Below are 72,089 nucleotides of genomic sequence, written 5' to 3' on the forward strand. Positions count from 1 at the left end.
CTTTAGTTTAATGGCTTTTAGGACAACCATTTTGTAGGCTTTATTAGCTATAGGTTGGGTCCTAGGATTCATAGTCTACTTCACAAAACTAGAGGCATCTTTGTTAACTTCTCTAGGAACACATCTGTATACTCACTTAGCCATTGTGGCTCAGTAGAGCTTCCTTCCTTCCTTGCTAGGTTAAATAGATTACTTGCCTCTTTTTGAGTCCTTTAAGTAATTTAGTAGCCTTAACTAGTTGCAGTACTGATTCCTCCTACCTTGTAACCATGTAGGTCCATAAGGAGATTATCCCCTTGTTGGCAAAGGATACCTGCTATCCAAAAGTTAAAGTTAGTGCCCAGATGAGGTCAATAATGATTTGCATTTCTACATAACACCTATGCCATGACTTTCTTTCCCTTAAAAGTTAATTGAACATTTATTTCATCCTTTCTATTTGATGTGGGGAGCTAAAGAGCTTCAAGGCAGTTATAACAGTGGGAGTCTTTTTTGAGCTTTTGCTTCCAAGTATCTTTTGAGCATTGGCATTGGCTTGGTTTACTACTCAACTAGTTCTTTTGTTAACTTTGCTTAGTATGGGTATCAATGGCTTATTCAATGTAGAATTAAATATGCATTATTCTTTTATATGTATTTATGACGATAACATATACCTTTTATCAACTTAAGACACACTTCTTTACACATTTGTTGTTGAATACATATTTGTTATAACATATTACAACTATATAGTAATTTTAAAACTGTACATTCATTGAGTATAATCTTTTACCGTAGTTATATGCATGCTTACCAAGCCTTTTTAAGTAGCTTCATGAAATCTTATATCAATATACCTTTTCAATTTTCAAATATTCATAAATTTACCTTATGTCACTTTTATCACTTAATTACAAGTCTAGCAATATATATCTAGCTTGCATATAATTTAAATATAAATTTTCAAACTATATCAAAAAAATTTACCATAGTTTTGAGAGAGCCTTATAAAGCTTATACTTTTTAAAGCTACCTACCTCATAGATCAACTTCATTTTATACATATCTAACCAAAGGAAACTATAAGAAATTGTAATAAATATACTCAATTTCTTTCACCTTTTTTACGACGTCATGTTTCACTTGCGATGAGCCATCTTGAGGATGCTTGTGCTTGCAACTTCTTCTAAGATGTTTGCTATATTCTCCTACCAAAGTCCATCCATTCTTACTCACTTCTCTTCTCAAGACATCATGAGGATGCTCGTGCTTGGACCGTCAACATGAAGAAATGTTTCTCTTGCAATTCACTATTCCAAAAAGTGCTTGAGCTTACCACCTCTTGGTAGCATTGGGCAGGATTCAAATATTGTCAACCCTATGAACAAAAGACCATATCATTTGACATTTGACTCATACATAACTTCATTCTTCCTAGAACCAAGAGGTTAGTTTCACCTTCTTACCAAGTGGCCCTTTACTTCTATATACAAATCTTCATCCTTATCCATAGGTGGATTTATTCCATTCGCTCAACAAGTGTGCCATTCGCCATGATTCATTTTTTCTAGAACCAAGGGGTTGAATCCCAAACATCCCTATTGGAGCTATAAGCAAAATGACACTCTTATCACCTTTCCCTTAATATCTCTAGGACATACAAGACTTATGCAACACTAAGACGACATACAAGACTTCCGCAACAATGAGACCACATCGACCTGGCGCACTTCCACCTCTTCACACTCTGGATTTTAAAATGTCCTCTTCCCCTCCCATAATTGAAATTAAAATCCTCTTCTAGCAAATTCATTCACATACTATCATTTTGGCCAAGGGGTGTCATATTCATAGATTGGTTAAGAAATTACCCTTAGCCTATTCTCTCACTATGTTAGTTACCACACTTGGTGAATCTACAACCCTAGAAAGATTAAAAAAACTCCTTTCACTAAAGGCTTTGGTAGTTCTTATAGTTTCTTTCCTTTATATCTTTAGCACACTAGGCTGTTCTTCCCTTTGACAGGCAATCCTAGCATGACCTAGGTAATGAAGGTGGCAAAAGAATCAAATATCAGTAAGATAGACAGGCAGCTTTCTACCTTATGATATATTACCTCTAAGTTTCTAGAAAGGAAAAATCGTCTACAAATTAGGACAATATCACTTATGTAAGCTTCAGGCTTTTCCTTTGAGTAGGTCATTGCCATTACACGTTATAGAAATGGTGCTCCTATAAAAGGAAGAAGACAAACAATTATGCTAATTAAACTTTTTAACGTTCTAGCCCAAGCATTACAAGTAAACCATGGCCCCTTGCTACATTAACCAAAATTTGAAGTGTTTAGGATACGTACAGTGATTATGGTCCTGATTAACTTGACGATTGTTGAACTGCACCGCACCCTCAACTTTAACCACGAATTTTACATCAAATAAAGCTCAAATTCAACAAGACCTGCAAAGCACAAATCACCAAAAAAGACAGAGCGCGAGCGAGCCACCTCTCAACGTTAAGGACAGAAGTCGGCACCTCTCTCGGAGACCTCAGAGTGACTTCACCGCATAGAATTGTTCTCAGACGGTAATTCCAAATTAAGAGCTCATCACGGGCCAGTGGAAGGTTCCGAGCTTGATGATCTCACATACTCCTCAAAAGAGATTACCCGAACGATTGCGTGCAAACAAGGATTGCACAGCACCTCCTGTGCTACCACCTCGATATGCAACCCATGAGCTTCTATAGAGAATGAAGTTTAGGTTTAGGGTTTTCGCATTGCTTGGCTTCACAACAAGCGCCCGCCCGCCCGCCCGCCCGCCCGCTTAGGGCCCGTCCTGCCGACACCTCAGCAAATAGCAAAAGTATGCCCAACTGGGTTCAAACCGTAGGTTGAAACTGCATTTTGGGTGTCACACCTAACCTACACATTGCATTTTGGGTGTCACACCTAACCTACACATTGCATCACGCATCGCCTGTCTTTTGATCTCCCGAGCACTTGCATGATGTCACATCACTCACACACCAAACACTTAGCCTAGAAACCTCGACATCGGAAGCCCATGGATCCTCATTGTGTGTCTTGCACAGTATGACAAAATTGCTTGTTGGCTCTATTTGTGCTACTTTTTGCAATTGAACCCTTAAATGCTCCACTTCTCGCTCCTTTTCTTCCTTCTCTGCTTTGGCCTTCTTCAATGTTGCCATCGGTGCCGTGTTCGCAAGGTTCCTTGTTAATGTGTTGATGCTAATTAAACTTGCTCACAAATTGTTGCGCATCATCGGAACAATTTGAAATCAAAGTGATCAAATTTGCACTTCAAATAATAATTTACAAGAAAATAAAGCATAGAGACATAAACACCATATTGGGTTCAATTTGCCCCTATGTGTGAGACCCAACCTCACACATGAGTATTTCAATGATTTATTAAGATATGAAGTAATTTGGTAGCATAATGCTCTTGGCATTATAAGCTTGAGGACTTGTAAGACTAGTATTTTGATTCTCCACCCAACCATATCCCAAATAGTCCCTAAACTCATGGTTATAAGGGCCTAAGTGGTGCATGATCTTCCAACTTCAGCCCCTTGACCTTTCATTGGCTAGACATTGCCTTTTCCTTGTCCAATGCCTCTTCAGCCACCCCTAGAAGGGGTGCCTAATTCTGTGTCCCTTGGGCTTCCTTTGTGCACCATCTATTTCCTTTTTACTTTAACTTTAATGCCTATTAACCTTTGCTTAGGTACTTCCTATTTAAAATCCCCTGAACCTTATTTATTTACAACCTTTTACATATAAATAATCTTTCCTAGTCTTGCCTTAGTGTTTCCTATCAGTCTTATAACATTTTCTCTTCCTTGAAACAAAGTTTTCGTCCTCGCTTTTGAGTACTTAACCATTTAAGACTTTTATGGTCAGACAATACTTCAAATTTACACCATGCAAATAATGACGCCACTTTTTAAGAGCATGCACAATTGCAAATAGTTCTTTTTCATAAGTTGAATAGTTACTTTGAGCTTTGTCCAACTTTTTACTTTCAAAGGCAACCGGCCTTCCCTTTTGTAATAATACTGCTCCTACAACAAAATTACTAGCATCCGTTTCCAATACAAATGGTTCATTTGGATCCACTATTTGCAAAATAGAAGCAGTAGCTATTGCTACTAAAATAGCTACAACAAAATTACTAGCATCTGTTTCCAATACAAATGGTTCATTTGGATCCACTATTTGTAAAATAAGAGCAATAGCTATTGCTACTTTCAAATTTTCAAAACTAGCTTGTTGATCATGAGCCCAACTAAATTGTTTTCCTTTTCATTTAAGCTGATTCGCCATTGGAACATCTATCTTAGTAGTATAATTCCTTATAAACTTTCGATAGAACCCTGCAGGTCCTAAAAAGGTTTGTGACCCATCTATATTAAATGGGGCCTTCTATCTCAATATAGCTTCAACTTTATCATACAAATCCCTTCCTCGGACACTATGTGTCCAAGATCTTGCACTTCTTTTTTGAAGAAATCACATTTAGACTTTTTAGAAAATACTTTGTTTTTCCTCAATAATAATTGAAATACTTTTCTAAGGTGCTCAATATGCCTCTTCAACTATCTCTAGAAGGAGGCACCTACTTCTGTGTCCCTTGGGCTTTCCTTATGTACTATCTATTCCTTTTTTACTTTAACTTTAATCCCTATTAACCATTGCTTAGGTATTTCCTATTTGAAATCCCTGAACCTTATTTAAATGCAACCTTTTACATATAAATAATCTTTCCTAGTCTTACCTTAGTGTTTCATATCAGTCTTATGATAGGGACAATCGATCTGTTTGATAGAGAAAAGACATCATCTCATCGGAGGAGAAAGAGAATATAGAAAGAAAGAAGAACTTCATCCATAAAACCTGCAATTTTTACAAATCATTTTTAATAGAGTTCTCTCTCAAACTCTCATGAAAAAATTAAACCATACAAGAAAAAGAGTAAAAGAAACTGATACTCTATGTAAACGTTTGCCTGTCTCAGCCTATCATGGCTCCCTACTATAGTAGGTTGTTAAACCTAACATACTACCTTGCACATAAGAGAGAGAGAGAGAGAGAGAGAGAGAGAGAGAGAGAGGAGAAGAGAAGAGAAATAACATGCAAGGGTTGAGTCTGGAGAGGTATACTTAGCCAACCCTAATGAGAGTTAACTCCTCGATGTACAGCCGATAGGGGCTCAATCCACTTCTACTTGTGTCACCCAAGTAGAGACTCAATGGCTAGGTAGAGAGCAAGAAGGAGGGAGCTATGGAAAGCTCAACCTTCACCTCATTCCGCATGCATGCAACAGGGACTTGGTAGAGAGCAAAGAGAGGGGAGAGAAGGAGAGAAGCTAGAGCATCATCATCCCTACAAGCACACACCAACAATCAAGCATGCAAGCACAACAAGCAAGCATACGACCACAATCTCATGAGAGTGAGAGAGAGAGAGAGGCATGACTCAAATGAGACTAATGGGATTGTCCCCTTTTCATATTTTATCAAATGTCTTATATACAAGAGCTCCTAGTTTACAATGGACGGCTTCCCATTTACAATTGGGGGCCCAAAACTAGCCTTCCTAGCTCTATGTATAACTATTCCTTTTTATGACTAGCATTACACAAGCCGTAATCTCGATCATCCCATGTCTCTTTTACATTAAGCGCTTTGCGCGGTTACAAAAGATGAGTACAATAAGTATAGCCACGCTTGAAAAGTAATGTTAACCAGAGTGGTTAACATACCCCCTCCCTAATTTAGGTCTACCGTCCTCCTCTCGGAGCTGCCTGGATCTATCGGTAGTAGATCGAATAAGTGCGGATAAAGTCACGGTGCGAGGTAGGAGTAGGGTACAAAAGATGAGTACAATAAGTATAGCCACGCTTGAAAAGTAATGTTAACCAGAGTGGTTAACATACCCCCTCCCTAATTTAGGTCTACCGTCCTCCTCTCGGAGCTGCCTGGATCTATCGGTAGTAGATCGAATAAGTGCGGATAAAGTCACGGTGCGAGGTAGGAGTAGGGGGTGCTCGATGGAAGACTCTGTAGTTGGTCTAAAAGTTTGTTTCCATCATATCTTCAAAAGTCTACAGGTGCCATGTGGGCATCCACATGATGCACTCATAGTAGCCAAAAATCTATTTGAGCGTGGCCCTTTATAAGCTATGTGCGCTTTCGTGGTAGTGGTCCTAGTTAGGGAAGGCCTCCAGTAGCATGATGATGAAGTTGAAGAATCTAATTGCCACTAATGGCTGGGTTTGGGACATGATCATATCGACGGGATGAACACGTGATGCCATGTGTAGTGTGCCATCATGATCCAATGAAGCATTTTCATGAGATTGATAGGTGACTCGTCATCTTCTTCCGATTGATGTTCCTCATGCTCTTCATCGGGCCCATCCAAAATGTTTTCTTCATTATCTTCTTCCAATGAGCCGATTTGAGGTAGTACTTGCACCTCATCCAGAGATTCGGCCTCCACATCTTGATCTTGAAAGATATGTTTTGAATGAGGGGAAACCTGTATAAAATACCACCACTTTGGATCAATTCGATCGGTGTGAAACACAACCTAATATCACAAAGCAAAGGGGTAACACTTTTATTATACTACATCAAGATTTAATTTGGGATTGGTTGGGTTACTAACCTATTGACAATGTTGAGGTAGTACGAAGGTATCTTTCTCATCATTTCAAAACTTGGTGGAATGAATTTGGAAGAACCCATTTGGATGTTTCTTCACGGTTGCTTGAGCACCTCTATATATCACCTTGAACCATTTGACATCAAAGATGAATAGACAAAATGCTCTAAATCCAACCTCAATAATATCCTGAATAGTTCCACAATACTCAAGATTGTCCTCTATGACATTGGTATCATGTCACTGGCTCGACTTTCTTGCTCCATCACACCACAATCAAATGTGTTTCTTTTAGAATCCACACACTCAGTGCGAAAGTGCCTTCCCTCTGACCATATTGCATTATATAGTTTATACTAACATTAAACAAAAGCATGAAATTTAGTATATATAGTGCATTAAACAAGGTATATACGTGAGATAGAGATGAAGAATGTACTTACTTGAGAGTCACATCCTCTTGCATACTCATGCTCTTCTCTTCTTGTGATGATCTCTCCATTTTGCGATGCCATCGATATTGCCATATGAAGCCTAGAGGTTCTAAGTTAGGCAAGCGTCTATTTGCTCTTCTGAAACCTCTTCTCTCATCCTTTCGTCTATTGATTGCATCTCCCAATCTACTTCTCCATGATGGGACTATTTAGAATACATAATGTATTCACCTTGTGGTGTAATGCTTCATCTAGTCTTCGTTGCCTTCCTTTTCCCTAAGGCACATTAGTGATTAGTCAGTCATCCTCCTCATTGCTCCATAATCGTAGCATGAAAGGATCTATGCGAGATAGATGTTTTGAGATATACACAAGAGACTCTTGCATATCAACCATCCCTCTGCCATGCTTGCTTCTGGCCTTGCTCTTTGTCTCACAAAGTCCTATAAGGTTTTCATGAACCTTTCAAGGAAAAACATCCATCGACGAACATGAACAACACCACACAATGCCACTTCATCAACCAAATGCACCACAAGATGCAATTGGTTAGTGAGAATTATTCTAGTAAAGTTGTCCTCGATCATACACACTGCCTCAATAGCATTGAGATGAGCCATCTCAATGGATGTAGGATCTATCTCCTTTAAGGATATGTACCTACATACATAGCAATTATGTGTACTATTTACCAATACATAACTTGTGAGCGCATGAGAATTCCAAATAAGCAATATAACTTAGTGAATTGAAGAGAAGATTCATACCTCACCAAGCTTCCCATTTTGTAAATAGCCTCTCTCACCTTCTTGTCTCCACAACCAACTATAACAATTGGAAGAATAAACTATGCATAGAAAAAAGGGAAGTTAGTATATGAGCTTACAAATTATGTACCACAAAGAGAAAATGAAATAGCGAATATTTATATACCTATAGTATCTTGTGCCAATCATGTGTCTTGAGGACATATAATTGTTCCTCTCCTTTCTTTTTTGTCTTTGTGAAGGCACCCTTCAATGAATACATTACTCCCGTTGGTGTACGAAAAGAGATGATCACACTTTTCACTTTATTGTGCTCCCTCTTAGTTAATACCCATGGTGCCTTTGGTAGGACTGTTTTGCCACTCTCACTTTCAATTGGCCATGCACTTTGAAGGCGTCCAATGTTTTGTAAGTCATCCCTTGCACCTTTGTATCTCTTTTACCAATTAAATGGTCCCAAATATTTGTTGCCACATTCTTGAAGATATGCATGGGATCTAAGAGATGATTGATCTTCATGTCACACCAATATGAAATTCGAAAGAAGATTGTCTAGACATCCCATTTGATGGTGGATTGGGAGTGCTTCTCCATGCCTCAAACCAATCTCTACCTCTCATCACAAGTGGTGAGACATCATGTGGCACATACTTAGGATGTGAAGGAGAGAGAAATAGATGATATTTGTGATACACCACCTTCTTAAGTGTAGAGGGTCTTTCCGAAACAAGTGATGGTCTACAAATCGGACATGCATGATGTCCGGAGGTTGCCAAACCTATTTTAAAATTAAAATGATTGAGATAGAGATATAAACTTAAAGTTTAAAGGCTAAACTCTTATGCATATAAGGTTCAAGTATGTACCTGAGCACTCCGAGAACCCCGGATAGTCATGCATCATCCAAAGCAAAACTCCTTTCACCTATGCCTCACGCCTATTTATTGGCCTTGAAATGTCATGTACTTTGATACCTCGCCATAGTGTCTCAAGCTCCTTAATCAAAGGCTCAAGGTACACATCCATGTTTGCTACCTTATACTTGCCTGGTACAAGGAGAGCAAGCATGATATGACCTTTCTTGATTGCCACCCATGGAGGGAGGTTGTAATTCACCAATACAATAGGCCAAGTAGACCATGATGTGGACTTGAAGCCAGATGGGTTAACACCATCCATGCCCAAGCCAAGACGTAAGTGATGAGGCTCATCTTTAAACTCTAGCCCATTGATGCTCCACATGTTGCCATGCTGGTGAATTAGCTACTACGATCCTCATGATGCCATCGGTCAAGCGATGAGTAGCATGCCACATCATGAGTTCTGCAATCCCCTTACATTTAAACATGTGTCACAATGTAAGAAAACTTTGTTCATAGAGCTCTCATTTTTTTTTGGCATGTTGCAAGAGAGTTCTGTGCATAGAGCTCTCATTTTCAGAGAGTGTAGGATCTTTCATGCATGAGCTCTATATACATGAGAGCTCTATGCATAGAGTGTAAGAGATTGGATGCGAGGAATGATAGGAAAGTGTCTCAAAACCTTTCAAGGAACTTTATCTCCTTGGAAATCATCCCTATAGCGGCTCTCCGCACATTGTAGACATTGTGTTGCATCTTTATTAACCCCTCTAAATAGCATGCAATCATTGGGACGTGCATGTATTTTTGTGTAACCTAGCATATAAAACATTTTACGACACCCATCTCGTGAGTTTAGTAATAGATTTTGAGGGGAAAGAATCTTCTTGAGAAGCCTACAACATAGGGTAAGAAATCATATGTCAAAATATTAGCAAGGAGAGTATATAGAACATGAAATATTTTCAATAGAATGAGCTGGGCTTACTAAAGAAGACTTGTGACACTTGCATCACTCCATCCATAAGTTGTTTGCAAGTTCAATAGCTCCAAGTTTGCTCTCGCAGTGTGGAGTACAAACATCCCTCATTCAAAGGTGTGCTTGCCTCTCTATACAAGGTTTCCTCCTCTTGTAAAAACATTGGAGCTTGCTCACTATCATCTATGACCTCTCGTCCAAAGAAGTCATTCACCATGTCATCCATGATGAGATTCTCTTTCTCCTCATGTGGCAACGGTGGAGGCACCTAATTCATTGGTTGGGGAAGATGAGTCTCAGCTATGCTTTCCATATGAAGCCTTTCCACCTTCCGCGCTCTACCCGATGTCACCGAATGGTGTGGCATGTTACCTAGAACTCTCTTATGGTTCTCCTCCATGTCATCATCCGCAACACTTGGTCGTACCACTGCCTCATGAAGACCATATGTTTGGACATGCTCAATTGTTATACGATGTTGTCGTATACACACACACATCGAATTTTTTCTCTTAACCATGCCTCGGATCCAAATTCTAGCCCTTGATGATCATTGTCACACATCTTTAACCTGGCCAAAACTGATTTAGGGTTCATACAAAACACACAACAACATCCAGTACTATAAACAAAAAATTTACCCAGGTTTTCACTGTTAGACAGTGACCACAGCAACATTTTTTCGCTGTACAGCAGAGGGAAATTTCACTGCCTAGCAGCGCAAATATGCTGCTTAGTAGTGAAATTTCGCTGCTCACCCCAGCGAAGCCAGTAACATTATTTTGCTGCTAAGCAACGACCTGCGAAACTGTGACTCCCGCCTAAATCACTGCCGATGGGTGTCAATACCTACCTACTTCCCTATTACTGCACATGCACAGCCTATGCCTGCAGCCCAAGTTTTCCTCCCACCTCAACTTATCCCCCCTCAAGGGTGTTGGATCAATCAATTCTCTCTCTCCTAAGGTAAGCACTTCTTGATTTCTTCCCTCTTTCATGGTTTCGTGTCTTCTTCCAAGCTTTCATGGAAAGCTTGGAAATAGTTTTATGTAAGCTTATCTCATTTTCTCCCTTCTCCTCTCTTTCCTCTCCCTTTCCCTAACCCTAGCCTAATGCATAGAGCTCTAATAGAGAGCTTTGATGGAGAGCTCTCCATTAGAGCTCTAATAGAGAGCTTTGATGGAGAGCTCTCCATCAAAGCTTTCTATTAAGCATTCCATGCATTATGCTAGGGTTTAGACTTAACATAAATAAGTTTTTCCATTCACTTATGCATTAAGAGTAGGGTTTAGGGTACTCACCTCTTGTTTCTCTTGTTTTTCTTGCTTACTAATGTATTAGTGAGGACTAACTTTTTTTATTTATTATGTTTTTTTTTGTAGGATTATTCAAGTGAGCAAGGTTTTGGGCATAGCCTCTCATAATGGTAAGCCCTCTTTCTTCATTTGTGCTTCTTGTCTTTGTGTTTTTACACCCTTGGGTGCCGGGGATTAGGGTTATAGGCAATAGGCTTCTTTATGCATAGCCCTCTTTATGCATAGGGCTATGCATAGGGCTCTTATGCAATAGGGCTAGGCTATGCAGAAAGCCTATGCATAGCCCTCGTATATGCAATAGGGCTTATGCATAGCCTTATGCATAGGGCTTATGTATAGCCTTATGCATAGGCTATGCATAGGGCTTATGCATAGCCCTCTTATGCAATAGGGCTAGGCTATGCATAGGGCTTATGCATAGCCCTCTTATGCAAAAGGGCTTATGCATAGGGTATGCATAAGCCTTATTCATAGCCTTATGCGGTATCTTATGTAATAGGGCTATGCGTAGGGCTTATGCATAGTCTTATGCATAGGACTTATGCATAGCCTTATGCATAGGGTATGCATAAGCCCTATGGATAGCCCTCTTATGCAATAGGGCTTATGCATAGCCTTATGCATAGCCCTCTTATGCAATAGCCCTATGCATAGCCCTCTTATGCAATGGGGCTATGCATAGGGCGTATTCATATGGCTTATGCATAGGCCCTATGCATAGGCCCTATGCATAGCCCTCTTATGCATAGGCCATATGCATAGGCCGTATGAACTAATATTTTGATTTATTATGATAATCTTTTGTAGGTCTATTCAAGCGAACAACCTCCAAGGGCATAGGCCATGCATACGGTTCTTCATATGGATTCGGCTAGTAGAGGTAAGCCCTCTTTATTTATGCTTCTTCTCTTTGTGTTTTTGCACCCTTGGGTGCCGGGGATTAGGTTTAGGTCAAGAGCATACGACCTACACATACGGCCTATGCATATGGCATAGGCCCTCCGCATAGGCCGTATGCATACAGCATACGGCCCACGCATAGGCTGTATGCATATGGCTTTTTGCATAGGCCATATGCATACGGCATATGGCCTACGCATAGGCCATATGCATACAACATACAACCTACGCATAGGCCGTACACATAGGGCCCTATGCATACGGTCGTACGCATAGGCAGTATGCATACGGGCGTACGCATATCCCTCTTATGCAATAGGCCGCATGCATATACGGCCTATTAATACGGCATATGGCTGTACGCATAGGCCTTATACATACGGCCTATGCATAGGGCTATACGCATAGGCTGTATGCATAGGTCTTATGCATACGGCTTATGCATAGGCCGTATATATAGGCCTTATGCATAGGACTTATGCATAGCCTTATGCATAGGCTGTATGCATACAGCATACAGCCTAGGCCTTATACATATGACCGTACATAGGACTTATGCATAGCCTTATGCATAGGCCGTATGCATACAGCATACAGCCTAGGCCTTATACAGCCTAGGCCTTATACATATGACCGTACATATATGGTCGTACACATAGGCCTATGCATAGGCCGTATGCATATGGCATACGGCCTACGCATAGGCCATACACATATATGGTCGTACACATACGGCCTATGCATAGGCTATACACATAGGCCATACGCATACGGCCATACACATAGGCCATACACATAGGCCATATGCATAGGCCTTATGCATAGAGATATGGGCCATTGTTATATGCCATCTAGAATGCTACTTATGTCAGGTTAGGAGTGGTTATTCGCAAGTAGGTGGTTATAGTGGGGGGGGGGGCTCAATCTTCTCACTATCCTTCTCTTGCAAAAGAAGAGTTGCCTTTGGCTTTAATAGTGGGGAGTGTGTAGAAAGTCCTCAGAAGCAGTCCTCAGAAGCTATCATCTAAGAAGAGCACTATCCACCCTACTTGTCTAAGTAGTATTGTAGGAGGTCGTAACAATGTCATAATATCACAGGTTGTATTTTTTGTCTAGGCTTGTGTTGTTGTTTTCTCTTGGTTGGCTTGACATTGTTGAGGTACGTGGCCTTATTCGTTCAACCTCATGTTTATTGCAACCTTGGGTGCTGGGTTTAGGAAATGGACTTATGAATAGAGATATGGGGCTTTGTTACATGCCATCTAGAATGCTGCTTATGTCAAGTTAGGAGTGGTTATCCGCGTGTAGGTGGTTATAGGTGGAGGGGGAGCCCTCGATTTTCTCACTATCCTTCTCTTGCAAAAGAGGAGTTGCCTTTGGCTTTAATAGTGGGAAGCGTGTGGAAACTCCTCAGAAGCTATCATCCAAAAGGGGCATTGTCCACCCTGCTTGTCTAAGCAGTATTGTAGGAGGTCTTAACAATGTTCTAATATCATAGGTTGTATTCCTTGTCTAAGATTTAAGTATGGCTTGGGTTAGAGAAATTGTGTTTTTTTGCCTATGCATGTATGTAGCAGCAATGTCGATCGACCCTCTCACAAGATCCCGATGTGGCCAATCTGTTGTCCATTATAAATGAACGATATGGGTAGCAAGCTTGGTCGCATTTTACATAGACACAGGTATGGTTCCATCAAACCTTTTCACATACACAAAGTTAATCTTTTATGCATTCTATTTGTCTTATATTTTAATCTTATATGCAGGTAAGCTTACAGTTGAGCCAGTCGATGCCATGGGGGCAGACTACCCCACTTGGCCAGTTGATGTCGTGGGGACAATCTACCCCACTTGCTCAGTCGGGCCAGACCATACCTTTGATAGGTGTGGGGCCGAGTGTGTAGGCCCATCATGATTGGTTGTGATGAGCCTACACCACCTTCCTCTACTAGACCCACCTGCTCCCTCATGTTCGTCTTCACCACCACCACACGACAACAACGTAGTAGGGAGTCTGGGGGGTAGTAGACGTGCTAGCAGGGTGGGATCAGGATGCTTTTGCTTTAGCAAAAGCAGCACTAGGTCTCCCGATGCGTCTTCCCAATAGGGGGCTCTTCATCTACACATTATAAGCTAGCCCCCAGGAGACCCATTCCACCGTTCAATCCACGTCTCCTACCATACACTGTGGATGCGGATGGTTCCCTCGTGAATGGATGCGCGAGGAAAGCAAGTCATGAATCATATGCATGTACTTGCAAACCTGGAGTTCGTGAACTCCTTAAAAAAGTAAAAAGCACAAGATAAAATTTCTAAGCAATATGTTATCGATGTGCTTAAGTCGGAGTTCCTCGTACCACATGCGGTTTTTTGCTTCTCCAAGGAGTGGATGAAGCGGCGCATCAAGCTTTTGCTCTCTAATAGGAGAGCAAATATCAAGAGAGCAGCAAATAATAATTTGGAGAAGCCTAGCGTGTACGGCCGAGGAGTGGAGGCACGCACGCAGTTTCGTGAGAAAGCACCCAGGTGTTTTTCAACAACAAGCGACGGCGGCGAGTGCTTCCTGACTACGGAAGCAAGGGGCTTTGCACTTCGGCTCCAACGGGAAATCCTCCCTTCTTGCTCGTTTCGTAAGTATCATTTCTTCTCTCCTTTCATTTTGTTTTGTACTATATTATTTTCTTGAAATAATTATATATTTTCTTAATTGTTTTTTGTAGAGGGAGGTTGCTGGGCGTGACCCAACAAAGGAGGAATAGGACTATAGGTATAGAGCCCCCCGTCTGCAATTGTGGGTGTGGATGCATACGCGAGGTGTACGCTTGGATGAGTCCATTTTGGGGACTCAAGCTGATGAGGTAATGTGTTGCCTAAACCATTCTCTTTTCTACGTTTAATTGTATTTTAATGCTCTTGCTTCCCTTACGCTTGTTGGCATATATGTAGGATGAAGGGGAAGAAGAAGAGGAGGATCCATATTATCAGCGTGAAGCAAGTGAAGAGGACGAGGAATTGGATGATGAAGATCACTTGGAATCCGATGAGGATTCCAATTAGACACCTCTTCATATCTCTTCATTGTAAAAACTTTATGTATATATGCAAAGGCCCAACAATTTCTGTAATATAACTTTTTGGGCTTACATTCTCCACAATGTATGTGTTTCTTATATTTGTGTTTGTGTTACAAATATGAAATTGTGACTCTATTTTAATTATTAAAAAAAAGAGCTAGGGCAGACTAGGGAGTCCTGTGCAGACTCCCTAGTCTGCCCCAGCTCTTTTTTTGTTGTACAGAGCGTTCATTGCTCAGCAGCGAAAATATAAGTTACTGCTCAGTAGCAGCGAAAATAGCAGTGAAATATCACTGCTCAGCAACGATATTTTCATTGTTGAGTCACAAACCTATTGCAGCAAAAATAGCAGTGTTTCTAGAGCAGTGAAAAATGGCCCGACACCTAGCTACCCTTCTAGTTATAAAAACACTGCTATTTTCGCTACTAGACTCTTATTCTGTTGTAGTGTTTCAATTTAAAAATATCAAGAAAAGGTGGTTTGGGTGACCATTGGAGAAGTGCACGACTTCTTTCTCATAAAAAGGAAGTTGTGTCTTTCTCATCATGAGAAAGGAGTGCATAACTTCTTTCTCTTGAAAAGGAAGTTGTCTTTGTTTTTCCCCTCTCTTCCACTTTGTTGCTTCTTGCATTTCTCTACCTTGTGCAACCATGAATCCTTTTAGTGATGGAGAGAGAGAACATGAGCAAGAAAGAACTATAGCTTAGTTTGTGTGTGTGATTTCAAATGTTTATAATTGTGGGCTTGACGTTGCTAATTTCAATAATTCATGATAAGATTAGTAGTTTAATCATCAATTAGGGCACCTAATATGGCCACACACATTCAAAACGGCCACACAATCTTGTTGCGTCTTCATAAAAGCCAGAGCATCATCATCCATGTAAGCAATTCAGTGATGTAGAGAGCATCGATGGCAACCATAGCAATAGCAAAGTAGCACTCAGAAGCAACGTAGCAGTCAGGCATCTATTTGGTGAAGCTTCAACTGCTGTAGTTCGTGGAGTGGACGATGAAGAAGGAGGTTGTCTACAATTTGTGGCCATGATTATCTTCCACCAACAAAAGAAAAAAATGGGGTTCTTAAAAAAAAATAGATATTAGAACCTCAATTTCAAAGGAAAGCAGCTGTAAATGGTCTTCCACACGCAATTCATAAAGGTTATGATTATCTTCTACCAACAAAATAAGAAAAAGGGGTTCTTTACAAAAATAGATATTAAAACCTTAATTTCAAAGGAAAGCAATTGTGAATGGTCTTCCACAAGCAACCATTCATACATAGCGTGTTCGTAAAGCTGAATTTCAGCATCTCTTTACAAACATGGTGGCCGGGATCTTCTCACGAGGAGAGATGGGGATTGTTCAAAAATACATAACACACTAGGCTCAATAAATTTTGAGGCTTAGTTTTTCTTTTTCAATAAAAACCAAAGAAATGGATCAAGTGGGTGGGTGATATTTATCATAAAATATTTTGATTGGGAATGATTTCATTGCAAAAATTTTATTGGTGCCAAAGGTGGAGTTAGACTTTCTCTTTATGCTTGGTTGGGAAGTTTTGAGGTGTGAGAGAAGAAATTGACGTTGGTGTGTGAAGTTTGAGGAGATGAAGAGTGTAAAGTTGTGAGAAGTGAGAAGAAGTTAAGATGTCTAAATGACATTGGGAGTTTGTGAAGGTTGTTGAGATGTGGTTTCACAATGGCAAAGGAATTTCTCTTTATTATTCACGGGAGCTCACAAGCACGTGTGGGAGGAATGATAACCTCTATTTACGGTACCAAAATTATCATCAACAAAGTGTTCTACATTGGCAAAAATATTTATTTTATCCATCTTTTTGGCATTTATGCCTTTGTAAAAATCTTATTGCAATAGCTTTTGTACCACTTTGTAAAATCTGTTTAGCTATATAGTGGGTCCACAAATTTGTAAAAGCCAATGCACATTTAAATTTGTTCATTTCTTTGGTAGCATAGAAACCTTAGTCAACTAGAAAAATGAAGCCTCAAATTGAAACCTTAGGATAAGTGAAAGTTGTATACTTTTTCAATTTGATAAAATATCAAAAAAAGGTGGTTTGGGTGGTTGGAGAAGTGCACGACATCTTTCTCATGAAAGAAGTGCATGACTTCTTTCTCATGAAAAGGAAGTTTCTTTTTTTCCCTCTCTTCCTTTTTCTTACTTCTTGCATTACTCTACCTTGTGCAACCATGAGTCCTTTTAGTGATGGAGAGAGAGAGAACAAGAGCAAGAAAGAACTATAGCTTAGCTTGTGTGTATGATTTTTGGGCATTTCTTTGTGCTAATTGCAAGAAAGGAGCACCTAGATTATCCTAGAAGTAGCCTAAGATTATTCTAATTATCCTAGATTAGGAAAAGTAAGAGAGATAAGCACTAAGAAAAATGAAAAGTAAATGTAATTAGTATCACAAGATATCAAAAAGGTCTCAAAAGGTACAATACTCCTAGAGCACATGCCTTTTATAGTCCCAAGGCCCATGTGCTCTAATTAACCATGTAAATAACCCTAAGCCCATGTGTCAAGGCCCATCCCATGTGCATGTGCACCCTAAGAACACTTTGTTACAAACCATCCCCTCCTAACATGATTTTGTCCTCGAAATCAAAGGGTGGCCATGTCCAAAGAAAAGACATATACAAGTGGCTATGTATAAAAGCCAAAAATCACATCCATGATTGAATGTCGATTTAGCAGAAGACCCATACATGAATCATATGACCCCCAGGGTCAAATGGAAAGGATAAAGGGCTCCCATATGATGAGGATATCTATGCAACCACGTGGATCAAAAGGATATCTGAGGCATGCAAAATACAAGGCAATGGTCCCATGATAATCTAGTGCAAATAGAGCAAATAGAGAGGATAAGGAACCATTGTCAATGATGAAGCTAGTCGAGTATCCTCCAAGATCAAAGGGATATGCATGGTATATATCATCTCGAACCATCGAAGCTCAAATGGTAGTAGCTCTTGGATCAAAAGGAAAACTCAACTCTGAAGCCGAAGTAATGGTAGCTTCTGGATCAAAAGGAAAGCTCAGCTCCAAGGTCAAAAGAAAACTTGTAAGCCCATACGACCATAGTGTGTGGAGATACATATCATTTGCAGAGTTCACACATACATTTGGCACATCACGGCTTTGACCTCTAGATCTTTCTTCACCGACATCATGCTATGATGACACACCATATTCATGTTACATATGGATGTTTGAACTTCAGATGTTGTTGCCTAGCCAGTTTAGACACTTATTTGATGAGGAGGATGTCATGGTCTAGACATTCTACACATGGTGATTTTGTTGAGGATTTATGTGGTTATCTTTACATGGATGGTTCGGCATTGCTTTCATCGGATGATGTAGGTGGGGACTTGATTGAGTGCCCTACACTTGTGAGCAAAGATGACTATATACGTGAGGATGGGTATCATGATGACATGCATTCAATGGATGATGATGTGGATAGTGATGATGGTCATCATGTTGATGAACGATATTGATATTGATACATGTACACATGGTGATGACCATACACACACATGTGACGACATTAATGTATCACATCCACATACCCAGATGATGTATCATGCACACATACACATGATGATATTGATGTATCACACACACATACACATCATGATAGTGATACATGTGCACATGTTGCCCCACTGACACATATGCACATGATGATGATGTATGTGATGGTGATGTGTGTGAGTTAGATCATGTGGGCGCATGATCTTGATGGGAGGGAGCACATCGAGAATTACAAGCATCATAGAGCTACCTATCTCTATTCCTAGTCATGCATATCGATCATATTTTTAGCATATTCTGTGACATTGACCTCGAGAGCTTTACATTTGATCTAGGTTTTTTCTTAGATCCAGTGTTATTGGAGATTGATCTATCATGGGATTTACGTCATATAGGGACACCAGTGATAGAGTTTGTCTATACCTTTGGGGACAACCTTAGTGGCCTTGGAGATTTCACATTGATAGTGAGTTGGCTGATACCACTTATCTCTCTTGTGTAGACACTTTGTCAGTACTTAGTGATGGTGATCTTTATGATGATCCAGCTTATATCTTGAGTGACGGGCATGGAGCTAAAGTGATAGGATATGAGTGGCTGCCACACGATCAACATCTGTGATGGAGTCGTAGTGATGTCGATGACGATGATGGTGGGTAGCGCGGAAATCATAGGCGGGGTAGAGGTGGTAATGGATCCCCATGTTGTCCCGCCAAAGCCCAAAAGTATGGAAACACCAATGTGCTCAATAATGCCACACCACGTGTCGAAAAGGCACTAATATGCTCAAAAAATGGCCACCTGCACGTGAACAAAGGTTTTAAAAATGACCAAAATGCACCGACGCATGAACACTTGCTATCCAAGCACAAATGCACCCCAATAGTAGCCAAAATAAGAACACAATGTAAGCGACATGTGAACACCTCCAAGATGATAAAATCAAACACCAACTACCCAAATGTGAAACACATGTGCATCAACATGCCCAAAACCTGTAAGATTATGTGTGAAATGCAAGGGAAAGGGTGGATAGTAAATGGCCACAACAAGCAATTGGACAAATGGATGGACAAACTGTGGAAAGGGGTAGGTAAGTATGGAAAGCCAACCCTAAAAAATCCAAAATAAATACCCTCTTTCACCTAAGACTAGCGGCCACTTCCTGCCCTTTTTCTTTGTTTTCCTCTCCTTCTTCTTCCTTCACAGCATTTTTCTTCCACGTTCTCCTTCTCTCTCTTCAGCGCTTGAGTTAGGAGTATGCTGAGCCTTCTAAGAAGGTTGTGAAGCTTTTATTGTTTGTCTTGTTTTTTTCTTTTTTTTTTCATGTTTGTCTTCGTTTGTACGCATAAAGCGATGGCACTAGATGTTTCTATTTAGATGCACAATGCAAAAGTCACGTTGAAAACACTGTAGAGAGCGCCTTGCTCCCAAGGTTCGCAGCTTGATAACAATAAAGTACCCTTTCACAGCTCAGAGCCAATGTATTAAAGCAGCTATCTCTTTTTACCCTAAAATTTTCTTCTTTTGGGGCCAAAGGCGTGAAGTGACAAGGAGAGATTTTTTTTTCTTTTTGTCACCCAAAAAATGGGCACGACAGGGCAACTTTGCATGCACAGCCAACAACAACGCACAACCACATGAGGAGGGTCAAAGCCAATAGGCCACCAAACCATGGGCACCTCCAAAAAAGGCACGAGTCCACATCGAAGAGCACCCAAGCGATGGGCACCTAAGGGAACCACAAGCCAACAAGAGTCATGCCCCTGTCCAAAAAACACTGTAGAGAGTGCGTTACGCTGTAAAGGACACTGGGAGAAGATCCACAAAGAGAAAGGCCTCAAGCTGGACGACTTCGAGGAGTCCGTTGCCCATGCGCTTTTTGATGCACAATGTAGGCAATGTCTCTACACGTTGCAAAACACTACTTAGATGCCCGCCAATAATCCGCCCTCTTGAACACATGGTCAATTGCATGGCTATGAAGCAGTTGTAGGTTCCATAGTTGCACATGGTCACTCTGGTTACATCCCTCCAGTTGTTGGTAGAATTTTGCTCAGGATCTCGTAAATATGGAACCAGAAGCTCAAAAAGATGTTGCTCATTATGCTTTGATGTAGATTCAGCCCCGCTTGGTCTCCTATGAAGAACAAGTCTCTGTGTGGAACGCTACCAAGGCTGCATGTTTATTGCTTTGATTTCTTGAGTGCTACAAATTGTAACTGAGCGTGTGTTGAAGATTGGCTCTGTGACCATGTATTGTAGGCCAATTGCATGTCCTTGTTACCCTTATGCCTTGTCACATTCGATCTGTTTCTGAACTAGGGTTAGGGTTTTGTCCTTTTACTTCCAATTGTGACTGTTCTTACATGTTTGTCATCACTGATTTCACCATGCATGTGACATCCCTTAAGCTTGTCTGATTGCTTTCTTGCATGTGAATCTTCTAAAAGCTGAATGCTTGCTTTGTAATTAGAAACTTGTGTCCGCTACCCTGGCTTGCTAGATTAGGAGACCAATCCTTGTGTTCCCTAGCTTGTTGCAATCCTTTATGGCTACCAACCAATCAATGGGGTTAGTAGTCTTTTCCCAACAACCAACACAACCACAAAGTCCTTTGGTGTACGGAGCACACTGGCTATAGCCAGAGGTCTGGGTTCGACTCCCAGTGTGGCTTATGAAAAGAAATCAAATAGTCCCCAAAATGCATAAACCTTCTCTGCATGCATGAATTTTGTCTTACATTTCATCATTGTGTAATGCATGTGTCATCTTTGCACCAAACTAGCATGAGTTTCCTTGCTTTCAACAAATTGCTTGCAAATTATCTTCTCTTTTGCAAATATTCAATACTTTCATTGCCAAATTTTGCATAAAATGGCACAAGGTATACTCTACTCTGTTGTAAACTTGAAATAGAACAATTTTTGTACTCAATTTTGAAATATCTTTCACCAAACTTTGAAGTCTTGTACAAGTTTTAATGAAATTTCTATATAGAACAAGGTTAGGGTTTAGGTAAACTCACTACACCATTCTTGTTCCATGTTTTGAAGAAAATTGAATTTCTACACTTTTTCTTGTAAATTTGTCACCAAGTGTGCTAAACTGCACAAAAAATCTTAAAAATCTGCAAAACTGGTACAGCATTTATGCACTGCACTCTGTATAGTTTTCTCCAAAAGATTGCAAAGACTTCAAATCTACAAGAAAAACTTGAAAATTTGCAATTGGTACAACAGTTCTGCATTGCACTTTGCATAATTTTTCCAAAAAGACTACAAAGATTTTAAATCTGCAAGAAAATCTGCATATTCTGCACTTTCTTGGATTTTCTGCAACTTCTTGAAATTTTCTACATAGTAGTAAACCCTAAATCTCTCCCTAGATTAAAAACTAAGGAAAAATCTAAAGGTTCCTACTAAACTATGAAAAAGTCCACTATATTTTTTTTCAAAATAAAAAAAATCTAAGAAAATCAAAATTTTAAAATTTAGGGTTAATGAAGTGGCAAAAATGATTCAATGGACCAAAACCTAGGCTAGGATCAAAAGCCTAAGCTCTAATACCAATGCAAGAAAGGAGCATCTAGATTATCTTAGAATTAGTCTAAGATTATCTTAATTAGCTTAGATTAGGAAAAGTAAGAGAGATTAGCACTAAGGAGCATGGAAAGTAAATGTAATGAGTATCATAAGATATTAAAAAGGTCTCAAAAGGTACAATACTCCTAAAGAACATGCCTTTTATAGTCCCAAGGTCCATGTGCTCTAATTATCCTACATGTAAATGACCCTAAGCTTATGTGCCTAGGTCCATCCCATGTGCATGTGCATCCTAAGAACACTTTGTTACACTAATCACCTTCTTAATCCTTCCCAAAGCTTAAAGCTAAGCTTTCAGCATATACATTGCGAGCTTTTTACCCATCATTTTGGACTACAAGGAGAACATTTCAAAGGAGCTAGGGAGAGATGGGACACCAAGTATAGTTTCAACTGGATCCCACATTGTCATAGCCCTTACGCTATTAGGCTATCCTATTAGGAGCTAATATCAGCAACAACAAGCAAAGATTTTATTGCCGGTTCTACGAGAAAACCTGAACCAAAATGGCCCACTAGAACTTGACTCAGCTATCATTTGTTGGAAGGTTGTTTTTGTCACCACGTATTGTGTATTTAACAAAGTTGCATGGTAAAACGTGGAGAAGTTATTTAGAGACTTTCTCTGGGGAGCTCAAGATGGTAAAGCCTGGCACTCAATCTCCTAGGAGAAAGTTTGTACACCTAAGCAAAACGGTGGATTAGGCATCACTAACATGTCCACTCTAGCAACAAACCTCACCCTCAAGTGGTTGTAGAGAATTGAGATAGATAGACCATGTGGTGTGATCATCAAAAGACATTGCATGGCCTCCTTGGATAATGGCAAGGTCTCACATGGGACCATAGGATAACCACCATTGAGACATGCTTCATTAAAAGCTCCCCGCTTCTCCAAGGCTTGGTGCATGGGTGGAAAGGGATTCCAACTTCACTACAATGGACTGGGCGCTCGCTAGTTGGTGATGGTGCCCAAGGAGAAAGCATTTGTTGGTGGTCTTATTATAGTAAGCAACAAGGAAAGCCACAAGCATTCATGCACCTACACGAAGCCTGTAAGCTTCATAAGGTAGGCCTCCACATTTGGCAAGACCTTTGGGACTCCCATCATGTGCATTAGTGCAATTGGGAGGATAGCAATATGGGCTCTCACCCCCAACACTCAATGTGTTATTGGTAGCAGTAGAGGCACTCCCTACTTGCTGCTATTAGCCCACAACACTTTGGTTGAGACTTGATAATTGGCTCTCCAATTTGATTACCACTTTAGGAAAGCCCCATATTGAGCATGAAGGCTGCAAATGTCCTAGCCTACTTCATTGATTTGGAACCTCCAGCTACCTGGTGGAAGTCTCAAGACCCTCCTAGAGCATGGAATGGATGCACTATGGAACTTTGGAAAGTGACCCCATGTTTCAAGATTAATGTTTTTCTCTAGAAGATTATCCCCATCATAGACTCTAGACCTTGACATCTCAGTCTTTTTTCCCCTTTGTCAGTCCACAAAATGGGTGACAAAGGAACTTAGAAGAATGCCCTACTCAGTTGTAGTAGTAAGAAGCTGAATCCTAATCCTACATTAGCATAACATTCTGAACACACTATGGATGGCTCAAAATCTTTCGTCATCATAGTAGCTACAATTGCCCTGCCTAGGACATGATGTGTTTTACCATTAAGCTAGACATTCCCACCTACCCCTTTAGTAATCCAATGTTAGATGGTACTTATGTCAACTGCTATGGCAACCTTGACCAGGCCTTATCAGGAAACTCTCTCTTTTGTAATTCATCCTTATATATTGATACAAATCAAACCTTTTCTGCATAAAAATAATAATAAAATTTAATTTACCCAAATTATGAAATATCACCCCAATAGGTAATCATAAGAGAAGAGTAGAGTATGCAAGGGGATGTGACTTTCATGTAAATAGTCACTTTTTTTTATATATTGGGTTCCATGATTTTTTAATTGCTTGTTAATGAGCATGGTTGTTGTTATTTTGTTAGGTGGTAATATAAATTTTAAAATGAAATGTGCACCAAAAAGGAAGGCACTTTTGCACTGGCTAAGTGGACACTATGAGAAACACACAAAATTATGGTGTAGTGATAACTTTTGAGCAAGATATTCAAGATAAGTTTTGAGCAAGATAGTCAAGATAAGTTTTGAGCAAGATAGTCACGCTAATAGAAGGAATGTAAACATTGTCTCACTGATAAGGTTGATTATTATGAGTCTATTATTTAAGTTATCTTGGAGGTTGAATTTAAGGAATTCAATGTTTTCATATTTGATATAAAATTGTTAAAGGAAGTATAGATATAAACATTTTATATGGCAAAATAGTGAAATAGTGTTTAAGTGGGTTTTTCCATATAAAATGATTAAAGGTAGTATGGTTTGATTGCAATACAAAGATGATGAAGGTCTAAGCTCACCTTAGAATACATTTAATTCAAATTTTCATCATTTGGTCTTATGTTACTAAAATTTGGTATAATTTATATTTTTTGATATGTTATTATAACAATATCTAAGAGGTAGATTATGGCAATCTTGATGTTTTTATAGAGCACATCATTTTTCACATTCTAGTTTGGATTTTTCACTAAATGTAACAAAGTGTTCTTAGGATGCACATGCACATGGGCTTAGGGTCATTTACATGTAGGATAATTAGGGCACATGGGCCTTGGGACTATAAAAGGCATGTGCTCTAGGAGTATTGTACCTTTTGAGACCTTTTTGATATTTTGTGCTACTCATTACATTTACTTTACATGCTCCTTAGTGCTAATCTCTCTTAATTTTTCTAATCTAAGCTAATTAGGATAATCTCAAGCTAATTCTAAGATAATCTAGGATAATCTAGATGCTCCTTTCTTGAATTAAAGTTTTCTAGGAGTGTGATTTTTGAGGAAGCTTGGTGGAGGGAGCTTTTTTTGGAAACTCTTCTCTTAAAAATATGGGCATTCTCTCTCTAGTCCCTCCACCACTACCTCCTACCATCTCCTCCAACTACCTCCACCACCACCTCTCACGCCAGCCCACTTTCTCCATAAATCCTCCCTTCTCTCTCTCTCCCACTCTCCCACTCTCTTCCCTCTCTCTCTCTCTCTCTCTCTCTCGCCCTTGCCCTTGCCCTCTCCCTCTCTCACTCTCTTCTCTCTCTCCTTGCTCTCCCTCTCCCTTCTCCCACTCTCCCACTCTCCCACTCTCTTCTCTCTCTCTCTCTCTCTCTCTCTCGCCCTTGCCCTTGCCCTCTCCCTCTCTCACTCTCTTCTCTCTCTCTCTCGCCCTCGCCCTTGCCCTCTCCCTCTCTCACTCTCTTCTCTCTCTCCTTCCTTGCCCTCTCCCCCTCTACCCTCCTTATATATAGTCTCTCCTTCTCTATCTCTCACTCTTTCTCCCTTTTCCACCCTCCCTCCCTCTCCCTCTCACTCTCACTCTCTCTCCCTCTCTCCCACCCTCTTCCCTCTCTCCTTCCTTTCCCTCTCCCTCCCTCTCACCCTCCCTCTCACTCCCTCTTCCTCTCCCTCCCTCTCCCTCTCCCACCCTCCCTCTCACTCCCTCTCCTTCCCTCTCTCTCTCCCACCCTCTTTCCTTCCTTGCCCTCTCCCTCTCTCCACCCTCCTTTTGTATAATCTCTCATTCCCTCTCTCTCACTCATCTTCAACCTCTCTCTCTCTCTCTCTCTCTCTCTCTCTCTCTCTCTCTCTCTCTCTCTCTTACCTCATTTTTGTATGTGATTGCATAGCATTGCTTGTCATTGCGTGATGTCTATGCATGTTAGTACTCTTTGTATGTCCTTTGCATAGTGTTGCATGTCATTTACAAATAGTGTTGCATGTCAAGGTTTGTACCTCTTCCAACCAGCCATACAACTGGGGGTCTTGTAGGTGATTTGACAGATAGTATTACATACTCTCCATGTGTGATCCACGCTATTGTTGCAAAACCACATGAATTGACGCCTCTGCCACTCTCTCATACCATAGAAAGATAGAGCTGGAACACCTCGCCCACAATTTTCGACACTTGCCATCTTGGCCACTTAACCATCCTTAGTAGGTGACCTTGCTATTTAGAGGTGTTCGCAACATATAGCCCACATTGAGTCGTGTATATCATTCTCAACAATTTCCTACACCTCATCTTCAGTTGTAAATCCTTCTTCAATGTGTTGACCATGATATGATGAGTTATCATCCTCAAGGCTTATAATTGTTGGTTTTTTACACCAATATAGTTTGGCTACACATGCATTAGTGTGCTAATCACTGCTTCTTCCATCAATCTGCGTAGTGGTTGATGGGCTTGGAGCTTTTGATGAACTAGTCTCCATTAACTTTGATATTGTAAGGCCTACTCCATGATATTTTCCTTGCATGAAGGCATGCTTCTTTGCGTATTACAAGAGGGCATTAGTGAGATCTAAAACAACAACATCGTATAAATTGATGGTTCCCTTGAATCTCTCTCTTACTAACCAACTTGTATGTTTTGTTTCAACTAGATTGATCGTTGGCATGTGTGACAAAGTGGCATTGTCCACATCCTATAACAAAAGATTAACATATGAGGATCTAAAGTGTAAGCTCCATCCATATCCTATGATAAAAGATAAAGTTAAAATATGAGAATCCAAATGTTTTGAAAACTAAAAAAGTAATACTTTTCCCTATAAGGTGCTTCCTCTAATGGGGGTATGTAAGATTCCTCCCCAGCCGCTCAAGATGTCCAGTTTCTTCCCCTGTAATCAATCCCCTTTTCAGAATAATAAAAGATCTTGTTTCTACCTGTTTTTTGGCCTAGAGAGAGGTAATTCAATTTTTAGATATCTTTGGATGAAAAAATATCCCTTCTTATTAAAATAAATTCCCCGAAACAGAAGTTCAAAAAGAAATTCCTAAGGTGCATTAGAAATAAATTATAATGTGCATAAAAGACCTTAGCCTAAGGGTCCAGATTTTTTGAAAATTTTGGATTAAGGTTCTTATGGACCAATAAGATTAATCCAAATGTAGGGAGGGGATAAATTGAAGAATAAAAGAAAAAACCCCCTAAAAAAGAGTAAATGCTCACATAAGATGAAGAGTGGACTAAGGACTAAAGAAAACAATTAAAAAACTGAATTTTGACACCTCAGAGTGGGGATCTCCCCTCATGAAGGAGATGAATTTTTTCTCATCATTACCCCCAATTTTATATCAATAAAATGAGATATTTCATCTCTCCTCTCTTCTATTTCAAAACTAGATCCAAAAAGTAAGCTGAACTGACCCAAAAATGGTCAAAAATTGACCAAACTGATCTGGAAAATTCTAGAATCAGTTTGCTTGGTTAGAGGCTCACTTTTTCCTATAAATAGAAGCCTCTCCCTTTGTAAAAGCTTAATGGTATTTATGCACTGTTACTCTACTTCTATCTCCTGAGCCATCAACATTGAATTTCTTAATAATTCAATTATTTTTAGGCCTAATCCTCTCCAAAGTGATTTGGTGGCCACTCTTGCTTCAAACAAGAGTAGAACCCTCAATCCCTCAAGCCAAAGGAGAGCTTACAAGCTTCATGTAAGCTTACAAGCTCCATGTAAGCTAATTTTCTTACTTATTTATGAATTTTAAATCTATGGTTTTTTTATTTTTATGTTTTGCAGTTAATTGAATTAAATTCAAATGCTATGCCTTTGAGGAAAAAGCCACCCCCTTCTCTTCTTTACATTCCAACCTTTCTTAATCTTAGAATGATTAACTAAGGGATTAATTAAACTCTTCGTATTGTTTACTCTCTTGAATTTAGAAAATTATGTAGATTAGAGTTCTATAAATCTAATTTGGGTTAATTTAAGTCAAAAATAGAATGATAAAAATGAGAAATGGTCAGCCATACAAAGGAGGTTATGGCAAAATTTTCCAAAATTTTGTGAAAAAGAAAGTTCATTTTTATGTTATTCCAAAAGAGTAATTCCCACCATTTTTGCATCTAAAAGAAATATTTTAATTACTCCATGTACATATTCACCTATGAATATGCATGGATATCACTGGTATTAATTATTAAATTTGATTTTTATGCATAGAAAGATGCATAAAGGAATTTTTTATTATTATAAAAGTGTTATTCTCATTAAATTTAATTTCTATGCATAGAAAGATGCATAATGGAATTTTTTTTAATTATAAAAGTGTTATTCTCATTAAATTTGATTTTTATGCATATAGAAAGATGCATAAAGGAATTTTTTATTATAAAAGTGTTATTCTCATTAAATTTAATTTCTATGCATAGAAAGATGCATAATGGAAATATTTTTATTATAAAAGTGTTATTCCCATTGAAATTGTTTTTTATGCATAGAAAGATGCATAAAGGAATTTTTATTATAAAAGTGTTATTCTTATTAAATTTAATTTCTATGCATAGAAAGATGCATAATGGAAATTTTTTTATTATAAAAGTGTTATTCCCATTGAAATTGATTTTTATGCATAGAAAGATACATAAAGGAATTTTTTTAATTTCAAAAGTATTATTCCTATTAAATTTAATTTTATGCATAAATAGATGCATAAAAGGATTTTTTTATAAAAGTGCTATTCCCATTGAAATTGATTTATATGCATAAATAGATGCATAAAGATTTTTTTAATTTTAAAAGTGTTATTCTTATTAAATTTGATTTTATGCATAAATAGATGCATAAAGAAATTCTTTTTTATATAAAAGTGTTATTCCCATTGAAGTTGATTTTTATGCATAAACAGATGCATAAAGAATTTTTATATCAAAATTAGAATTCTCTTAAATTCTATGAGTATTTGATAAATGAATAATTAAACACTCTAAGAGAGAAATTTTTATCATTTTATATTCACACGGTTGTAAAAAGAAAATTCAAGAAATCTATCGAGATCGAATTATTCAAATAAATGATTAATTTATTCCTCATTGGAATTCATAACTAATTTAGAAATCAGTTAAGTGTATATTCAAAGAAAGAAATTCGGTAAAATAGTAACTGAATTATCAAACCTTTTCGAGAAAGTTAGTTCCAGGGAAAATCTTATCCGACTCGAACCTTGAATCAGACTATGACCAAGACCAAACTCTTTCGGAAAGAAGATGTGACCAGTTTAGAAAAATACCCTCAAAACTCCCGCCAAATCTGAAACTAAGTTTGAGACCCTTCGAATTGATCTGTGGATCAAGGTAACAAAATTCGAGGAATTCTAGTATGAAATTCAGAATTCCGATCAAGAAGTTTTGGGAATAGTGATTTAAGAAATACTACTTGTATTCAAACGAAAATCAAACTAAAAACTTGCATAGAAACCCTGTTTTCTTAAAGGACTGTCTTACGCCAGAATGCTGGAGGGAGCATTTGGTATATGTTTTTCTAAGGAAAGTTCGGTTGCAACAACAGCTTGGCGAGGAGTGTTCAAAGGACGGCTCATGCGGCAAAGCCTACCCAGGTCTTGACTAGCCTCGGTATGGTTGAAAAATGGTATGCTTCCGATACGATGGGCGAGGGCTGACGAAGCGATCCCTGAGTGAAGTGCCAAGACACCTAAGGAGGATCCTGGAGGATGCTCGCGGTGCCTAGGACACCCATGCGTATGTCGTGGAAGATATGTATGATGGACGAAATGATTATTGTAATCTATTACTGGATCTCGTTGCTGACCAGCTGGTCTCAACGGAGAGTCCAGAGTGATACTATTTTTTTTTAGAAATAAGGGACTGGATGGAAATTTTGAGTTATGATATTTGTAACTACCAATAATTGTTTGTCAATGGATTATTTTATATGTTGAAGTTTTAAAGAGGAGTGTGTGCATATTTGTATTCGAAAGCAAAAGTTAAGAAAGGCATTCAATTATGGGTGGGTGAGTAATTGTCTAGTTCTACCGATTCCAGTGGTTGGGCCGGATGGCTGGAATCAGTGGAGTTTTAATAATTAAATTGAAATAATAGGAATACGCTTAGAATTCGAGTAGTTAAATAAAACCTTGAAGAAATTCTCAAATAAGTAGATCAACGGCTGTGCCTGATTTCGAGAAAAAAGTGTTGATTTCCTCAGATGATTAGATCAACGGCTGTGCCTGATTTCGGTTAGGAAAAAGCGTTGATTTCTTCAAATTAAGTTAGTGATAGTTTTCCTTCTATCTGGTTTAATCAGGTGAAGGATAGTTTAATCTCTTGAACCCGTTTGTTAAGAAAATAAAAAAGGTGGAATCGTCTCCATTTTTCGGGCAAGGGAAATTTTTCCGATTTCGGAATGACCACCAGATTAGTCTCGTGTCCAGACATTCGAGGGCGAGGCCCCGAGTGGGAAACCCTGCCCCGCGCAAGAGGAAGCTACTTCCGCTGCTATAGCAACCGGGAATCCAGTGCGTGGAGGGGGCAGAGGGGTCTCACAGGGTATCTTATATGCCACTAAGTAAGCCAGCAATCCATGACTGGTCAGTTTCCATCAACGACTTTGTCATTCATCCACATGATCTAATATACATATACTTCAAAAGTGTCTCTTCTTCACTCAATACACAACGCCACTAACAGCCGCAAAGTCACTTGTGCTCATCTTAAAAATTCTTGAATATATATTGAATTGTATGGATATTTAAGCTTTGTCCCAATGAAAAATACATGACCGCTCACGACTTTCCAATTTAAGCTTTGTCCCAATGAAAAATACATGACCGCTCACGACCTTCCAATTTATTTTCTGGTCCATTGTTGTAGATTATCCTTACTACTCTCCAATTAGCTCTTGCCTCATCGGCCATAAAGCCATAAAATTCTGGTTTAGAAAGCCTTTGTGTACCACAACATCATTGATCATCTCCAATAATAGAACTTATGTAGCCATGTCTTCTTCTTTCATTTCACAAGAAGCAATTGTCAAAAGCTCTTGCAAGCTACATGCCATCATGTAACAGTTGTAAAGAAGCAATTGTCAAAAGCTCTTGCAAACTACATGCCATCATATAATAATTGTAACAATTATAAATAAGTTAATAAATTTTAGGAGTTCTACAAGACCATAGTGTACCTTGGATCATACACATATGTAGCCATTGTTGTCTATCCTTGCACACGCCGCCTGATGTGATCAAATTAAACCCAAGCCTTTTTTAAATCATCATCTCCTATTTGACGCATATGATTCACTAAGTCTAAACCTAATATAGGCCCTATGGTTGACATTTTAAATTCATAGCACCTCTTCGACTCATCCAATGCTTGGCCTAGAAAATGACTACCATGGAAGAACTCAAAAGCACATTGTCTCTTCAAATCTAGAACACTAAACTCTACACCTTACAGTGGACCGTTGATTCTAGAAGCACGTACCATTATTCTAAATCTACAAGAGAATGGTGCAACCTAATAATTTATTTAAAATCACGTTGAGAATCACAATCACACAATTAAAATGTATATGGAGATAAACTTACCTTTGACATTGAACCAAGGGATGCATGTGTTCCAATAATTCTAATAACTCTAATATTTGATCCCTCATATGATTTCTAACAACTACATCCAATACTAGTTGTTTTATGATATCCATTTGAATCTTCCTTGGACCACTTGTAGTAACCTCCGACAGTGCCTCTTGCACAAGTGTTCTTATCTTTTGCAATGTTTGCCTTGATGTGCCTCTTTGCATCTCATGAAAATTTTCCCCTTGATGTATAATCAGTCTACTCATATGCAGGTCATCAAGAATACAATAGTACACTATAGTGTCACACATGCTTCTACATACAAGTCTGGTCTTACAATAGAAACAAGCTAGAGAACCATATCCATCCGATGTTAAGTCAAGCAAGGAAAGCTTTTGTGTGAGCTTTCCTATTATTTTAGAAAAGATAAAGTCTTAAATAAATGCTCTTATCAATCAATGTTTATTGAAATTGAACTAAGGTATAAAGCTTACCAATCCATGATATTCTATTCGGTGTGTCGTTCATAGTTCTGCTTCCACACAAGGCATAAGTTCACTCAAACAAACCTCCACAATAACTCTTTCGGACTATTCTGAGAAACTTTACGTGAATCTTCGCAGGTTTCACCCAACAATGCCCATCATGTGCTTGCTCCATTCCTTGCATTGGCAAGGATGAAGGATCAAGTACCTTAGGTAGCTCAAAAGACACTTTGCAATTGTAAATTTGTGGAATCTCTTTCACTTTTTCAATAATAAGTGTGCATGCTAATATCATTTTATAAAGAACACCTACATGAGATTCCATAGATAGTAAGTATTTCACCACACTCTTTTGATAGGGTGTGTCTATACATACTTTAGGCAATGTAGGAGATTCTTCTATTATGAGATCAATAATCTATTGCCTTGGTATGCTTATTGTATAGTTGCTTGACTCCCCTACTAAGTGACTCAAGCAACAATACAATGGTTTTTCTCCATCAGGTCTCGCTGATTGCATTAGTATAAGATGATCTACACCATCCTCTTTTAGTTTGATTGCAAATACCTTTAACCTAGATTGAGTAGATAAAATTTTAACATAATCTTTAGGTTTAGAAATATAAAAAACACCCTTGCATAGTCCTAACAATAGGATCACACTCTAAACCCCAAAAAAATGTGAAATATTGTATTCTTCATCTTAATAAACAAGAACATAAATCAAAAAAAGAAAGAGGAGAAAAAGATCTATATTTGTAAGGTACTATACGACCTAATAAACAAAAACACAAATTAAAAAAAGAGGAAAAGAAAATGTGTTGTAAAGAGATCTTTGTTTTATATGACCTATAAGTGCACAATGAAAAATAGAAAACGAATTTAGGTTTAAAAGAATGGATCTAAACATATAAGTTAAAAAAATAAAAAAATATATTTTTAATATATAAAATAATCTATTATTATTGACAACAATAAAAATATTATTCAATCATTATAAGTAATGTCATTATTATGAAAATCTAAAATTATTTTTAATTACAATATTTGATATTAAATGCATAACTCACTTTCATGTATTTATTATTTTAATTGTAAATATAAATCAAAGTATTAATTTAAAAAAATTAACCCTCTCTCTCTCTCTCTCTCTCTCTCTCTCTCTCTACCCTCCCACAAACCTTTAGTAAGGGCGATAGGCAACGATCGCCCTTAGTAGGACGGTCACCCCCCTTACTAAGAAATTGACCGAATCGCCCTTACTAAGGGTGACTCTCTCTCTCTTTCCCCTCTCTTTACCCAAACAACACAACGCTTGCCTCCCTCTATCTTCCCTCTCTTTACTAAGGGCTATCTCTCCTCTCTTTACCCAAACAACGCTTGCCTTCCTCTATCTTCCCTCTCTTTACTAAGGGCTATCTCTCCTCTCTTTACCCAAACAATGCTTGCTTCCCTCTATCTCCCCTCTTTAGCCATCCATCTCTTGCCTCCCTCTCTCTCCCCTCTCTTTACTAACTTGGGCTCTCTCCCCACTTCTTCCCTCCAACTTCTTTTCCCATTGCCCTTTTCCTCCATCCCTCCCTTTATAGCCAACTCTCCCCTTTCTCACTCCCTTGCCTCTCTCCTTTTTTCCTTCTGCGTATCTCCCACTCTCTCTTCCACTCCCTTAACTCTCTCTCTCTCTCTCTCTCTCTCTCTCTCTCTAAATATCTCTCCATTCCGTTCTCTTTATCTCTCTCCCACTCTCTCTTTCACTCTGTTGCCTCTCCCCTCTCTCTTCTCCTCCTCTCTCCTTTCTCTTTAACTCTTGTTTTCTTCCCTTCTCTTTATTTCTCTCCCTTTCTTCCCTCCTCTCATCCACCCTCTTTCTCTTCTCCTCTCATCCACCCTTTCTTCCCTCCTCTCATCCACCCTTTCTTCCCTCCTCTCATCCACCCTCTTTCTCTTCTCCTCTCCCTCTTGTTTCTTTTCTTTCTTATTTTCTTATCTCTTTCTCTTTCATGTTCTCTTTGCTCCTCTCTTTCTTACTTACTCTCTTGCTTTTTTTGCCCTCTCTCCCTCGTGTTTTTTATATGGCATCTTCTCAACTCGAAAGAGGGACATGGGTTTTTCTAACATTGAATGATATGAAAGTAGCTGTTGGCACCGTGTTACATGTGAACTCCAATGGTGATATCATGCATGGAGTTCCATTACTATTAAGATATGTTGGAGTATCAATTAAGATGTCAAAGCAGGAGAAGTGCCTCTTCCTTTTTCTTTGGAAGATAGTGATATCTTAACATTAAATCAAACTAAAGGGTACATTATTCTATGCCCAGAGATTACGTAAGTATTTTTATATGTGTTCTTTTCTTGTTAATTATGTTTATTTTTTAATTATATCTTATATATGTCGTGTTTAGATTGATCCACACAAAAAATAAGCACAAAAGGTAAATAAAATTTCTCAAAAGCATAGACAATGATTAAAGTCCACTGCTATGCAACAACACGCAAGCCAAGAAGTTATAAGCACCAAGAAGAGGAGGAATTCAATGCAAGAGGAAGATGATGATTTGGTACCTCCTTGGAAAAATCCAAAATGATCATCTAAATCTAGAAAGAAAGGTGCATCTTCAAAATCTATGAATTAATCAAAGGAAGTAGAAGAGGTAGAAGAGGGTATTGAGAAAGAAGGTGAGAATGAAGCAAGTCATCTTCGGCTTGAACTTCTACAAGATAGCCTAAATATATTAAAGATAAGTGTTATCCACATTAAAATTAATCTTGCAAAACGTCTAGTTTTTACTAGCAAGCACAAACTATTTATGTACATTGCAAGTGAAAAGATCCACTTCTTTACCACCTATCCTCTTGTGTAGATTTGTGCATAACATCCATAAGGAGAGTGCAATTTAGGTACAAGAAGCTTGCAATGGAATTCTATACAAATGGCTATATTGCCGATAGGTGCAGATTCATACGGTCTATCTCCTCATCCCATAACCCTATTAGAGAAGTATCATAGGGACATTACTAGATGGGATGATATATGACAAATGAAAAATGATGAGTTTAAGGATCAAACCAAGGATACATAGTGGGTATTCTTGGCATAGTGGGAATTCTTGGCAAAGAAGATGTTTTATGTGTGGAACGACAATCATCACATTGTAGCATGAATGAAGAAGATAAGCAAATGTGAGTCATCTTGACATGCTAACTCTTTGAATATGGTGTTAATTTTTTTTAATGCATTAAAAAATGTACAACCAAGGCATCCTTATATTGAATTTTAATTTAATGAGGATAGATAATGAGGGAGAGGTCCTCACCGCCCCCATCATAGCATGCTTAAATAGGTAAGGTAACATATACATTATGACATCATTTGTTTTAAATCTCATTGACTTAGGATATAAAGTGGGGTATGTTTTTTCATTCCTCGTGGATAAGATGTGCCATAACTTATCGCCTTTTTCTCTTAGGATGAATGAAGTGGACTATGTTTCATTGTCCCTTATATGGATAAGGTGTGCCTCATTAAGAGAAAAGCTCTCACCCATCACTCAGAAATGACACATAACCAGGATACCAAGAGAGCAAAGTATATGCTTAGGGCTTAGCTCCTCACCATTAAGCCTGCAAATTGTGCTCTCTTACTAAGAAAAACATCCCACACACTCACAAAGAACTTGGCACACAGAAAATATCATCTTCCTCACCATCCTCACTGTCATCTTCTTCCTCCATATTGCATGAAACAAGAAAAGAACAAGAGAGACAAGAAGCAAAAGTTGTGTCAAATTGAGAGAGAAGGAAAAGTGGAAGAAGCATGTATATAAGGAGTCATGCATAACCTCCTCAACTAACTCCCCTCTTTTCCTTTTCTTGATATTATTAAAAATTGAGTACATCTTTTGGCCTAAGTTCCAAAGACCTTTCATTTTTTTAAATAAAGAACTTCAAAAAGTGTCTTCCAACCTCAACCGGTACTCGTTCGAAAACACCACACACTTCACACAAACTTCACACTTCACATATCAACTTCAACTTCTTCATCACCAACACCTCATAAAGATTTGCCACTTTGACTTGAAAAGAACAAGGCAAAACATCTCTCCAAATATCCACAAGTGCACCCACAATCTCGACATAGAAGGCATGAAAACCACCTTCATTGAAGCTCAATGCAAAACCATGACTAAACCATGGTAAAATTCCCCAAAAAGGTTAAGCATTAAGCACACCCTCTCAAATGATGTGTCATGAGTGAAGAACTCCACCCAAATTATATGTGTGTTAGTTTTGTGGGTTTTGAAAGGGAATAGATGGGTTTTATTTTGCATGAAAAAGAAAACCTACAGTAAAGGTTCTTGTGGTGGTGAGTTGAGTTATTGGCTAAAGAGAAAAGATCTTGAAGAAAAGAATTCACGGGCCCCCTAATGTGCAAAGAAGACTGATTTTTAACTTTGCAAGGCACCACATGTGAACCCTTGCTTACATAGGACATTTACACCACAATTGTCTTATGAACTAAGGTTTAATAAAAACCTTATCTTGCTGCTAGGAGGTTCCAATGAAAGTTGCAACTTCATATCCACAAACTTACACGACCTCCTTCTTCTTGGCTAACCTTCACTGCAGCAGCACCAAGGCTCGAGCTCATTCACAAAACCCAGTGTTGTGCAGCAAGCCACCATGGCAGTGACTGGAGAAGCTCGCCGCTGCTACCCCATGAAGAAGAAGCGGCAGCATGCAGGCCATGATTATCACCCCCACGAAGTAGTTGCCTCACCTGAATTTTTCCTTTTCCTCTTCTTCTTCATCGTCTGGAACTGAATTATCTTCTTCTTGCCCATTGTCGTCTATCTCAAAATTTGGTTTGCAGGCTCCTCAACATCCACCCTTGTTTCGAATTATGCAGCTGCAACCACTGCATTGCTGACTTTGTTTAAACTGTGAGAGTACATTATCGTTACCATTATCAACAGGCCGCCAATCTCTTCTTTTGGAAGTAACTCCTGCCCACCGCTTTCTCCTCCTACAGCCACTTCTTTTCCATTTCTTGCCACCCACAGATTTGTAGGACATCTTCTCCTCTCCCGAATGAAACTCTGATGGCGTTGAACTCTTCTTTCTTCCTCTTATTGATTTGCCATTGAGGCACTCCTTTGCAAATCATATCATAGAAGACTTTGATTCCCTTCTTGCAAGATTTGAGACCACCTCTTTCTTTGCAAGTTCCATTGTTAGGCTTGTCTTGGCGCAACCAAAAAAAAAAAAAAAGAACAGCTCTCACCCATCACTCACAAATGACACACACCCAGGATACCAAGGCAGCAAAGTATATTGTTAGGGCTTAGCCCCTCACCATGAAACCTCCAAATTATAATCTCTTACCAAGAAAAACAACCCACACACTCACAAAGAACTTGGCACATAGAAAAGATCATCTTCCTCACTCTCACCTTCTTCCTCCATATTGGAAGAAACAAGAAAAGCATATGAGAGACAAGAAGCAAGAGTTGTGCCAAATTGAGAGAGAAAGAAAAGTAGAAGAAACATGCTCATAAGGAGTCACACATAACCTCCTCAACCAACTTCCCCTTTTTCCTTTTCTTGATATTATTAAAAATTGAGTACATCTTTTAGCCTAACGTCCAAAGACCTTTCATTTTTTCAAATAAAGAACTTCAAAAAATGTCCCCAACTTTCCAAAAGTTGAGAAAACTCACACACAAATACTATTTGACCATGGATTTTAAATATTATGCAGACCCACTAATTTTGCCATGTCAATTTACATTGGATTTTTATAATAAAACGCATCCAATAAATGATTTTAATAGCCAGAATGCAAAAAATGTGTCGATGAAAAACATAAAAGTGTGCCAAATAATACACAAAAATAAGAGTTGTCATTAAGGCACTTAGCAAACAAAGAAACAGTTATGAAGCACACAAGAGCGATGTGTAAGGCATGGTGAAGAAGCATGCCACGATGCAAAAAAAGGTCTTCCATCTTGGTATATTTGTGACCTTTCAGAGCTATCCCGAATAGTATTCAAGGTACATTCTCTATATTGCTTGGTATAGTGAAATAAATAATTGTAACATTTGAAATATAAGATCAGCATCCATATATTCTCATACTAATGAAGTACCATGTGAAATATAGGATAAATACCTTGCTGCCAAATAGAGAGATTAACCCCCTTGTAGATACCCTGCCTGCAAAGGAGTTTGAAGATAATAAAGATGAGTAAAAGTGGAGGCGTGCTACTAAACGGTTAGCCGTGATTGCAAACCCTGTCCAAGGAGATGGTTTCTTTAAGTACGAAAACCTATGTCCTTCCCTTTTAGTCGTTTAGATAGGTAACAACGTAAATTGATTTTGATGTTATAGTTTGATTTGGATGTTGTGTGCTGCAGTTGACTCCTTTGGTCATCACCTCCTCTGGCATAGCGGGAGATTGGGTGAACCAATCATTTGTTAAGTGGCCTTCCATTCGGCAAAGTCTTTGCGACTCAGCTGCAATTTCTTAATTGAGAAAGAGAGGCCACTGTGCCTGCTTATGCGATTGCAGCTGCATCAGCCCAGTAAGGCCATTCCTTAATTGAGAAAGAGGCAGGCACTGTGCCTGCTTATGCGATTGCAGCTGCATCAGCCCAGTAAGACAACTCGTACTTATATTTTGTACCATCTCTGTGCAGTCTCTTCTTAGCAAAAGCCACATTCCCAAATCAAAAAACCAGAAGTTGCAGGTGCATATAATGTTAATGACACCCCAAGCTCTAATCCTCAGTTCATGAGAAGAACATGCCCAGAGAATACCATAGAGTTCCATAGAGTTCTATGGTGACATGGGACACCCTTGAAGATCCATACATTCGTGCACACACCTCATGCCTCATTGATGCATGTATCAGGGGGTAGATCAACGAAAATGCTCCAAGTGACAAACACGGTATGCAGGGGCATTATCTGTGCCTGACTTACATGCCTTACTGTAGATCAGATCATGCTCCATCCTCGAAGTGAAAAATGGATCCAATACGAAATACCAGCAACCAGAGTAGTGATTGTAACACTGTAGATCAACAAAAATCCCCACAAGAGCATGTTCCATCCTCAAAACGATGAATGCAGTATGCATCAGTGAGTACAATCTGGCGCCTTTCAATCTTGGAGATGAGCTTACTGGCATTATGACAGTCTCTACACACTCTAAGGTTTTTTGTAACTCGAAGAGTCGTACCTTCTGGTGTCATGAGAAGCCCATACGCTATGGCCAGTTTCTCTGAGTGTCCTAACAAAAGATCTCCCTTTTCTGCATCTGTTGCGAAGTGCCCAGACAGGCTTAACTCTGGCATGTATCCTTGCTGCTCCATTTTGCTTCTTAAGGCCTTCAATTTGGAATAGATTGTTTCACTCTGTGAGTGGGTTTGATCTCCCACTACAAACTCATGAACCTTCTGGTTTATCTCAACCCAAGATTTTCCGGGCTGCTTCTTTGCACCTGCACTCTTTCGAAGCTCTTGGACCTCAAGAACCTTATCCCACATGCAAGCCTCACCGTATATGTTGCTCATAAGCATGTAACCAGTTGCTATACTTGGATCAAGATGGACAACGTGATCAAAGCATTGTCTTCCCAGTTCCACCCTGCTGTGTGCTCTGCAAGCAGTTAGAAGAGATAACCACCCCGTGGTATCAGGCCTGACTGGCATGGTTTCGAGAAGATCCTCCGCCTCATTCAAGTGTCCTGCACGGCCAAAAAGGTCAACCATGCAGTTGCAGTGTTCTATAGTTGGTGTGACAACCTGATCCTCTTGCATCCATTTGAAAAACCAGCAACCTTTATCAACACGACCGGCATGGCTACACGCTGTAAGCACACCAGCATAGATACTATCATTTGGCATCAGACCCTGTCGAGCCATGTCCTCCAAACATTGGATGGCCATCCTGAATTCCCCATGAAGAGCACACCCTGCAATTATTGCACTCCAAGACACCATGTTCCGATTTGGCAGTTTGTTGAACAAGCTCCATGCCTCCTCCAAGCTGTCACATTTTGCATACATGCCCACCAGACTCGTGCCCACAAATACATCTGATTCCAATCCATTTGTCTTAATTTGCTTGTGTACAAGCTTCCCGTTCTCGATAGCTCCTAGGACAGTACATGCTTTCACAACGGATGAGAATATGAACCTGTCTGGCCTTGTGCCATCCTCTTGCATCCTTGCAAAAAGTTCAAGGGCAGGCAGACCATGCCCATGTTCAATATATCCTGCAATCATCGTCCCCCATGACACGACATCTCGATTTGGCATATCATCAAAAATTTTCCATGCCTCTTGCAGGTCTTTACATTTGGCATACATGTCAATGAGGGCATTGCTGACTTCCACATCTGAATTCAAATCACTTAAAAGAAATTGAGCATGTGCCAATTTACCCTTGTCCAATGCTCCGATGCTCGAACAGGCTTTCAAAATGCTCAAAAAAGTGACTTTGTTTGGTGCCATATTCCTGAGCTGCATCTCCTCGAAAAGCTCAAGAGCAAGATCTCCGTGCCCATGACGTGCACATCCATTGATCATAACATTCCACAACACTATGTCAGGATTAGGCAACACTTCAAAGATCTTTCCTGCTGCTTCAAGGTTTCCACATTTCGCATACATGTCAATAAGAGTGCTCCCTACAGCCATATCCGATTCAAGACCACTTCTAATAATCTGATCGTGTATCTGCATCCCTAGTGCAATTTCTCCCAAGCTACCACAGGTTTTCAACATGCAAAAAAATGTAACTTTGTCTGGCTTTATACCCTCCTGCTGCATTTTGTCATATAGTTCAAGGCAAGCAAGGCTATGTCCATGTTGCTCATAACCTGCCATCAAAGCATTCCATATGATAACATCCCGATTTCGCATTCCATCAAATACTTCTTGTGACTTTTCTAGTAGCCCGCATTTAAGATACATCTCGATAAGAGAGGTTCCTACAGCCAGATCTGTGTCCAAGTGACTGTCTATTATTTGTTGATGTAGCAGCCCACCTTGCCCTATGTCTCTCATGTTGCCACAAGCTTTCACCATGCACATAAACACAAATCTGTTCGGCCTTACACCATTACCCTGCATATTATCGAACAAAATGAGAGCCAACTCACCTTGGCCATTTGCTACGTGTGCGGAGATGATGGCTTGCCATGAGTAAACACTCGGATTTCCAGCCTTGAGAAATACTAGATTTGCATCCTCCAAGCTCCCGCAGGAGGCGAAAAACCGTATGAATTGGTCCCTCAGAAGGCCTACCGTGTCAAGTCCATGGCTGATTGCAAGGAAATGCAATTGCCTGCCGTGTGATGAGTTTCCGAGACTAGTGCATTCAAGTAGGAGATGATAGATGCTATCCAGCAACGACACCGGCAGCTCTTGATCTTGTGAGATGCCGCTTACTGCATCAACTGTCTGGTCAAGTTGTTCCATACTGCACATTTCTCCTTGGTGACCTAGAACTTCAAGACTGACATCCATGGTCATGATTAATCCATGACAGTTAAGGTTTTGGAGATGATAATAAATTATCTATCCATAAGGACCATGTAAGAACTTGAAAATAAACCTTTCTAAAAGAATATTTGTTCCTTTTCAAAATCTTAAATTAAGAAACAGGCTAGAGTTTGGTTTTTCAAAAATGGACTGTTGTTATATTTTCCTGCTAGGGAGATGCTTTTCCTTCTCAAAAAACAATAGTTATCCTAATTCTGATACACTTAATTCAAATACACGCTCTCTCTCTCTCTCTCTCTCTCTCTCTCTCATGATTTGAGAATGTTGGCATTATCATCTCTAGATTGGGCATATATGTGCATATTTCATGCTGTATCTAGCCAGATTTATAAGGCCATGCATTCATCTTATTTTAGATATTTTTCTGCTATTGTCTATTTTTAAGACATTATTTTAGTATTTTTTGCATAGTCCGCCAGCCCACTGTTTTTATACTGGCCGACCAGCTCTTGTCCAGCCTATAAATAGGTGGCTTGGGTTTGCATCATTAGCACATCATTATTCAGCTATTGCTGTTGGTTGTATGCACCTACAGGCAGCCCTCGTGCTCTACTTCAATAGATAACAAGTTTTCTACTTCAATTCTTTTGCACGTGTGTTTCTTTGCAAGATCTATTTGCTGTTTTTCTGATTTACAGCCATTCTTTCATGGTATCTGAGCCCAGTGTTACAAAGGGACCTGCGTTTTCTACATCTACTACTGTAGGCAAAGATCCACCGCATCTACATCTACAAAGGAGCTGCGTTTTCTACTGTGGACCTGCGTTTTCCATTGAGGAGCTGCGTTTTCCAATGAGGAGCTGCGTTTTCCACAAAGGTACTGCGTTTTCAGCCTGAGATCTGCGTTTTCAGATCTCAGCCCCGTATTTTGGTGCTACAACAGGGTTTTAACCCATAGGAGTCATTTCTTACCTCTCCTTTTGGTTTCCCACCCTCCCATCCCTTCTTCTCCTTCCTTTCTCTTGGCTGCACTCAGCTTTCGAGGAGTTTGCTGATTTTCTAATCAGCTTTGTTGAAGAGAAGGATTCTGCTGCGTTATCGGAGGATATGGCTTCTGGTCATAGTCATTCTTCTCTCTCGGGGATTCTCTTTTCTTCTCCCCGATCCCAAGCCCCAAATTCACAGGCTTCTTCTTCCCAGCTTCCTGTTTCTCTACCTTATTCCCAGATTCCTGCTTCTTTTCCTTCCATATTCCCCACCACCACCACTTCTCTTGTTTCTCCCCTCCCACAAACCCTCATCCCAACCCCTTCCCATGTGCCATCCTATTCACCCCCTCAAGTGAGTGATTCCATGAAGCTGACTGCTACCAACTACCATACTTGGTCGTTTTATACGCAATTGCTTCTTGAAGGAGTAGGTGTGTGGCCCTCTGCCACCACTCCTCACTTGGTGGATTCCGCGTTTCGTGGAGTTCTGGATGCACGGGCACGTCTCATCATCATCCATTGTATGACACCATCTATCCGAGCACAATTTATATCTTCCTGGAGTGATGCCAGTCAGATGTGGAATGAGATTCAGAGGAGGTTCAGGAGAGTATCTTCTGTGAAGATTGCTAAGTTGGAGGCGGATCTTGAGAAGATTACCATCAGTGACTCAAATAATATCATTGATAAGATTGGGGAATTCACAAGGATCAAGAGGCAGCTTGAGGAGTATGGGAGCTCGATCAACAACCCGATCCATAAACTGCTTGGTAAGCTGCCATCAATCTTTGACTCTTTCAAAGATCACATCTATTTCCGTGATCCTCTCTCCCCTTTTGAGGAAGTCGTGAGTTATCTCCACGACAAGTGCATGCTTCGCGGAAAAGACAAGTCAGAGTCTGCTTTTGTTGCCTCTAACAAGGGCAAGGACGAAGGCAAAGGCGGAAAAGGGAACTCCAACAACAACAAGCAGAAAGTCACCACAAAGTCATTCTCTAATGACGACGATTCTGACAGCAACAAGGGTTCCAGGATGAAGGAATCTTGTGAGTTTTGTGGCCGACTTGGTCATTCTGCGGCCAAATGTTTTGCCAGACAAGCTGCTTTCCGCAAAGCTAAAGCCAAAGCTAAAGCAAAACAGGAGTCCTCCTCTGATGGCTCAGACACTTCACCCACGACAAATGGTTCAGATACTTTGCCAACGACAGAGGAGGGTACGAAGTCTCATGCTAAGATGGCTTTTCTTGCTGTCTATGATCCCCCTGTTCTTTCATCTTCACAGGAGCAGGATGAGTCCATCCTGGTGGTCACAGAGAAGACTTCTGATTCAGAAGTCAGTGCCCTATCCACAACAGAGGATTATTTACAGGAGTTTTTGATAGAGACCTTATCGGTTCCTCTAATTCCTTTGGATGAGTATCTCCCTTTCCTTGTGTTGTTTCATGCTGATGCTATTATTGCAGATTTTCTCTCATCTTTTTCAAAGGAGGATAGTGGTTCTTCTACTGGGCAGGTGGATGATTTTGCCGAGATATCCTCACATATTCTCGAGCTTCCTACTTTGGCAGTTGCTTCTCCTTCTTATGTTTCAGAGGAGGCATCTTCCACTATCTTGGAGCCTGTCCATACTTTGAACTTGACAACTTCTACTATCACTGATGATCAGTTTGTTCCAATGGTTGTTTCATTTCCTTCTTCTTCAGAGGAGAAGTCTACTTTGGTCCCGATACTTGTTCGTTGCAGATGTAGAGGAGGTACCATCTATGGTTCCATCTCTTGAGGGCTTCTCTCTTCAGATTAATCCTATTGTTTCGTCTTTGATATCTTCTCGATCTTCTCGTGGCTTCTTCCGAAGACCTTCTCGATATTCAGATGTTTCATATCTTCGCGAGCTCTGTGCCTTTTATGAGGAGGTTGTTCCTTCAAACTCTTTGGAGGTCTTTCTTCAGCATGCTGGAGTCGGTCCGCCCATCTGGCCGCTGAAGAGGAGGTGTTGGCATTATCATCTCCAGATTGGGCATATATGTGCATATTTCATGCTGTATCTAGCCAGATTTATGAGGCCATGCATTCATCTTATTTTAGATATTTTTCTGCTATTTTTGTCTATTTTTTAGACATTATTTTAGTATTTTTTTGCATAGTCCGCTAGCCCACTGTTTTTATACTAGCCGACCAGCTCTTGTCCAACCTATAAATAGGTGGCTTGGGTTTGCATCATTAGCACATCATTATTCAGCTATTGCTGTTGGTTGTATGCACCTACGGGCAGCCCTCGTGCTCTACTTCAGCAGATAACAAGTTTTCTACTTCAGTTCTTTTGAAGTATGTTTCTTTTTTTCAAGATCTATTTGCTGTTTTTCTGATTTACAGCCATTCTTTCAGAGAATCATTTTAATTGAAAGAAATATTTCAATTATTCAGAATTGCCATGATATAATTTCAACTATCAAAAAAGGATAATGATTCAGAAAATGCATGTAATGATGAAAAAGAAGGATATGGATCGGGCAGAACTGTCATACCTTAACTTTCCTGTTGGGTTTTGAATCTGCAAATGAGGGTTTAAAGAAGAACGCGAGACTGGGCATTTGAAGGTGGAAGGTGAGGCGGAGGACCATCCGCCATGGCTGGCCTTCTCGTGCTGCGCTTGCTGATTACTGCTCATTACAAAATTGAAGAGTGTGGAAGAGGCCATGGTTCGCGCATGTCACAAACACCTCTCCGACCGGGGGTGTGAAACTGTGTGTCCCCCGATGTGCGTGTGCGTGTGCGTGTGCGTGTGGGGAGAGAGAGAGAGAGACCTTTACATAAGTTGTAAATTTGCAACCTTGCCTTGGATGTCAAAAATGAAGCCTACATAACAAGGTACCTTGCTTGGTCTTCAACCAAATGCTCACAAAATGTATTTTGGGCTTTCCTTTTGCCTTTTGGGCTGTAGCCTAACATTAGAGCCAGCCTGGGGTATTCGTAAAAGCGGGAGGTGTTGGGTTTGAATCTACCGGCATGTAATTTCAGTACCCACACTTGAAATTTTTTAAAATGTATTTGGGGTTGTTTATTAAAGGAAACCAGCTCACAAGTGTGTATACAAATACATATAATTGCATCACATGTACTAGTGTGGCCAAGCCACTAGTTTTTTATTTCTATTTAAAAAATAAGGCAATGAAAGGAAGTGGAGGTCCAAAGAGCAAGAAGTGAAAAAAAAAACAAAGCTTTTACCACTTTCAATCATCACCATTCTCTTATTCAAAAAAATAATCTACTATATAGATTGAATTTATGGTTGCACTTTTACATTTTTACTGTGTATTGTAAGAAAGATGTATATATGCATGTATGCATATATATTCTTTTTTTTTTGGATCAATAATAATTATATATATATAAACTTAGAAGATGTCCAAAAGTACTGAAGTACACCGAAGTAAAATCTAAGCTACTGACCTCTACAAATCACTTTTGTCTTCGTTTAAAATTTTATAAAGAAAAACCCATCTCTCCTCCTCCATCAAAAAACAAGAATGCTCCCAAGATATCTGATAACCCAGCAAGATGCTGGCCTCCATCATTGCTTCGGTAGTGCAGCCTCGAGGGGATTGTTTTTCCAACATTCCCCCCTTCTTAGACCAAATTTAACAATGGATCTAGTTCCCACAGGGTTCTCTAGAAAAGCAACAAAAGTATGATCATCCTGCTTTTCTTTACAATACCACCTCTGAGTTCTTGGTCCGAATTTGGGGGGTCTCGAAAGCTGGGCGCAGGAGTCAAATGATGTTCCTTTGCAGATTCAGTAACAGCACATCCAGCTTAGTACACCTCAGCTTATTCACATTGCATACAGACCAGCACATGCACACACACACTCATGCAAGTACCTGAGCTACCAGGTTACTCTCCCTACTAGTAAATGATATTGCCAAATTATATGATCCACATTCTTCCACCCTGCCACATCCCAGTTCCAATAGTCATCCAAGTACCTAAGGCCTTTGTTATTAAGCTTCTTTGCAACAGATTTGTCAAGTAAAGCCAAAGGGGGGTTAAATTCGTGTGTCCACCAAATACCCAAGCTGAACATGGAGCTGCAAGTGACTCTGCCACCCCCATCGCAAGTAATGAGACCCAACCAGTCTTTCCATCTTTTGCATAACATTTTGCAAACTGTTGAGCTGGTGACCTTAAGAGGAACAAAGGAAAATAATTTATCCTTCCAATTTAAGTCCATCCATTTACCTTTAGCCAACACATCAGAGAGCTCAACCAGTTCCCTCATCATTAGTGCCCAAGTCGTGTTATACTCTTGCTAAGAAATGGGTTAAATTCCTGGGACCTACTCTTATCGCCATAAATACTTTGTCACACCATTACGGGTGCCCGTCCAAGTTGTACCTTTGGACACTATTGCTTCATATCTTGAATGTATGACCCTTTGGTGTATCTATCGTGACTCCTTGATGTAAGATAATGGCGGTACCTCTTGTTAATCCTAGAATTGGATTAACATTCCCCCCCTCCTGATGGCGATCATTCCCCCCTTCCTGATGGCGATCACGCGTGATCACGTTGAAGACCTTTGTGTGGGGAGAATGAACAAGCGATGGCTTTGATATTGAATGACATTCAATGGTCTTTGTTCCTCCTGAAGGAATAAGAAAAGCAAGTTAATGAATGAATAGGTTAGTGGTGTAATGGGAATTCCTAACGGGGTGGGGAGTGGGTTTTTTTGCGAATGATTGCATTTTTACATTTGTGTGAGCCTCCTCTTTTTTTTTCTTTTTTTCTTCTTCTTTTTTTTCGGCTCACTTTGTTTTTGGCAATCATCGGCAAGGTTACATGTGATTTTTGTTAGTGGGGACACTAAGAGATGTTAATAATAGGGGAGAAGAGAGAGAAGGATTTGGAGGAACGTAGACTTAATCATTAGAAACAAGATAGTGATTCTCAGTTCCTCATTTGATTCATTGAAGCGACATTCATCATTTGAAGTAATTAGCTTGTGATGATGTTCCTTTGTATGGCAGGATTCTTGTCAAAAGTTGTTGAGTAGGATCTAATCCGGTCTTCTTCTATCCATGTGCTTTTTATGTTTTTATTTATATTTAAGTACTCTTATGACCACGCAGATTTACATGAAGTACAAGAATTGGGTCATATAGACTCTTATTGAACTGCTCTCTATATTGAAGTAGCTATTTGTTGGTGAGGATTGAAAGAATTATGTTGACTTGCGAGGCTAATATAGATATCTTCACTAAGGATTGAAGATCATTGATTTGTGAAGATGGTGGTGTCGTTTGGAGAGGTTTGTAATTTGAAGGAAAATTCCAGGTGATGGGTTGTACCATTGACGAGGATTTCGCCCACCATGCCCCCCCCATCCAGAGATGTATCTGGAAGTTGTCGATGGTGAGGCTTTGGTGCAAATGTTCTCCAATGCATGAGTATGGATATGTACTCATGGAGCAGCTGTTACATTAATTTAGCCAAAAGAATAGTAAGCAATAAGCTTAACAAATATATAGTGGCTATTGTGTGATATGGCTTAATCTTGATGAGGCTTAAATCATGAAAGTGCAGGTTCTTAAGCTGTGAGATAAAACTCCTTGAATTGTAATTCCGTGAGATGGAATTCCATGAATTTTCAAATTTTGACCCTCTTTTTTATTTTATTTTATGCCTCTCACTCACACCACACACACCACTCACACCTCACTCACCTCACTCACACAAAGAGATAGACCAAACACCAACAGAGCGCAACAATACAATCACAATACCCCAAAGAATGATACAAGGGAGACTCCCCTCCAATAGAAGGATTGTGCTAGACCTCAAGGTGATACACTAGAGAGTATCCTCCTCTGTGAGAGTATGTCCCAGACTCTCTGTATGCTGCCGAGAGAGTGCTCCCTTAACTCTGTCCTCCTTCTCGGGTGGTGCGCAAGAGGATCTCGAAGAGGATCTTTCCCTGCCTTGGGAAAGGGAGAGGGGAAAGCAAGATGGTCTTCAGGATCTCAAAGAGGATCTCTCCCTGCCTTGGGAAAGGGAGAGGGGTGTTGCCTCCATGAGTGCCATTAGAGTTGGCCATGCACATATGAGATGTCGAAGGGGACGAGCAGTCAGAGGGGTTGAAGAGCATTGGCGGTTAGAGGGCACCGCCGATGACAGGCGATCGGAGCGGTCAGAGGGCACTGATGGTGACGGCGGTCGGAGCAGTCGAGAGGCATCGGCGGTCGGAGCAGTCGGAGGGGCATCGGTGGTCGGAGTGGTCGGAGCACACAGGCGGTGACGGGAGTCAGAGAGCGGTCGGAGTGGTAGGAGTGGTCGGAGCAGTCGGAGGGCACCGGCGGTCGGAGTGGTCGGAGCACACTGGTGGTAATGGTGGTCGGAGAAGTCAGAGGGCACTGGCGGTCGAAATGGTCGGAGATGTTGGAGGTGATGGTGACAACTCTTGGTGGAGTGTGGAGGACCTGGCTTCCGGTCCACAGGTTGCCCACTACTAGTTAATTCACCGTCCCGGTGAATGCCACAGAAAAAACAGAGGTGGTTCTCTGGCAAGCTAGCCTCTGAGCAAAACATCCGATAATAAGCAGGCTCCGAGGCATACCTCATACAATGATCCTTCCAGGAAAACCTTCTAGAGAGATACAAAATAAATAAAAATGAATCAACAAGGCTCCTGGGCAACTTCATCCAGCGAGCTGTTGAAAAAAATTATTGAATAGGGAGCTCCTGGGCACTTCATCTAGCAAGCTATTTATGAGAGCTCCTGGGCACTTTATCCAGCAAGCTATCACTAACTGTATTACCACTGTCATCCCCCGGGCAAAGCATCCGGCAGAAGGTTACCTCAACAAAAACACAAAAACAAATATAAACAATAATCTCATCACTGGCACTTCGTCCGAGAAGAACTTCTGGCATGAAGTCCAGGCATACAAGATACAAAATGAAATCTGGCCATGGCCAGTACATAAGAGATCCGTTTTTCATTAACAAAAAAGATTTGATGCTCCCAAGCATCACTAGCATGTGCCACGGTAGCCTCCAAGAGAACTTATGCTTCAGGGTCAAGACTTCTCATAAACTGCCACGGAGATGGCCATACCAAGGGCTATGCAACCAAAGGGGAAAGCTGCACATGTATATGCTGTGTCATGGTATTGCAGAGCGATGAAGAAGAAGGGGTGTGTCCTTGAGAGTTTTTATGCAACCTAGCTGCACCCCATGCCAAGAGCTCTTTAACACATTTAGATGATCCTCTATGTGCTACAAAATACAATGATGTGCTTCCAAAACCACAACCACTTCTATCAGATCTTGTAGGCATTGCACACATCAGAGATGCCTTACTTAAAAGCAAGCAAACTACTGTAGAATGGCTAGACCGGGCTACCAAGTGTAGAGGCATAGCTCCACATGTTTGTTCCACTATGGGTATCTAGACAACATCCAAAACTTGTTGGACACAATCAAAGTGGCCGCTCTTTGTTGCATAATGGAGGCATGTCCTCCCACTGGGAGCATCAAACACGAGGATATCAGCTCCCCATGCCACTCAGCTTGACAATGTGCTAAAATTGATCAATCTCCTTTCTTTCTAAATGAGCTGCCCTCAGTAAGTCTCGGGCACGGCCTCCTGTAAGCACACACACACTCACAAAAGATGCAAGGGGGAAGAGAGCTTGAGCTCTTGTAAGCACACACACACTCACAAAACCCTAGTAGAGAACACACAAGGTGAGAGGCTGAAAATCTTCGTCTTCTTCACTCAACACTCAACACCCCATATACAAGATAAGAGTACACATAATATGAAAGGTACTCAACCAATACATAAACGGGTTCTCTATAGTGTGAACCCAACTAAATGAGTTGGCGCTATAACTATGCCAGTCTCTAGAATGGCTGTCACACAGACTGTCATCCCACTGGCCGCATATCACCCATGGTCTCACCAACATGCCAGTGGTGCAAGTGTGGGGCCTATCCCCCAGGCGGGTCATCAGTGTCCACCGCCTCACTAGACGAGCTCGATATCTCAACACTCCCCCTCGAGCTCAACTCCATCTCATGTACACCAAGCAAAGCCCTGAATCTGCGGAGCTTCTCTGTACCCAATGCTTTGGTGAAGATGTCAGCTACCTGATCCTCTGTATTGACATAAACAAGGTCAAGGTCTCCTGCCAAGACCTTCTCTCTGACGAAGTGGTAGTGGACCTCTATATGCTTCGTACGAGCATGAAAAACTGGGTTCCTGGCCAACTGTATACTGCTAATGTTGTCACAGAAAATGATAACTTGTCTATTCACTGATAGACCTAAATCTCCAAGTAGCTTTCTCAACCAAGCTACCTCACATGCTGCCATAGCAGCTCCTCTGTACTCGGCCTCTGTATACTGGATAGAGCAACAGTAGGCTGCTTCTTGCTGCTCCAAGTCACAGCAGCACTCCCCAAAGAAAACATGAATCCACTGGTAGATCTTCTATCTGAGATACTACCAGCCCAATCAGCATCTGTGTACCCATGTACACATATCTCTGTCCCAGTCTCATAGAATAGTCCACAATGCAAAGTAGATCTCACATACCTCAGTATGCGTCTCAATGCATCCAAATGCGGTTTCCGTGGAACCTGCATAAACTGACTCACCAACCCAACATCATAGCTCAAATCTGGTCTGGTGATCGTCATATAGATCAAGCTTCCTACTATGCGCCTATACATAGTAGGGTCCTCCAAAATCTCTCCAAAATCTGCACTCAACTTGCCATTTTGATCCAATGGCACGGAAATAGGCTTACAGCCTGTCATACCATACTTGGACAACATGTCCAAGCCATACTGTCTCTGCAGTAATCCAATACCATGTGGTGACATAATCACCTCAATGCCCAAGAAATATCTGAGCTCCCCCAGATCCTTCATCTCAAACTTCTGTCTTAGCAAGATCTTTACATCAAAGATCTCTGCATCATGGTCCCCCGTAATGATCAAGTCATCTACATAGATGACAACAAGCACAACCCCTCTATCACCATGTCTCACATACAGCGAGAAATCTGCATTGGCTACATGAAAGCCAATAGTGACAAGATATTCAGAAATCTTGTCAGACCATGCTCTTGGTGCTTGCTTTAAGCCATACAAGGCTTTCTTCAACCTGCAAACATGCTCGGGGTGACTCACATCCTCATAACCAGGTGGCTGCAACATATACACCTCATAACCAAGTGGCTGCAACATATACACCTCTTCTTGCAAATCCCCATGCAAGAATGCATTCTTTACATCCATCTGATGTAAAGACCATTGCTTTGACACAGCCACTGCTATCACAACTCTCACTGTTGCCATCTTGGCAATTGGGCTAAAAGTTTCCTCATAATCAATGCCATATGTCTGCGCATATCCTTTGGCTACCAACCTAGCCTTATACCTGTTTATGCTTCCATCACTGTTATGTTTTACTTTGTACACCCACTTGCATCCAATGGCTTTCTTGCCTTCAGGCAATTGCACTAAGTCCCAAGTTTCATTTCCATATAGTGCATTCATCTCCTCATCCATAGCTTTCTCCCAACACACATTTCCAACAGCCATCTGATGTAAAGACCATTGCTTTGACTTCTTTACATCCATCTGATGTAAAGACCATTGCTTTGACGCAGCCACTACTATCACAACTCTCACTGTTGCCATCTTGGCAATTGGGCTGAAAGTTTTCTCATAATCAATGCCATATGTCTGTGCATATCCTTTGGCTACCAACTTAGCCTTATACCTGTTTATGCTTCCATCACTGTTATGTTTTACTTTGTACACCCACTTGCATCCAATGGCTTTCTTGCCTGCATGCAATTGCACTAAGTCCCAAGTTTCATTTCCATATAGTGCATTCATCTCCTCATCCATAGCTTTCTCCCAACACACATTTCCAACAGCCTCATCAATGCATGTGGGCTCAACAACCTACACAACCTCTGCCATATATGCATAGTGATGTGCCACATAACCATCATAGGTAAATCTCTGCACAGGATTTTTCACTCTCCCAGATCTTTGCAACTTTTCATTCATGGCTTCCATAGCCTTCTTTACACCAGGTGTTCTCATAGCTGGGATCCCAAGATCCTCATCAAGGCTCATATCTGAGCCACTAGACTCTCCATCAACATGAGAATGCCCTGCAGAAATGTCAGGCATACCAAGGGGTTCAACCACTTTCTCTTTTCCTTTACGTGATGTACTAATCACATTTGCAGGACTGGTATTATGATGCAGCCTGCCACTCCATGGTCTATCAACAAACCCACTAGATGAGGACTCTGAGGACTCTCCTGGTCCACTCAAAGACTGTATTGCTGACCTGCATTCTGTGCAACCACACTTCCACTCACATCAGCCCCAACAGCTTCTTTTTCAGCAGCATACCAGCTGCTCATCTCATCAAAGACAACATCCCTGCTTACCCTCAACTCACGTGTAGCAGGGTTATAACACCTGTATCCCTTTTGCTCAAGGGAATATCCAATAAACACACATTTTTCAGCTTTCGGATCCAGCTTAGTTCTCAGCTCATCTGGCACATGCACATATGCAATGCATCCAAAGACTTTCAGATGAGACAAATCTGGTTTTCTGCTAGTAAACCTCTCCTCTGGAGTTATATCATGTATGGCTGCAGTTGGAGTCCTGTTCATGATGTATATTGCTGTAGAAACAGCCTCAGCCCAATAGCTATGCGGCATATTCTTCTCTTCCATCAATGCTCTCGCAATCTCAGCAATGTGCCTGTTTTTCCGCTCAGTAACTCCATTTTGCTGCGGAGTGTATCTGCATGTAAACTGTCTCCGAATACCATTCTTCTTCAAAAATTCAGAGAACTCATTGGAGAAGTACTCTCCCCCTCCATCTGACCTTAGGCACTTGACATATTTCCCTGTTTGCTTTTCAACCAAAACTCTGAAATTCTTAAAGTGAGTGAACACCTCACTCTTCTCTTTCATGAAATATACCCACACTTTTCTTGTGTGGTCATCAATGAAAGTCACATAATACCTGCAGCCTCCCATAGACATGGTCTTCGTAGGACCCCATACATCTGAATGCACAACATCTAGTGCATTTCTGCTCACATATCTGTTACGTGGAAACACATGCTTTGTTTGCTTCCCAAATTGGCATGCTTCACATATTCTCTGCATACCTTCCACTTTAAACTTTGGCAGCCCTGTCATAATTCCTTTAGTCTGCATAGACTTCATTCTCTGCACATTCACATATCCAATTCTTTTTGCCAAATGTCTGTGTCTGCAACAATTCCTGAACCATTTGCAAACATCGCAGCACTCATTTCAAACATGTCTACATTCAACGTAAACATTCTGCCCACTCTGTTGCCTTTTGCAACCAACCTGCACTTGTCTTTAAAGTCTTCAACATAACAACCATCAGGGTTAAATCGAACCTGCAAACCCTGTTCAATCATCTAGCCATGTCTACATTTCAAACATGTCTACATTCAACGTAAACATTCTGCCCACTCTGTTGCCTTTTGCAACCAACCTGCACTTGTCTTTAAAGTCTTCAACATAACAACCATCAGGGTTAAATCGAACCTGCAAACCCTGCTCAATCATCTGGCCAACTGAAACCAGATTCTTTGTTATGTTCGGAATGTGAAGTACATCTGCAAGGTACTTCACTTTGCCATCCTGCATAGACAATGGCACATCTCCAACATGGGCAATTGGATGAGCAGTGTCATCCCCTATTTCCACAAAACCTGGTCTTTTCGGGTTTTTCATCTCCTTGAACCACTTCCCATGACTTGTCATGTGGTTCGAAGCACCTGAATCCACATACCACACATCATCTTTTTGTGCTGCTTCAACATTTTTAGACATGGCATTCACGACATGCTGCATAACAAACAACCTTTCATTGTCCTCATTATTTCTGCTTGAGGATGCATAGTTGTTCTGCTGCACTTTCCCATTTTGCATGTCAGCCTGCTTCTTATAATATTCTGCCTGCACATGTCCAGGCTTACCACAATAATAGCATTCACGTGCATCATTATACTGTCTTTGCCAATTTCCACGGCCTCTTTGACTCCCCCTACCTCTGAATTTGCCTCTTCCACCTGCGTGTTGTTGTTGTTGTTGTTGTTGTTGTGTATTCTGGGACTGTTGTTGTTGCTGCTATTGGCCATAATTCTGATTACCTGTTCGGCCACCTCCTTGACCGCATCCACGGCCTCCTCTACCTCGTCCTCTTCCTGAACTTGTGTAGAAGGCCTGTTGCTCTGAACTGTTTTTGTTTTGTGAAGACTGTTGGTCTTCACCCAAGCTCTTCTCTTCTATAATCAGCATAGACACCAAATCTGTAAAGTTGGGAATGTTTTCCCGAGTCTGAATAGACATCTTGAACGCCTTGTATTGTGGCCCGAGACCACGTAGACAGATTTCCACCTTATCATCATCATCATCTACTGACACACCAATAGATGCAAGGGATTCCACAATACCCTTTATCTTCAACGCATAGTCATTCACAGACATGCTCTTTTTCTCCACAGTATGAAGTTCATTCTTCAACTGTATCTTACGTGCCTTGGTATTTGTTTCATAGAGCTTTACCAAGGTGTCCCACGCCTCCTTGGGGGACTTGGCATCCTGAATGTGCCCAATCATGGTGTCCTGTATACTAATGGAGAGCCAATACATAACTTTCCTGGCTCCTTGGTTCCAGTCTTTAAACTCTTTCACATCTGCAGAGCAGTCGGTATGTCCGGTATCTCTGGTGCCTCTTCATGTTCACCTTCTATGTAGTCCCAATAGCCCTTTCCCATCAGGAAATTCGTCAACTTGAACCTCCAAGCATGGAAGTTATTCTTATCAAGCTTCTCAGCCACAATCTGGGTTATCCCATCATTTGACATCTTGCCAAACACACAATTTTACCAGAAACAGCACTCTGGTTTTTCTGCACAAACTGCTGTATTTTCTGCAGCAGTACTGTAGTACTCTCAAATGTCACAACCAGTGACTTCAATGTGCATACATACACCCAATGGCAATTGTTCACCTCTTTGCAGCACCCACAGTGTCTGCACACTCAATCTGTCTTCCTGCAGTTCTTAAAACAGAGTTCTGCAGAGAATCGATGACTTACCCGTAGTGCTCGAAATCGCCTGCTTTCTGAAAAAAGGAGCTCCAAACGCGCCCGAAACGCGTTTTCAGCCTAGAAAATTGAGTCCGATAGGACAATATAGTTGCCCTATAGCTTTACTCCCGCGAAAAAAGCTCCTCAATCAGAGATCGTTTGCCGGTGCCTCCCGTAGAGCTCCCGACAAGGGTGTAGTCACCAACACAAATAGGGAAGAGTAGTTGAAGCTCGTACCCTCGTACCGCTTCCTGTGGTTCTCTTGCTTGTAGCTCAGCCCTTAGCAGCACGAACCAGGCTCTGATACCATGAAAAGATGCAAGGGGGAAGAGAGCTTGAGCTCTTATAAGCACACACACACTCACAAAACCCTAGTAGAGAACACACAAGGTGAGAGGCTGAAAATCTTCTTCTTCTTCACTCAACACTCAACACTCCATATACAAGATAAGAGTACACATGATATGAAAGGTACTCAACCAATACATACATGGGTTCTCTATAGTGTGAACCCAACTAAATGAGCTGGCGCTATAACTATGCCAGTCTCTAGAATGGCTGTCACACAGCCTGTCATCCCACTGGCCGCATATCACCCATGGTCTCACCAACATGCCAGTGGTGTAAGTGTGGGGCCTATCTCCCAGGCGGGTCATCAGTGTCCACCGCCTCACTAAACAAGCTTGATATCTCAACATGACGGACACCGTGGTGAGGCTGAAACATCCTGACATTTCTCATCCTGAGATTGCACAAGAGGTTTCAATTTGTGTTTTTTTTTCCACATCTGCTGGAGGGTGCAGTAAGTCAATGTCATTAGAGAGAACCATGATGATCGTCTAGGGGCGGAAGGTTAAGGATAGCTTGTTACCACTATTACAACGGCTTGCAGCGCCAACGAGCTCCAGCAATGGTGCACAGCCCGCGAAAGAGAGGAGGACGAAGGGGGGTGATTGTTGTGCAGGGGAGGGGGCACTGGATGGGTGGGGGGTCGTGAGGTGAGAGAAGGAGAAGGCCTGGGCGCACAATGGGCCAGCGAGGGGGGCTGGTCGTGAGGTGAGAGAAGGGCACACAAGGGAAAACAAAGTGGGGGGGTGGTGAGGTGAGAGAGGGGCGGCCAAGGGAAAGCGAAGGGGGGGGCTGCGCACCCAAGAGAGCAGGCGAGGGGGGTGGCTGGTCATTGTGAGGTGAGAGAGAGGGGGGGAAGACTTGGGCGCACAATGGGTAAGCAAGGGAGGAAACTGGTCAGTGAGAGGGGGTTTGTGAGGAAGAGGAGGTGGGGGTGTCGGTGAAGAAAGTGGAAGGGTGACAGGTGACCATTGTGCACAAGGTTGAGGGGGCTAAGGGGCGCGGTGAGGAAAGTGGGGAAGAGAGGAGAGTGGGGTCGGCAAGGGAGAGAACGAGATGAGAAGGTGGGGAGTGAGGTTGGTCGGTGGTGGGGAGTGAAGGGAGGAGATGAGGTTGGTCGGTCGGGTGACGGTGAGGAAGAGAGGGTGGTGGGGTCGCCAGAGGGAAGGGGGAGAGGAGAGGGATGGTGGTCGGTGGGGTGCGAAGGGAGAGGGAGATGAGGTTGGTTGGTGGGGAGTGAAGGGAGAGGGAGATGAGGTTGGTCGGCGGGTTGTGACAGTGAGCGGGAGATGAGGTTGGTCGGTCGGCGGGTGACTGTGAGCGGCGGGTGACAGTGAGGAGGAAAAGAGAGAAAGAGAGAAGTGGCGGGTGTTTTTGTTTTTTTTTAAGGGGGTTTTTTGTTTTGTTTTTTAATAGAAAAAAGAAAACTAAGATGGGGGACTCGTTTTTTTTTGTGTGGAAAAAATGATTTTTTGGAAAAATAAAATAAAATAAATATTGAGGGAGGGTTTTTTTTTGGGAAAGAAAAAAAATACAAAGGGGGGATTTTTTTATTTTTGCTTGATCGGGGAGAAGGGGAGGTTGGGTTGGTCGGTGATGAGAGTTGAGGGGAGAAGAGAGAGGGAAAGGGAGAAGAGAGAGAAAAAGGGTGGGTGACGAGTGAGAGATTGGTCGGTGTGAGGAGGTTGGGTGAGAGAGAGATTTTTTATTTTTTATTTTTATTTTTTGCATCTTTTATAAAAGAAGAAGGAAAAAGAAAGCGAAGAGGGGGATTTTTTTATTTTTTATTTTGGAGACGGAGACCCGATACCTGGCACTTCACGAACACCAGAGTGAGTTGAGACACCAAAATTCTGATCTTGTTAGTTTTCTTTTTTGGAATCACCACTATAGGTGACAACCACTCGGAGTGCTCAATGGGAAAGATGATACCTGCCTCTTCCATCTTGTCTAGCTCTTTCTGACCGACCAATTGCCTTCTTTTTGTGAAATTTTGTGAGTGCAAATGGCTAGGTCTATCCCTGGAAGATCCTTGGTGTACTTTGAAAAAGTTGGTGATTCTCTGAAGAGTGGAAGGGTCCTCCCCAAACCCAAGCTACCATTAAGATGGGGTGTGGCTCCTTTGATGTGCCCAGGTTCAGCTCTCAGACCTCCTCGTGGGGTAAGTGGCAGGTGGAAGAGGAGCGGTGCCGAGTGCTGCTTGATGGAGAGATAAGGGGTCATGGGTTGGGGTGTTGTCCAGAGGGAAATTACCAATGCGTTTCTCCATCCAATCGGCGGGTATCTCTTCTACTGGTGGCAAGGCTTCTTCTCCCGAGCCTTGAGGTGCTCTACCCACCTCTCCTTGTGGGTGCATCTAGGAGAGGTTATAGGTGCCTCTGATGACTCCTCTTGAGAGACCTTCTTGCGAGGTTGTCTTGCGAGGTTGTCGAGAAAACTCAGGTTCCCCTAGACCTATGACCTCTATCTCTTCCTGTTGAGACACTATTGCAGAGGAGGAGGCCAAAGTGAGCAAAGATTCTGTCCAATCCCGTACTCCTGCTTCTTTTGAGAGCTCTTCTTCTTGGGATAGCTCTTGAATAGGGTTTGGGTCCACTATGTCCACCATGTTGCACTTGAACCCCTCATAGGAATTTAACCAATTCCATAGAGGTTCTGCCGCCTCTCCCTTTGAGCCGAATGGATCCCAGGCGTCATCCACTGGTAAAGCCTTGCTATTCCTCCTGTTCTTCCTTGTCATTGGGTCCTTCCTCCCGACTGGGAATCATGTCATGTAGGGCAGTGCCCCGAGCACTCTCATCAGGGTCTTTTCCAAGGGCAAGGTCACTGTCCCCTCTAGGTTAGGGATATGCAAGTTGTCCTGACCCCAATCATGGATCACTTGAGCTACACTCAACCAAGGCCTTCCAATGAGTAAGCTGTAGGCCCCTCGAGCTGGTGGGAGGTCTAACACCACAAAGGTCATTTCACATACTAATCCTTCAAAACTGATTGGAACTTGCCTAACTAGTCCCACGGGCATCACTTCTCTCTGGTCTGCCACTCGGATGGCGAAGGGAGCTGGCTCAATAATTCGGAGACCCAAGACTTTCCTAGTAGCTTCGGGCATGATGTTAACACTAGAACCACCATCCACAATGGCTCCTGTAATTTGAGTTCCTCCCACGGAGACTGTCACCCTTGGGCTTCGGTGATCGGCCACTCCTGGGACAGTGAGGCATACCCTTGCTTGCTGCCTCCTAGGCCGTCGCCCAACTTCTACTAGATGTGGCTTCACCCCTAGTTGCCTTCAGATCCATCCAATGCTGGACTAAGCCTACTAGTTGTTGCTCTCCTATTTCCTGGCTCAAACCACATAACTAAGGAAGGGTGTTTTCCACCTTTGCTCCTGCCAACTTTTCCTCCCAACTTAAATTACTAACCTTGGGTTGGGTAGACTCCTCATCCGCCTTTGAAGGTGTGGTGGTTGGGGGAATGACCAAGGTAGGCATTGCTTCCTTCTCCATGGGTGGTGTTTGAATGAATTCCTCCACGGCCTCCTTATAAGCTTGGTCCACAATGGATGGGTAGATTGCACCACCAGGGAGAGGAGTTGGTGCCTTTGGGACTCCTTGGGACCAGGGGTGATGGCTGCCACTATTGGAGTGCTAGCAATGGGAGGTGGCACTACTGCCACTACTGGAGTGTCAACCTTGGGAGATGGCACCACAGCTTCCACCATGTTAACCAGTGGGGGTCTAGGACAATCCCGGGTGTAGTGGTCTCGGCTCTCCAAGCCATGGAGACATGGGGTGAGCCCTCTGGTACAGTGCATTGAGCTTGCATGTGGCCGCTCCCACCACAATGGTAGCATATAAGAGGTCATGTGGGGTTGTTGGGAGGACGGCGATTGGGGAATCTTTGGTTAGGCCAAGCCCCATATGTGTTGTTAGGCGGCTAGAGGTACTGGAGGGGTTGCCGCATAGACCACTAGAGGTGGGTTTTGATAGACTTGAGGTGTTTTGTAGGACCGGAACGGGTGGGAGATACTGCTGATAGGTCGGGAGAGTGCTTGCTTGATATGGAATTTGCATAGGCAGGGGGTTGTATGTTAGGGTTGCTTCGGAATGAGGGGTATTGGTGTATGCTACCGTGGCTACTTGAGCTCCCTGCTGAGATGAAGTGGCCTGGGGCGGTGGAGGGGTTTGTACAAAAGTAGCCATGGGGGAGGGAAGGGTATGTGGGGTAGCTAAGTAGGAGGGACCAATGGGGGCAGGGTTAATATAAGCTTGGGATTGGGGGGCTGACTCAGTATTCAAGAAGAGTGTTGGGTTTGGTTGGTGGTTAGGAGCCTGGGAAGAAGTTGAAGCACTACTGGTTGGGGTCGCCATGTAGTCTTCGGCAAAGGGATTAAGCGGGGAGGCACCTTGCTTAAGTTGTTGTTGCATAAGGCAAAGTCCCTTGTTGAGGTAGTAACACTCCTTGTCCTCATGGCCCTCCTTTGAGAAAAATGAGCAATATTTCTTGGAGGGACAATCATTTGGAAGATCGCCTTGCGAGCTACATAAATACCGGGCACCATGGACTCGTCTTGGGATCTTTGACCTTGAGCTGCTCAATCTCCTTCCTCCGGAGCGTTGCCCACAGCCACGTCCTCTTGTTGTGACCTTTTGAAATCTTCAAGCTCCTTCTTGAGCTTGGCTAGCTCGTCCATGGAAGCAGATGTAGAAGCTATCGTCGGGGCTAGAGGAACGATTGGAGGAGCTAAAGGCATATCGGGGATAAGTGGAGAAAAGAGGTACTGCGCTCCGCCATGAGGCGAGCATTCTCCAGTTGTGTAGCTCTGTCTTGGAAGTCTTGCAGGGTGCCTTGGGGTGGAAAAGTCTCTCATCTTCATCACCGTTTGAGTAGGGAGTGCTCGAAGCACCCACTATTTAAGCATGTAGTTTCCAGGATCTTGGGGTAGCCGAGCGACCAAAACTTTAGCTCTTGTGAGACAAGTTGGGCCACTGACTCCCCTGCCTTCATGGACAGTTGGTTGAGCTCTTGAGTGATGAGGTCGAAGTAGTTCCGTGGCTGAAAGGTAGCCAAGAACTGTAGTCTGAGGGTGGCCCATCCGGGAAGTGGTTGATGGGAAATTGACTGTACCACCGATCGGCACTTTCTTTCAGCGTTGTCGGGAACAAGACCAAGCGTGCATCATCTCGGTTGAGACCTCTTGAGTCACACATAGTGAGGAACTGCCACACATGGTCTTCCGCATCTTCAGTGATGGTACCTTTGAAGGTTGGTAGCTTAACTTGCATGCAGTTAAGGACAGTAGCCAATGGCTCTGGCCCTCAAGCTGCCCCATAGGGTTAGAAGAGGAAGATGCTGAGGGAAGAGTAAGGGAACGAGGAAAAACCCTATGACTAGTTCGAAGAGGAGAATGAAGGGGTGAATCACCTCCAAAAGCTCTAGTCTTCGGGCGCATGCACAACAATCCTCTCACCACGATCAAAAATCACCAAAAAAAAAAAGAAAAATATTTTTTTTTGAGACTATCCTTGATCTCTAGGAGATTCCCACCATGATCGCCAATTTTTTTCTAAGCTGTGGATGACTCCGCCGGTCCTTGCTAGGGAACTCGAAGATAATCGACACAAACACTATGGTTGGGAGAGAAGGGAGCGTGGATCCTCTCCAGGGAAGTATACCCGCCAAGGATGAGTCAATCTCACTAGCTAGACATGCAAGACCTATGCTCTACACTGTCTACCGTGCTCTCCGACCACCACCTAGCACCGTAGTACCCCTACAGGCCTCTCACTCACACCACACACACCACTCACACCTCACTCACCTCACTCACACAAAGAGATAGACCAAACACCAACAGAGTGCAACAATACAATCACAATACCCCAAAGAATGATACAAGGGAGACTCCCCTCCACCAATAGAAGGACTGTGCTAGACCTCAAGGTGATACATAAGAGAGTGTCCTCCTCTGTGCTCTGTATGCTGCCGAGAGAGTGCTCCCCTTAACTCCTCCTTGGGTGTCCTCCTCCTTGGGTGGTGCTCAAGAGGATCTCTCCCTACCTTGGGAAAGGGAGAGGGGAAAGGAAGATGGTGCTCAAGATCTCGAAGAGGATCTCTCCCTACCTTGGGAAAGGGAGAGGGGTGTTGCCTCCATGAGTGGTCGGAGCAGTCGGAGGGCACTGGCGGTCGGAGTTGTCGGAGCGGTCGGAGGGCACTGGCAGTCGGAGTGGTCGGAGATGTCGGAGGTGATGGTGACAACTCTTGGTGGAGTGTGGAGGACCTGGCTTCCCGTCCACATTCATAGTAGCCTTGAGCTACAAGTAGTTGCTTATCCACCCACATTTTGATACTATTAAGATATCGTGATTGTGGGAGTCTTCGTGGAGTTTTCTTTAGGGTTGATGTGGAAGGTTTGGGGCCTTCCTTGACTTTGGCTGGTGCAGAGGTTGTGGGTTTGAGACTCATGGGCATTGTTGATGATGATGAGGTTAGAGTCTCTTGTGGAGTGGTTGTCAATGACGAGGCCTTTGAGCATGTGGTTGTCTCCTTTGTTGAGGTTTGTCGATGAAAATGCATAGGCTCCGGAGTCTTTCCTTTGAGTTTCCTGTTAGAGATAGATGGTTGGGCTCTAGGAACTTCTTTAGGAATAGCTACTGATTGCGAGGTTTTGGCATCGAACTTAGTAGGTGAAGATGGGGTTGAAGGAGTTGATGCTTTATCGAAGTCAGTTGTTTTGACGCAGATGGTAGGTCATTGTGTAGAGGGGCTTTTGTGGAAGAGGCTTGTATCCTTTTGTGTTCAAGATCATAGATATCCATTAAAGTTGGATCCTCTTCCTGACAGTCTGGTATCGTCAACTTTTTGTCATTGACCATTATGATGAGCCTATCGCTAGCAAAGCATAGTGGTGCTTGGGCAGCAACAGTCCATTTATGCCCAAGATCAAATCTGCTTCCAACACATACTCAACCACAAAAAACTTGCAAGTGAGGGGGTTAGTTTCAATATACATTGTTTGTTCAAAGTACCCCAAACATGGCATGTTCAAGTCTTGTGTATAGTGTATTCTTTCAGGATGTGCCGTGAGTATTGGTTGACCTAACAATTTCCATAGCTCGAGGGTCATGAGATTGTGTTCTCGTGTTGGACAAAGCTATGCTTGAGCTGTGGTGATTTTATTCGCAATTTCCAATCCAACCAAAATCCTAGGGATCGTTTCAGTAAGATATGTTGGAAGTTCCAGCTCGTGCAAGGCTTCTTCATCCCGTAATAGCAATTTTACAGTGCTTGCGAGAGTGTGAAAGGTGACTATTTGCATGGATTCATCTAGTGAATACTGTTGAGATATCGAGCTCATCTAGTGAGGCGGTGGACACTGATGACCCGCCTGGGGGATAGGCCCTACACTTACACCACTAGCATGGTTGGTGAGATCATGGGTGATATGCGGCGAGTGGGATGATAGGCTGTGTGACAGCCATTCTAGAGACTGGCATAGTTATAGTGCCACCTCATTTACTTGGGTTCACACTATAGAGAACCCTAGTATGTATTTGGTTGAGTACCTTTTCATATTGTGTGTACTCTTATCTTTGTAAATGGTATGTTGAGTGTTGTGTGAAGAAGAAGAAGATTTTCAGCCTCTCACCTTGTGTGTTCTCTTTTAGGGTTTTGTGAGTGTGTGTGTGTGCTTGCAAGAGCTCAAGTTCTCTTCTCCCCTGCATCTTTTCATGGTATTAGAGCTTGGTTCATGCTAAGGGCTGAGCTGCAAGCAAGAGAAGCACAGGAAGCGATACGAGGGTAAGAGCTTGGTTCATGCTAATAAGGGCTGAGCTGCAAGAGAAGCACACGAAGCGATACGAGGGTAAGAGCTTCATCTACTCTTCCTTATTTGTGTTGGCGACTACACCCTTGTCAGGAGCTCTACGGGAGGCACCGGTAAATGGTCTCTGATTCGCGGGAGTAAAGCTTAAGGGCAACTATATTGTCCTATTGTTCTATTGGACAAAGTTTTTCAGGCCGAAAACGCGTTTCGGGCGCGTTAGGACCTCCGTTTTTCAAAAAGCAGGCGATTTCGAGCACTGAAAGTAAGTCATCGATTCTTTGCAGAACTCTGTTTTAAGAACTGCAGGAAGACAGATTGGTTGTGCAGACATTGTGTGTGCTACAAGGAGGTCAACAATTGCCATTGGGTGTATGTATGCACATTGAGGTCACTGGTTGTGACATTTGAGTGTAGTACAGTACCGCTACAGAAAATACAACAGTTTGTGCAGGACAAACCAGAGTGCTATTTCTGGTAAATTTTTGTGTCTGCTTGGTTTGCATCCATTGCATCAAACAATGCAAGAGAATGCAATTCTTAGTGAATGTTAGCTCTCTCTTTAATTTAAGCATAGATCTAAGATCATTAATTTGAGTTTAATTGTGTGTTTTTTGTTGAAATTGTTTGGATTAGAGTGTTAGCAAGCGTTAGGAGTAGCCTAATCTTTCAAAAAAATTCTTAAAATCATCAAAAAATCCTTGAATTTGACTAATTTCTCTTAATGGACTGGTTTTTGTCATTAAGGGTGATTAATCTTGTTCTTCAAGAGGTCAAAAAATTAGAAAATGTGTTAATTGGGGTCTAAATTGATCATATGAGTAGTCAAAATTGAGGTTTTTGAGTGTTTTGAGAGCATCTAGATGCATCAAAATACCTAATCACATCAATTTTTTGATTAATTAGAGAAATTTAACTCTCTTTGCTTAATTTTGCCTTAAAGAGGAGACTATAATTAAGAGTCTAATTAATCTCCTAATTTAGATTAATCTACACAATCTCCTAATTGCCCCACTAATGTACATGCATTGAACTTATGCTTAGAGAGAAAAGCTAGTCGATGGTTTATCACATTGGTGTCGGTGAGATCAAGACCAACTTAAAAACCTTGAAATCAACCTTTATACATGGCTTTTCCAGACAAGGTGATTAGTGGAGTGCAACAACACAACTCGATTCAATTGAGCATCAACCAAATGAATCCATTAGAGATTTTATCCTTAGGATAAAGCTCTTGGACTCACGTTGTGAGTCATGGGAAAAATTAAACGATGTTCAATTGAGGAGATGTTTCATAATGGGCTCGAAGAATAACAGTTTACACAACTTGATCATTGTATCCAATCCGGAAACATTTGATCAATGTTGTAAAGAAGCAATACGTTTAGATGACAACATGTTAGAAGATGAGCATGCTAGAGGTGTTCCTCATCTAACCAAGTGAAGCAATGGCAAAAGAAAGATCAATCTCGGAATTGACATTCTCTGAATTTTATGCAGCCTTGCTTAAAACTTTACAACAAGCATCTATAAGAGAGGATGAAAACCTTTAAAACCAGACATCCTTAATGCCTCTAAAAGTGAGGAGTGAAATGCCTTGTGTTGAATGTAATCACTACGACCATCCCAATCCTCATTGTGCATATAAGGCACCTGTTCTTCTATATTGCATATATTGTAAAACCTTTGACCATGATACTAAAAAGTGTCCTGCTTCCTCTACAATGGACTCAAAACCTCCCGTGCACCAAACAAAAATAGTCCAAAGGGTAGAAAATGCTCAGGAAGCAGTTAATCAGACACTTCAATGTTTCTATTGTCGTGGACCTCACAAGGTGGCAGACTGCACAATTTGGAATACTTCTATGCCCATAGTCATTGACACCTTGTGACCCATGTGTGAACGATGTGGCATTGATCACATGTTCCAACATTGCCCAAGATGAGTTGCATCAATGCAACTTGTCTCACAAAATACAACTCTTAACATCTTAAGTGTACAAAACGGGCAATTGACCATGGTACCCTTGAACGTGCTTACAAGCCAAGGCATGAGAAACAGTCGAAAAGAATGTAAACGACAACACCTCAACATGGATAGAAGAACATGCTTTAAAACAGAACCCAAAAGAGAAAATAAAACCTTCTAAACCCAAGAAAAACAAAGGACAACAAACTGTCAAAACGAAGGCGAATTAAAAGATAGGGAAAAGAAGCATGTAGTCAACATAAACCCAAAAGGGAACATAAACACAAAAGAGCTAAAAGCTATACAAGATGCAGAAGCATCCACCTCAAAAGAAGCCACAACACCCATATGTGCGACACAAAATACAAAAATCCAAAAGAAAATTTGATCTCGTCGCTTGGGTAAACATAATGAAAAAATGACAAACCAAAGAAAGTCAGAGAATGAAGCAAGTTCTACTACATCACTAAGTGAGGATGAAACAAGTTCTTACTCTTTGCTCAGTGCACCACAAAGACCAAGAAACTAAAACCCACCCAACCAACCCAAATGGATAATAATAATCACATGACATATGCATAACGCAAAAAGCAAGCTCAAGAGAGCATGCTTAGCTTGGTTGAATGTCTTACAAGGTCACCGGTTGTGATTGAGCCTCATAATGCCAATCCTAAACGAGCAACCAAGATACAAAGCCTAGAGGAGTACCGCTTCCCCTTTCAAGAGGAAGACATACTCTACAGAAGAGTCATTTGAAACAGACTGCATAAACTATAGGCTTGAGAAAGCACATGAGGAATTCGATAATTTCCTTACAAGATTAAAACGGTCTCTCAAAACCTCATTCGGAGGAATGCTCTTCTCTCATGATAAAGCCAGCATCACATCAGTACTTGCACCTTTAATGGCTCATTCTGAGTTATACAAGGACATAACGAACTCCATAAAACAGGACTGTGAGGATTCACAAGTTTCCAAACAGACCTCATTAAGAATTATCAGAGGGCCAAGTGTGCCATTGTACGCATTGGGTAATCTTGAAAAAGCTGAGACCCAAACAGAGGTTGAAAGTGAATGGGAATATGAAATAGAAACCGGATCTGAAACCGAGTCAATAACCAAAACATCCATGGTTCCTTTGGAAGATTCTATCATGGTATGGTTGGATTTCCCTATAGGCAATGATGTTCAGTGCAAACGTGCATTGATTAGCTCTTGAGCTAGTCATAACATCATGACAAAAGACACTTGGGTGTCATTGGGACAACCTAAACTCATTCCTACAAGCACTAGTCTTGCAAAAGACACCCAAGTGTCATTGTCCCAATGACACTTGGGTGTCATTGGGACAACCTAAACTCATTCTTACAAGCAATAGTCTTGCAAGAGGACCCAATGGATAAAACATTGAAGTTCCAGGTTACTTTAGATACACTACTCAAACAATCGACGACGATATGGAATTAACATTTCATGTTACCCTAGATTCCCTTAAGTATGATGTCGTCTTTGGGAGGACCTTGGATAAGTGAATCATTGTATTTGAAAAGATGCAGGGGAGTAGAGAGCTTGAGCTCTTGCAAGCACACACACACTTACAAAACCCTAAAAGGGAACACACAAGGTGAGAGGTTGAAAATCTTCTTCTTCTTCACACAACACTCAACATGCCATTTACAAAGATAAGAGTACACACAATATGAAAAGGTACTCAACCAAATACATACTAGGGTTCTCTATAGTGTGAACCCAAGTAAATGAGCTGGCGCTATAACTATGCCAGTCTCTAGAATGGCTGTCACACAGCCATTCTAGGATTCTCTATAGTGTGAACCCAAGTAAATGAGCTGGCGCTATAACTATGCCAGTCTCTAGAATGGTTGTCACACAGCCTGTCATCCCACTGGCCGCATATCACCCATGATCTCAAGCAAGAAATGCAAGGATAAGCTTAGCAATTGCTCAAATATTACCTCAAAGCCTTGCTTATGATTGTATGGTGAAAAATACCTTTACCATAAAGAAAAATGTGGGCCTCTATTTTCAGATTTTTGGAGAGTGTATGGGCTTCAAATCTCAAGAAATAGGCCTCCAAAAAGCTTGGATATGATGAGGAAAACCATTGCTAAGATAAATGGAGCATTTAGGCATGTAGTTGAAGCTTCCATGTCTATTTCTCATTAAAAAAACAACGCCAGCCCATTCTAAAATCGTCGCCAGCCTGTGGTGAATCCTTGGTTCAAATCAAGTGTATATTGTGCTCCATAACTCACTCGCAATGTTGCCTAGATGATGGTTATGAAGTATTAAATGATTAGAAGGTGATTAGAGCAATTTTTGTGCAAGAAAATGGCTATAGAAAAACTCAAAAATGGCTATAGAAAAACTCAAAAATGACCATGGCCTTGACCTTAAATGCAAGCATTATGGTACTCTATGTGAAGAGGAAGAGTAGCTTGATTAAAACCCTAATGTTTGGGCAAGAAAATTTGAGAGAGGAAGGCAAGATTAGCTTTAAGGATCAAGCAAGGGTGAGGAAGAAGGAAAAAATGTTTGATTAACATTCCCTAATCAAGATTAGTGGATTAATGAGCTTCTTCCCCAAATTTGGTCTCGAATTTTAAATTTAATGAAGCCATCCCCAAATTTGATCCACCATAACCCATAGCCTCCCAAAATCTCATGAAAATGTGCATCAAAAGGATCAAATCAATTCAAACAAATCCACCATAGCCCATTTCTTGATCAAGAAAATCAAGAAAGTCCAAGAAAATCAAGAAAATGCAGAAATTTAAAAAATTTCAGAAAACATGGGATGAATTCAAAGCTCTGATACCAATGCACAAAACTAGGGTTGGCCACTCAAGGCATGGAGTGACAACATGGGTGTGGGTCACCATCCTCACATCTCATATGGGAGAAGTTCACCATGAAAGCTTCGGCATGAGAGCTCCAAGCATGAGAGCTCCAAGAAAGTAATAGTAAAAAATGATCATAAGTTGTTTGTACAATGCCCATGAGCCCAATGTATAATGCCCATGAGCCCAATGTATCCTATAGCCCAAGGCCCCCAAAGGCACATATGTAAATGACTCTAAACCCAAGTGCCTAGGCCCCATCCCCCATGTGCATGTGACACCAAATCTACTTCGTTACATCTCCCCTCCTCTATTTCATTAGTAGTCTATTACTTTCTCTCCCTTTCCCACTCATTTTCACTCTTCCTTCTTATCAGCGGTCTTGCTCTCTTTGCATTGTTCCTATGATGTTATAAGGGATATAGCATGTAGTATGTTTGTTGTATTAAGAGACAATGTACTTATTGTATCACAAGACACTCCTACAAAGCATACATTTTGTAAGTACATTCACTTTACATATACATTACATTGTCATTACTATTTAATAAAATCAAACTTGGAAAATTCATTTGGATTGGTGTTAAAACACCTAGGGTAGGTGGATTATTGTGTCACATTTGGCGCTTCACCTCTAGCCAAGCTTATATGCACCCATAACCAAATCATGTAAGTTAGTAGTTCAACTATTTATTAATAAAAGTATTTAATTATGATTAAAAGAGTGGCCTGCCTGTGTTGCAACATGATCCACTTCCTCATTTTTTGGTGTTGTCTCAATGGGCCCGAATGTCATCCTCGGAATTGCTATTGTTGTACTCTGATGCAATGTCATCTTCTTCCTCTCCTGGATTTGCTTCTTCCTTCTCATTCATGGCATCCTCCTTTGGCACTTCTCCCACTTCATCGTCATCATCCCCTTCATCCTCTTCATCTTCATCATCCTCTTAATCTTCTATAAGCTTTTTGACGTTTCCTTTAAGATGTGATTGGTTACATAGAATTCAAGTCTTCACAATATAAAATCACAAATCAATACTAGGATATAATATTAGATATTTACCCAAAATTCTAATTATAAGAAGAAGTAGATATATAGTACATTAAATTTAAATTTACAAGCCCGAGTAGATATATAGTACATACCATCTTGGATTGCTTAAATTTACAAGCCCCCCGTGTACATCTCCTTCTCACTCCTAGTAAATTTTCCACTTGGAAAGTCAAGGAATAGTGGACATCTCTTGTTCACCCCTACATCCCAAAGTTCTCGAACTTATTGTTGTGTGTACATTGTGTTCTCATGTCCTGGATCTCACCACTCATTTATGATGGCTGGCATAGCTATAATATAATACTCGGCATGTCACTTATGAATCCATCTACATAAAATTATTTTCGTTCAAGTTAAGAATATAACAATATAAAAAAGTAGTGAGTGGTCTTTCTAGATTGTTATGCACCTAAATATAGCACACTTACTAAATGGTCATACATTTAGGATATAAAGAAATGGCGCCCGTAATGGTGTGACGGAATACTTATGGGTGATTCCGACTTTAAGAGCATGTGGTAGCAAGTTAGGATGAAGTCCCAAGTGATTTATTTCATGGATATTATGAGAGTAGTCATTGTAATAGCATTAGGCCTCTTATGAGCCTAAAGTGCCCAACCGGCCACAGTTTAAGTGAGTGTGAACACTTATGGCCATGTATATAAGTGAATTTCTCTTATAATACAACATACTCTCCCATTGTGCAATTGAGTCTTGCTCTTGCTAATCTCTCTCTCTAATGCATGCTAGTGAGTGTGTGTGAGTGATGGTGAGGTGAGATGAGGGACGAGTACCCGTAGTGCAACGCGGCAGTGTGACAACGCTCTCGTGGGAGGCGTGGTGGAATTGCTTCTTAAGGAGTTGTAGAGCTTGGAGACTTCAAGGGTTATGAGCTTGGCCATTGGAAAGATCCTCATGATAGTTGCAGTTCACCAAGTAATCTCTTGTTAGATGTGTTTCAAGAGGGGTCAGGGTGAGCCACAACAGTTGGATGCCAAGCTATATAATCTATCCTCCATCAAATAATCTAGTATGTCATCCCAATTTACTTGCACTAGTCAACTGCAACACACATAACATCAAAATCAAACTACAACATCAAAATTAATTTACGATGTTGTCTATCTAAACGACTAAAGGGGAAGGACATATGTTTTCTTACTTAAAGAAACCATCTCCTTGGGCAGGGTTTGCAATCACGGCTAACCGTCTAGTAGCATACCTCTACTTTTGCTCATCTTTATTATCTTCAAACTCCTTTTCAGGAGGGTATCTACAAGGGGGTTAATTTCTCTATTGGCAGAGCGAGGTACTCATCCTATATTTCACAGGTTACTTCATTAGTACGAGAATATATGGATGCTAAACTTATATTTTAAATGTTACAATTATTTATTTCACTACCAAGTGATATAGAGAATGTACCTGGAATACTATTCGGGATAGCTATGAAAGCTCACAAATATACTAAGATGGGCAACCCTTTTTTTGCATTGTGGCATGCTTCTCCATCCATGCCTTATACATCTCTCTTGTATGCTTCATAACTGTTTCTTTGTTTGCTAATCCAAGTGCCTTAATAACAACCCGTATTTTTTATGTATTATTTGGCACACATTTACATTTTTCATCGACACATTTTTTGAATTTTGGCTATTAAAATCATTTATTTAATGAGCTTTATTATAAAAATCCAATGTAAATTGACATGGCACAATTAGCAGGTCTGTATAACATTTAAAATCCATGGTTAAATAGTATTTGTGTGTGAGTTTTCTCAACTTTGGAAGGTTGGAGGACACTTTTTGAAGTTTTATATTTGAAAAAATGAAAGGTCGTTGGACCTTAGGCCAAAAGATGTACTCAAGAAAAGGAAAAGAGGGGAGTTGGTTGAGGAGGTTATGTGAGTGACTCCTTATGTGCATGCTTCTTCCACTTTTCTTTCTCTCTCAGTTTGGCACAACTCTTGCTTCTTGTCTCTCTTGTTCTTTTCTTGTTTCTTACAATATGGAGGAAGAAGATGAGAGTGAGGATGGTGATATTTTCTATGTGCCAAGTTCTTTGTGAGTATGTGGGCTGTTTTTCTTGGTAAGAGAGCATAATTTGCAGGTTTCATGGTGAGGGGCTATGCACCAGGACAAGGCTAACCATGGAACTTGCAAAGAAAGAGGTGGTCTCAAATCTTGCAAGAAGAGAACAAAAGTGCTTCTATGATTTGCAAAGGAGATCCTCAACGGCAA

At 41.1% G+C, this 72,089-nt stretch overlaps 1 protein-coding gene across 2 annotated transcripts; it reads right to left on the reverse strand.

Moving 5' to 3' along the window:
- Nucleotides 1-38,211: 38,211 nt before the first annotated feature.
- LOC147626922 (pentatricopeptide repeat-containing protein At3g12770-like) lies at nucleotides 38,212-45,517 on the reverse strand. 2 transcript variants are annotated; one of them, XM_086815473.1, is made up of 2 exons: nucleotides 45,146-45,517; nucleotides 38,212-41,644 (listed from the first exon to the last, which is right to left on the reverse strand). In XM_086815473.1, the coding sequence occupies exons 1-2, from the start codon at nucleotides 45,316-45,318 to the stop codon at nucleotides 39,202-39,204; spliced, it is 2,616 nt and encodes an 871-aa protein (XP_086671599.1). In that variant the 5' UTR covers nucleotides 45,319-45,517; the 3' UTR covers nucleotides 38,212-39,201. The 2 variants fall into 2 exon arrangements, with proteins under 2 accessions (XP_086671599.1, XP_086671600.1); XM_086815474.1 differs by having other exon boundaries at nucleotides 38,212-41,636; nucleotides 45,146-45,495.
- Between the last annotated feature and the right edge of the window lie 26,572 nt (nucleotides 45,518-72,089).

This window comes from Cibotium barometz, chromosome 21, assembly GCF_041138505.1.
Source record: "Cibotium barometz isolate CiBa-2024 chromosome 21, ASM4113850v1, whole genome shotgun sequence".
NCBI lineage: Eukaryota > Viridiplantae > Streptophyta > Polypodiopsida > Cyatheales > Cibotiaceae > Cibotium > Cibotium barometz.

What these genes read in the sequence shown, in the direction of transcription:
- LOC147626922 (XM_086815473.1), bottom strand. Translation starts at nt 45,318, where the DNA reads ATGGCCTCTTCCACACTCTTCAATTTTGTAATGAGCAGTAATCAGCAA. An exon ending in AACCCAACAGGAAAGTTAAG is followed by an intron (nt 41,645 to 45,145) that starts GTATGACAGTTC and finishes CATGGATGTCAG; the next exon opens with TCTTGAAGTTCTAGGTCACC.